Raw genomic sequence first — 72089 nt, 5'->3', positions numbered from 1 at the left:
GCGGAGGCAAGGTTGCCGGCCGGCTGCCCGCCGGTGAGAAAACAAAATACGGGCCTAAATCTTATGGCTCTGATACCATGTAGAAATTTAATGTATAAAGAGAAATAAAGAATTGTATTATTGATTCATGTATTGATTAATATTGATTGATTTCTGTCTATTACAAATGGTTCCTTATATAGATGTAGGTGTAGTGGATGGTGGTAGTGGTGTAGTGGGTTAGGTTTAGTGGAGTAGGTGAGGTGGTAGTGGTGTAGTGGGTTAGGTTTAGTGGAGTAGGTGAGGTGGTAGTTGATGGTAAATTCTAACAATGGGTGTATTATTTGTTGCATAAAGATCCAAACCCTTCCAATCCAAGTTATAAGCAAAGCTCTTTTCTCCTCAAATCTTCTGTTGTGTGGTTCGGTGATGCCTTTCCTGAGTGTTTTAGGTTGCATTGTTAATCTTTCAAATGTACTCATACAAGAACATGTTTCTTTCTGTGTTACCCTGAAGCTACATTGGCATATCCTTTTGAGCTTAAAGAATGAGATGTTATATCTTGTACATTTGCTTGGCATCAGCTGTATGATCTGGCACATGTGTGAAGATGGCACACACTAGATGGTAATGACTTCGCTATATTTCAGTTGTGTATGGTATAGGTTAGCTTTCCCCAAGTTTCCACTTAACCGGCACTTTTATTTATCTATTACTTGTTTATTTAAACATTCATGAGATGAACAACATAATTTCTATCAGCAGCTTGCTAATGGTTAGGGCATTTGGACACTGATTTGCCTAGTTTCAAAATCACTAATAGAGGTACTCCAGCAGCATAAAGGAGGACTTGCTTAGGTGTATTCATTAGTGAAATCATGGGACACACTTTTTCGCTTATTATTTTTATTTTTCCATTGGGAGCGCTAAAATTGTTCTGCTGCTATTTAAACTGTGCTCTTCAGAAGACCTTGTAAAAAAACATAAATCTTTTCATTTCCGAGCAGTGTGTGTTACAAAAACATTGCCCACGACTGATATTTCAAAACTCGTCAGATGCCATTAATTTTAGGGTGGTCTAAACTAATTTAGCGTCGTCTATATCAGTAATTAAATTCTCACCAATACCATGATTCTTTTGCTTTGTATTCTTTGCTTGATATGTTTCGCTTGATGTGGCACATGCAGCTCTACAGTTGTCTGTGCAGGACAGCACTGAAGATCAAGGAAGCCAGACAGATGTGAGTAAGCTGTTGGCGGATCAGTCATTTGTGTCGTCAATCCTTGCTTCGGTATGTATACTATACGGAAATTTTTATGTGATTGTTTCCTTCCCTTCTCTCACACCACCAAGAAGAATAGAGTGATGATATACAAACAGAAAATTCATACAGAATTTTCGTACATAATGATTTGGCTTAATGTCGACCTTTCACTTTAAAACAAAACACCCATAAAGATAAGTTATATTTACAACAATACCACTGCCACTGCCACATCATTCTTGTAGTGTATTTTGTGTGAATTTTATGTATGGATAAAGTTTTCCAAGAGAATAAAATAAAAAGAAAAGAAAAAAAAAAAACTGACCTGTTCTGTAATTTCTTTTCATAATGGATTGTTGGTTTCACAGCTTCCAGGAGTTGATCCAAATGATCCTTCGGTCAAAGATTTGCTTGCATCCATGCAAAATCAGTCTGAGGTTAGTGCAATATATCATAGGTTTATAGTGAATACATATGTTCATTTAAGTCCATGCATATTACCTCTGATTTGATTCGCTCGACCGTTCTTCCTTCTGTAGCTTGGTGGCTCCTTCCTTGTTTTGAACACAATAGAGTGTGCATGTGTGTACACCCTTCTCTCTCTCTCTCTCTCAGGGTGGGAGTGGGTGTGGGGGTGAGTTGTGAAATTATTTACTGTTGATTCTATATATTCGCCTTGTTTTCTCAGTAACAACTTCTCTATAGCATGCTGTTGTCATAGTAAAATTAAGCCCTTTCCTTTCTTTCACCGTTTTTTTTTGATTACTTCTCTATGGTTGCTTTATGTCAATTTTCTGATGACTAGGGCGCCATATTTCTAGACTGGCACTTGACTTTTCTTTTGTTGTTGCTATTGTAAGGAGATGCCTTTTGGTTGAAACTTCCATAGTCAAGTATTCTTCTCCTTCCAAATTACTTATTTATTTGTAGACTTTTAAGTTGCTCCAAGCTTTAGAAGGTTAGGGGGAAAAAATGATGTAAGGAAACTTGTTTTGTGAAATCTGAAAGTTCATGAATCATGTTTTCTCATGGGCACCTTCGTAGGCTTAATTTTTAATTTAAATTTAAGAAAAAATTCCTGGTCAAATATGATTGAATTGTTTAGGGTGCTCTTTTTTGTATGCATTATGTGTTCATGGGTGGGTTCAAAAAAAAAATTAAAAAAATGTGTTCATGGGCGGGCTGCTCCCGTAGGCTGCTGCTTTTTTACTTTTTTGTTTTTTTTTTTTGGGTTGCTCCCCCTGAAAGTAGCTTGCCATGTTGAACTGAGGTCATGCTTGTGAGAAACTTGGAGGTTGTGAATGCTCTCTCTCTCTCTTCTTTATTGTAATCTGGCTTAATTTTGGAGAAATATTGTAGAAATCCAGCATTTCATTTGTGATTATGTACATGTTTCCCATGGGGTTTGTCTTTAATCGATTTTACATGGAATAGCTGTTTTATTATGTAAAATTAACCACCACATCTATTCTGTGAACTCCAGTGGTTTCATTGTGTTGATTGTTTCTGTGACTGCAGCAGAAGGATGAAGATAAGGCACCAAATGAAGAGGACAAGAAATGATGCCCATGCCCAGTGCTGATTTCGAATGCATAATTTCTGAACCTTCAAGTTAGTGATCCAAGAATCCTTTCAATTTGACACAAAAATTGTTAACAAACCTCTTAATTCTCCTATTATTGGAGATTTAACTAATTTCTTCAATCCAACTTTTGACTCACAGGTCAGGTTGTTCTGCTACTGATGTGAACGGTGCACAAGAAGGGTTAATGTTAGTCTACACAGTACTATGGAACAAACTATCGTTTTTTACATGGGAGGGGCATTGTTAGATGTTGCTTTCCTTTTTTTCTTTTTAATTGTTTCAGTACAGAGCTCTTGCTTTTAATGTGATTTTGCATTTCTGTTCATTGGTATCTTAATTGCTTCAATTGCACTGATCAAATATTATTAATGGTGCGCTTTAGCTGCGTTTTACTGTGTGGGCTTATCTATATGAAAATTTCATTTTAGTTGAGAAATTTTACAGCTTTTGTCATTTACTGTGAATGAACAACCCTCCATTGAGAGAGAGAGAGAGAGAGATGAGTGAACTTGGATTGGATTATTCTAGTTGTCGGTGACGGGTGGTTAGATTTATAGATCATTAATGTGCAGAACTGCCCCCTAACTTTCCAGTACCGGAATTGAAAGTAGAACATCGACGTGAGTGAATTAACTTCTGCGACATTTCAGATGGGTCACCATTGTTAATTCAATACAGGGAGGGTGAATTATGGGCTGTGCTGTGGTTTTCTGTCTCAAAAAAAGGACAAAAATAAATGTTATTTTGTTGTTCCATTAAACCAATATAATGGTGACAATTTAAAATGTGATCGTTGTAAAATTGATAATAGAAGATCTAGTGTCTTAGACTGTATGATGGATTGGCGAAGATGTGTCAATGGGTTTAATAAACTTTTGAAATCTTATCTATTAACTATTGGGTTCTTTTCATTCTTAGCCATTCAATTCAGAGTTAATATGAATAAAAAAAAATAATCTAATTTAAAATAATAAAAGAAGGATTTGTTGATTCAATCTATAAAGAATTTTGATCTACAATTTTTCTTTGTACTCCTATCTATGATTTATATTTTCAAGAATGTTATTCACTCTGTTTGGTTTTTATTTTCAAAATTTATTTTTTAGAAAATTTTATTTTTTTCATTTTTCATAATTTTTTGTTTTCACCAAATTTTTATAATTTTTAAACACAAATAATATAAATACACTTAAAAAGTATAATATTTGTGGAAAAAAAAATCTTTAAAAAATTCATTAAATACTAAAAATATTAAAAAAATAAAATTTAGTATTTTTTTTTTGTGTATTTATTAATTTTTTAAAATATTTTTTTACAAATATTTTACTATTTAGATATATCTAAATAAGGTGCATTTAGAAAAGTAAAATTGTTTAAAATTTTAAAAATGTTCACCAAAAATCAAAAAACACGAAAAATAAAAATAAAAAAACTTAATTTCTAAAAAACTGAAACCAAACACACTTATTATCGTTTTACTCTGATATGAAATTTCACATAAAATTTTAATTTATATATATATATTTTTTATTTTTTTAAATATTTTTCCTTGAGCGTATCATTATTGAAAATTCATTAGGTTCGTCCTAAAAAAAAAAAATTCATTAGGTAGGTTAGGTCCCACTCTTTCATCATGGATTAGTCTCATTCAATGGTATTTGTTTTTTCGATGGGTTCATTCAATGGTGGGTTGGTCCAAGGCCATTTTTTTATATATAAAATACATTCATTATACTATGTACCATAATTATCGTATAGCCTTTGGAAGCTTGCATAATTTTTTTTAAAAATTATATTTTTGTACTATAATACTCAATATTTGTCTGCCAATACTAGTGATGTAGACAATTATAAGTTGCTTATTGATTTATAATAATTTTTTTAAAAATTTAATTTAAAAAATTTACTTTGAGTTGTAAAATATTAAAAATGCTAAGGAATTTTTTCTTTTTATTTTATTTTGTGTACTTTCCGAGTGACCAAACTGGAATTATTTGGGATGATCTAAATAAGCGTATTTTTTGACTTTTTATGAAATATGGATTGAGTATAGGTTAAGTTTGAAGTGATGTGATAGAAAAGTGCTGTGACTTAAATAGGATAATGACTTTTTAACTTTTTGACTTTTGTAAGTTATGACAAACAAGACAAAGCTCTGCGCTTTTTGGAAAGATTAATTAAGGGGCATTTATACATCAGTATTAATTTATGAACTAATATTTTATTATTAAATTTTTTTAAACTTTTAAGTCTCATTAAATTTTTAATAGTCAGAATTTTCTTTCAAACAATAATTATTCATCATTATGATTATCTATAAAGAAATATGATGATTTAATATTTATTTTGATTTTCAAAACTTTAAAACATTAATTTTCAAATTGAACAAACTACAAAATAATTATGTGCAAAAAAAATAATAATAATGTTTTCTTATAAAAAAAATTGAATTATTTTTTTGTGCAAAATTGAAAATTTTGTGTCTGTAAAGAAGCATGATGATGGAACATTGATGTGCAAAACTGAAAAAATAAAAAAAAAAAACTTTAAAAATAAAAAAACTTAGAATGTTCTCAATTTTAAAATTGAAAAAAAACTGATAATGTTGTCGGTTTTATTGGATGGTTGAATCAAACCAATAAGTAAAAGAGCAAAAATATTTAATCTCATGCTTTGTTTTTTTTTTATCAGTTAGTGGAACAATTATCTGGAACATTACTATGCAAAATTGATAATATTCTTAATTTTAAAAATTGAGAAAAATTAATAATATTCTCAATTTTATTAAATAGGACTTATTAATTTAAAAAATCTTAAATAGGATCTAAGCTACCATAACATTTATAAATTGAACTTTTAAGTAATTAACTTATTAATTAATTACCTAATAATGTGATGACTACAATTAATTAACTCATGATGACCAAAACCATTGATAAAAGTGTGAAGCTGTTTTTTATTAAAAGAAGAAAAAAAATAGCATACATTAGAGCTTGCACTTTGCTTTCTCAATTTGTCATCTAAGAAGTTCATGTAGTTTTTCTCCTGTTTCAATTTATTCTTTATAATTTTAATTGTATAAATTTCATTATTAAGTTTTTCATGTGTTATAGGCCAATTGATAAATAACAATTTGAAAATTGAATTAAAATAAAGGGATAAAATAATTTATTATTTATCTTGTGGGGGTAGATTGGCAAAAAAAAAAAAAAATCGACTCGAAGTAGACTGTAATGAAATGGGCAAGTGACAACACCCAAAATAATACTTGATCTATGACATACTTCAATTTTGGATGAGCACATCATATAAGCTCATCAAAGCAAAAAAATTAATCTCCTCAATCAGTTATACGATACAATAAAATAAATGAAACGAAATCGGCCAAAAATGACTACATTACTGATAAGACTAATTGACGTGATCGATAATAATATTATGACGTCGTGTAGTAAGATCACAACGTTGAAATAACAATTAAATTGTGAAATTTGAAGATATCATATATGAAAATAAAATCTAATAAAGACACATGAAGATATAAGAGGAATTGAGAGTGTGGCCAAGGTACCAAACAATGAATCCAAAAAAGAATTTTTTTGACATAATTTAGAAAAAGAAATTTTATTAAAGAAAAAAAATTTATTTAAAAAATCTGAACTTGTTCCCAAACCCCCTCAATAGACACAAAAGATAAATTACAAGCCATTTGTATACCAAACAAAGCAACAATTATGAAAAATTTAGCATAAAAATTTGTGCTCATTGAACAAAATTGGATATTCTTAGAATTTTTGTACCAAGTTATTATGACTAAAGCTGAAATGAATTGAACCGAGCCGAAGTCAACTTTTGACTGTATGATGGATTGGCGAAGATGTATCAATGGGTTTAATAAACTTTTGAAATCTTATCTATTAATTATTGGGTTCTTTTCATTCTTAGCCATTCAATTCAAAATTAATATGAATATAAAAAATAATCTAATTTAAAATAAATAAAAGATGGATTTGTTGATTCAATCTATAAAGAATTTTGATCTAGAATTTTTCTTTTGACTCCTATCTCTTATTTATATTTTCAAGAATGTTATTCACTCTATTCTGTTTTTATTTTCAGAATTTATTTTTTAGAAAATTTTATTTTTTCATTTTTCGTATTTTTTGTTTTCGCCAATTTTATAAAATATTTTAAGCAATTTTTTGAATTTTTAGACACACCTAATATAAATACACTTAAAAAGTATAATATTTGTGAAAAAAATCTTTAAAAAATTCATTAAATACTAAAAATATAAAAGAAAATATGAAAATTTAGTATATTTTTCGTATTTTTTTGTAAATATTTTACTATTTAGATACATCTAAGTAAAGTGCATCTAAAAAAGTAAAATTACTTAAAATTTTAAAAATATTTACCAAAACAAAAAAACACGAAAAATAAAAAAATTTAATTTTTAAAAAATTGAAACCAAACGCACTTATTATCATTTTATTCTGATATGAAATTTCACATAAAATTTTAATTTGTACATATATATATATATATATTTTATTTTTTTAAATATTTTTCCATGAATGTATCATTACTGAATATTCATTAGGTTCGTCCTCACGAAAAAAAAAAAAAAAAAAAATTCATTAGGTAGGTTAGGTCCCACTCTTTCATCATGGTTTAGTCTCATTCAATGGTAATTTTTTTTTAGATGGGTTCATTCAATGGTGGGTTGGTCCAAGGCCTTTTTTTTATATATAAAATACATTCATTATACTACCATAATTGTCGTATAGTCTTTGGAAGCTTGCATAATTTTTTAAAAAAAATTATATTTTTGTAGTATAATAGTCAATATTTGTCTGCCAATACTAGTGATGTAGACAATTATAAATTGTTTATTGATTTATAATAACTTTTTTTAAAATTTAATTTAAAAAATTTACTTTGAGTTGTAAAATATTAAAAATGCTAAGAAATTTTTTCTTTTTATTTTATTTTGTGTACTTTCCGAGTGGCACTTTCTGAAATGATTAATTAAGAGGCATTTATATATCAGTATTAATTTATGAATTTATACTATTTGATTATTAAAATTTTTTAGACTTTCAAGTCTAATTAAATTTTTAATAGTCAAAATCATTCTTCAAACAATAATTATTCATCATTTATGATTATCTATAAAGAAACATGATGATTTGATATTTATTTTAATTTTCAAAACTTTAAAACATTAATTTTCAAATTGAACAAACTACAAAATAATTTTGTGCAAAAAATAATAATAATAATAATTTTGTTTTTTGAAAAAATTGAATTATTTTTTTGTACAAAATTGAAAATTTTGTGTCTATAAAGAAGCATGATGATGGAACATTGATGTGCAAAATTGAAAAAAAAAAACTTTAAAAATAAAAGAACTTATAATGTTCTCAATTTTAAAATTGAATTGTCGGTTTTATTGGATGGTTGAATCAAACCAATAAGTAGAAGAGCAAAAATATTTAATCTCATGCTTTATTTTTTTCTATCAGTTAGTGAAACAATTATCTGAAACAAAACTATGCAAAATTGATAATATTCTTAATTTTAAAAATTGAGAAAAACTAATAATATTCTCAATTTTATTAAATAAGATTATTAGTTTAAAAAAATCTTAAATAGAATCCAAGCAACCATAACATTTATAAATTGAACTTTTAAATAATTAACTCATTAATTAATTACCTAATAATGTGATGACTACAATTAATTAACTCATGATGACCCAAACCATTGATAAAAGTGTGAAGCTGTTTTTTTATTTATTAATATAAGAACTTAATTAAAAGAAGAAAAAAAATAGCATACATTAGAGCTTGCACTTTGCTTTCTCAATTTGTCATCTAAGAAGTTCATGTAGTTTTTCTCTTGTATCAATTTATTCTTTATAATTTTAGTTGTATAAATTTCATTATTAAGTTTTTCATGTGTTATAGGCCAATTGATAAATAACAATTTGAAAATTGAATTAAAATAAAGGGATAAAATAATTTATTTATCTTGTGGGGTAGATTGGCCAAAAAAAAACGACTAGAACTCGACTGTAATGAAATGGGCCAAGTGAGAAAACCCAAAATAATACTTAACCTATGACATACTTCAATTTTGGATGAGCGCATCATATAAGTTCATCAAAGTAGAAAAATTAATCTCCTCAGTCAGTTATACGATACAATAAAATAAATGACACGAAATCGGTCAAAAATGACTACATTACTGATGAGACTAATTGTTGTGATCGATAATAATATTATGACGTCGTGTAATAAGATCACAACGTTAAAATAGTGATCAAACTGTGAAATTTGAAGATATCATATAAGAAAATAAAATCTAAAGACACATGAAGATATAAAAGGAATTGAGAGTGTGGCCAAGGTACCAAACAATGGATCCAAAAAAGAATTTTTTTGACATAATTTAGAAAAAGGAAATTTATTAAAGAAATTTTTTTTTATTTAAAAAATCTGACCTTGTTCCCAAACCCCCTCAATAGACACAGATAAATTACAAGCCATTTGTATACCAAACAAAGCAACAATTATGAAAATTTTAGCATAAAAATTTGTGTTCATTGAACATAATTGGATATTCTTAGAATTTTTGTACCAAGTTATTATGACTAGGGTGGCAAACGAAACGAAGTGAGCCGAGCTGAGCTGAGCTGAACTGAATTTTGTTGAGTTTGAACTTGGCTCATTTACTTATCAAACTCGTTTTATTGAGCTCAAGCTTAACTCGATAAGGAATTGGACTTGGGGTCATGCTCAGCTCGGCTCGTTGATATTAATGAAACTCAAACTCAAGCCCGGCTCGATAATTTTTTTAATATTATTTAAATAAAAAAATATTATTTATATTGTGCCCATTTGACAACATGGTAAAAAGCTGCGTTTGCTACTTGGTTCCAAAAAAATTACATTGATTTTTTTAGCAAAAAGTCATTTGGCAAGATGAAAAAAAAGCTATATATAAAATTACAATTATACCCTTTATATTATTTAGGGTTATATATGAGTTAAAATATAAATTTTCTAAATTGGGTGGGGTAGTTTGGTCATTTTATTATGATGTGACATCACAAATAAATATTAACCAAAAAATTCAAAGGCAGCTTTTTACTAACTTCCCAAATTACTTTCAAAAAAGCCAAAAAGCTTGGTAAAAAGCTAAGAGTCAGTTTTTTATCATCTTTCCAAAACACCCCACTATTTAATATATAAATAATGTATTTATACTATTAGTTATAAATATTTATATTTTATTTAATATATAAATAATATATTTATTATATAATTTAAATAAAGATAAATGAGCCGATCTTGACAAGCCGTGACTCGTTTACAAAATGAGCATAATATTCAAACTCGAGTTCGGCTCGTATACTAAACGAGTCGAGCTGAGCTCTTAACGAGCCGAGTCGAACTTATTCATGAACAGTTCGATTCATTTGCAACCCTAATTATGATCACTTAAAGCTTTGATATGGTCCCAACATCACATGAGTGGATGGATAAATGCCAAACGATACATTAATTAGTATATTATGGTATTATTATTTTAAAATTATATTTCTATTCATTATATAAATATAAAATTTTAATATTTTTAAAATTATGTCATATTATCCGTTAATATATTAATTAACATATTAATTAGTATATATGACATTATTCAATGCCAAAACAAACCAGCCACAATAGTATTACATATACCAATTATTATAATAATTAATTGTGTTATTACATGCTACAGTATAATATTATAATTTCAAAATTATAATATAAATTATGAAGAATCAAAAGCTTTATTCAGCCAGAAACGGTGCGTTTTCTTTAAAAATTAAATTTACATATTCAGACAATCTTTTCCACTGAAACACGTCACCAGTGGTCCTTTTTTCGGGCCATTTCCATAAATAAGCTAAAATAGTACAGGAATTCTCAAACTAAGCCTAGTTTTGAAAGAATTCTCAGAATAAGTTAACTCGCGATTCACAATCGCGAGTTCAACAAATTTTTTCTCATTTCGCGTGAAAGTTGGTAAATCTTAAATTCGTGGTTACGAAAAGCGATTTTAATTAAGAAATCGCGGTTACAAAACGCGATTTTATCTAAAAAATTTTTTCTTTTAAACTTGTGGTTCTAAACCACGATTTTATAAAAAAAAAAAAAATTCTTGAACTCGCTATTTCGATCCACGCTTTTTGACCAAAATCTTTTCTTCTGAATTCGTGGTTGTGAACCACGAGTTCATTCATAACACAAACCACACCACACCACACACTCACAGGCACACCATACACTCTCTCTCCCTCTCTGACACGAATCCGGATCCTCGGCCGCCCTACCCGGCGGCCCTACCCGGCAGCCCCCCAAAACGACGTCGTTTTGGGGTTTTTTTTTTTTTTTTTTTTTTCTTTTCTTCTTCTTCGTTCTGGTTTTTCTCTTTCTTCTTCCTTCGTCGCCGTCGCAGGTCGTCGCAGGGGAGGGGTGGGTCGCCGTCGCAGGTCTTCCGATCGTCGCCTCCGCCTCGCCTCGCCTCCGCCGTCGCAGGTCATCCAGCCGTCCGATCGTCGCCTCGCCTCCTCCTCCGGCCCGCCTCCTCCTCCTCCTCCTCCTCCCCCGGTGATAATGGCCCCCTCCAGTCCGGCCCACCGGCGGCTCCCCTCCCCTCCCCTCCCCTCTCCCTCTCTCTCTTCTTCCCCTCCCCTCCCACCTCTGGTTCGTTCGAACGAACGAGGAAGAAGAAAGGAAAAAAAAAAAAAAAAAAAAAATCAAAAAACCCCCAAAACGACGTCGTTTTGGGGGGCTGCTGGGACGGCCGCCGACAACGGCGGCCGAGAATCCGGACTCCTCTGACACATCACTCACACACACATCACACTTACATCAAAATAAAAATAAATAAAATTTAAGAATTAAATAAATATAAATAAATAAATATATTATTGGAAAAATATATTATTTTTTTTCAAATAAATTTTTTTCAATTGTTTTTTTAATTAATTTTTTTTCTAATTTAATTTAAATGGAAAAAAATTTAATTGGAAAAAAATATTATGGGGAAAATATATTATTGGAAAAAAATTTAATTGGGAAAATATATTATTGAAAAAAAAATTAATTGGAAAAATATATTATTGGAAAAAAATTTAATTGGAAAAATATATTATGGGGAAAATATATTATTGGAAAAAAATTTAATTGGGAAAATATATTATTGGAAAAAAATTTAATTGGAAAAAAATATAATTGGAAAAATATTTTATGGGGAAAATATATTATTGGAAAAAAATTTAATTGGGAAAATATATTATTGGAAAAAAATTTAATTGAAAAAAATTATTTATTTATATTTATTTAATTCTTAAAATTTATTTATTTTTATTTTGATGTAAATATAAATAAATAAATTTTTTGAAAAAAATTTAATTCTTAATTTTTTTTCCAATAATATATTTTCCAATTAAATTTTTTCCCAATTAATTTTTTTTCCAATAATATATTTTCCCAATTAAATTTTTTTCCAATAATATATTTTCCCCATAATATATTTTTCCAATTAAATTTTTTTCCAATAATATATTTTCCAATTAATTTTTTTTCCAATAATATATTTTCCAATTAAATTTTTTTCCAATAATATATTTTTTCAATTAAATTTTTTTCCAATAATATATTTTCTCAATTAAATTTTTTTCCAATAATATATTTTCCCCATAATATATTTTTCCAATTATATTTTTTTCCAATTAATTTTTTTTCCAATTAATTTTTTTTCCAATAATATATTTTCCCCATAATATATTTTTCCAATTAAATTTTTTTCCAATTAATTTTTTTTCCAATAATATATTTTTCCAATTAAATTTTTTTCCAATTAATTTTTTTTTCAATAATATATTTTCCCAATTAAATTTTTTTCCAATAATATATTTTCCCCATAATATATTTTTCCAATTATAATTTTTTCCAATAATATAATTAAATTTTTTTCCAATTAAATTAAATTAGAAAAAAATTTAATTGGAAAAAAAATTAATTAAAAAAACAATTGAAAAAAAATTATTTGAAAAAAAATAATAGATTTTTCCAATAATATATTTATTTATTTATATTTATTTAATTCTTAAAATTTATTTATTTTTATTTTGATGTAAGTGTGATGTGTGTGTGAGTGATGTGTGAGAGAGGGAGAGAGAGTGTATGGTGTGCCTGCGAGTGTGTGGTGTGGTGTGGTTTGTGTTATGAATGAACTCGTGGTTCACAACCACGAGTGCAGAAGAAAAGATTTTGGTCAAAAAGCGTGGATCGAAATAGCGAGTTTAAGAATTTTTTTTTTTTTTAAAATCGTGGTTCTTAAAAGAAAATTTTTTTTAGATAAAATCGCGTTTTGTAACCGCGATTTCTTAATCAAAATTGCTTTTCGTAACCACGAATTTAAGATTTACCAACTTTCACGCGAAATGGGAAAAAATTTGTTGAACTAGCGATTGTGAACCGCGAGTTAGTTTATTCTGGGAATTCTTTCAAAACTAGGCTTAGTTTGAAAATTGCTGTACTATTTTAGCTTATTTATGAAAATGGCCCCCTTTTTTCAAACCCAACAACTTCAACTGCGAACTTTTCCCAGGCAAATATGATAAAACGGTCCCACCCAAATCCCATCCCTTGGCCGGCTTCTCCAATCCAATGGAGAAACCTATGCCCATTTGTCAGTACCCAACATAGATCACTTTGGTTGCATCACTCTTGTGGATTCTCTAAGTTGCCCTCTAAACTCCATAGATTTTGGTTGTAGAAGCTATAGAGGGATTTTCTGGTTTTGAAAATGTCAGCTTTATCAGTTTCAGCCCTTGTTTGCATATGGGTTTTGCTCTGTTTTTTCGGAGGTGTTAATGGGTATGGGTATATTAAATACAATACTGGGAGTGGCATTGTTGAGGGAAAGTTGAATGTCCATTTTGTTCCTCACTCTCATGATGATGTGGGTTGGTTGAAGACTATTGATCAGTACTATGTTGGATCAAATAACAGCATACAGGTCATACTCAGTATATGAGTTTGGATTTGCTGGAGTATTGGTTTGTGGGGTATGTTGAATTGGATGCTGATTGTTTGGTGATTTTGTGCAGGGTGCTTGTGTTGAGAATGTGCTCGACTCGGTTATGGTGTCGCTGCTCAAAGATCCGAATAGGAAGTTTATTTTTGCTGAAATGGTAAAATGAATGAAATTTGAAGATTTGATTAATTATTATGTCTGGAATAACTTCAATTATAAGTGAACTTCTTGTTTCAGTTTAATGAAGTTAATTGTATGCTTGGCTACGTACATGAATCTCTTTTTTTCCCACCAGACCCATTTTAGATCCAAGTCAATTACTAAATTTTAGACAGTCATATTTGTTTTTGGTTGTTTTCCTCACCTTCTAGCTGCTTAGCTTTGAATTAAATTGCATTTCCATTCTGTCTCATTCATTAGGCTTCGGATCCCCTGTCCCTAATGCCTGTACCATCTGCCTGTACCATTCTTCAGATGATGACACGTGTAAATCAATTAAAAGTAATTTTGGACTCTGTTAATCCTTTCATCTCTGTATCTTCTCTTCCTTGTCACATAATTGTAACTCCGCAACTTGGATTTATTTGTTTTTCCGATTCAAGTTACTACTTGGATCTATTGGTTCAACGACATCATCTTCATGTTTACTCCAACAATGGCAGAAGATGAAGACTGATTGCAGGAGGTAAAGAAGACAATATGAAATCAGGGGAAGAGAGATGATGAGTTAACTTGTTGAGAGGGTAGACAAACAGAGAGTTGGAGAGGGTTTAACGGAGTTAAAATTGATGGTAATTAATGGACAGTGTATGCAAATGAATAATGGTTACAGAGTAATTACTTAAGAAAGAATTTCATTAATTACTGTGAATTTTCGAAAATGTGTAATAGGTCATCTGACCATAACCATTGAACTAGGATGCAAAAAACTAACTAGCAATTGATTAGATTTCTTGTAATTCATGTGGAAGAGGTCCAAGCCAATGCTTGTACATTTTTATTTTGAGAAAGCAAAGCAGAATGTGCTATAGAAAATTATGCAATATTTTTCTTTGATAAATTTAAGCGTTATCATTTCTTCTATTTTTCAAGGGATTTAAATTTAAATTTAAATTTAAATTAACTGACAGACGCCAATATGAATTATAGGCTTTTTTCCAAAGATGGTGGGTAGGACAGAGTGTGGAAATACAAGCACAAGTTAGAAAGCTCGTTGATGCTGGTCAATTCGAATTCATGTATGTAGTCTACCTGTAACGTGTATTCTGTTTCCTTGTCCAGGATACTGGTATACATTAACGCAAAAATGATTCTTTGGCGCAGAAATGGTGGTTGGTGTATGCATGATGAAGCAACAAGCCATTACATCGACATGATTGACCAAACAACCCTTGGTCATCGCGCAATCAAAAACCAATTCAATATAACACCTCGTGCTGGATGGCAGATTGATCCATTTGGCCACTCAGCTGTGCAAGCTTACCTACTTGGGACTGAGGTACACAAATTTTACGAATTATGATGTTGAGATGCCAAAAATCTATGGCCAATATGGTGATTGCAACCTGCTATCATAAATAAGCATGTTTATGCTCATAAGTTTGTTTTGCCAAGTCAACTGCTGAAGTGGTTTGATTACATTGGTACTGCTGCACTTGTCATTCTTTCAAAATTGAAAAGCACTCTGTGTTTCAGATTCAGGGCTGAAATTTATTGGCACAAGTTATAAATTTCCTTTGAGTCAATGAAATGTATATTGCCTGAAATTTCTTTAATTCTGTTGCTTCTTTAGCTTGGCTTCGATTCAGTGCATTTTGCGAGGATTGATTATCAGGACAGAGCAAAGCGCAAGCAAGATAAATCTCTTGAAGTTGTATGGCGTGGATCCAAAACTTTTGGTTCCTCCTCTCAGGTCTGGAACTGCAATTGCTTTTCTGTTCCAGATCCTTTCTTTTAAATGGCTCTCTTTATTCGTTATTCACTTTGTTTTTTGTTTTTGTTTTTGCTTGCAGATCTTTACTAATACATTTCCCGTTCATTATAGTCCTCCAAACGGGTTCGAGTTTGAAGTTTCTGATGACTTCATGCCTGTCCAGGTTCCATTATTAAGCAAGCATGAGCCCGCTAAAATTTTGTTCTAGTATTTTGGTGATTGTCTCTTCTCATCTGATGCATGCTGCAACTGCAGGATAATCCTCTTCTATATGACTACAATGTTGAACAACGAGTTAATGATGTTATTAATGCTGCAATCACTCAAGTAAATTCTAATTTCCTTTTTTTTGGGAGCTCATGTTGTTTGGATTTTAATAGGTCTGTTGAACTAGCTAGAACAAAAAATTTTATACATACACTAACTTATAATACGTTTGACCCTCTTTATACATAGGCAAATGTGACAAGGACAAATCATATTATGTGGACAATGGGAGATGACTTTCAATATCAATATGCTGAGTCTTGGTTCAAACAAATGGATAAATTAATTCACTATGTTAACAAGGTAAATTTTGAGATATTTAAACAATTGGAACTTTTTGTTTCTGAGCTTGACTTTGTTGCTTGTATATATATATATACCTTAAGGCCATGTTTGTTTGTGTGGACTGGATTAGTATTCCCATGACTAATAGTCCTAGGACTACCAATCCGTTGGATTATGTATCCTATCTTAACTAATAGTCAAGTTTAAAATAATTAATCCGTACTTCAATTGCTTAACTAAACATCGGATTAATAATTTTATTGGACTATTAGTCCAATCCCAAGCTCATGTCTACCCAAACAAACATGGTCTAAGAGTGGTTGGATCCAAATATATTATGGACTAGAGTTGAGAGCCCATTTTCCTATGGGTGCATTGACAACTTAATTGAGTACCATACACTGAAGTACATAAATGTGTTCCAACTTCCAAGGCAGATTTGTTTTTCTTTTTGTTTTTTGTTTTTGATATATAAGTTTCTTAGACTCAGTCTGCATTAAGAGTGAGTTCGGATTTTGCAGGATGGTCGCATAAATGTGTTGTATTCTACCCCATCTCTCTACACAGATGCAAAAAATGCCGAAAATGTATCGTGGCCACTGAAAACTGAGGACTATTTTCCGTGAGCATTGATTTTTTATTTTATTTTATTTATTTTTTAACTACTTTAAGTTGCAGTTTATCTGAATATTCTTGTCACCCTAATCCTTGATACAGAATCTTGTCTTTTAATATTAAACAGATATGCAGACGATACAAATGCTTATTGGACTGGATTTTTTACTAGTCGCCCCGCCTTCAAGCGATATATTCGCATGTTGAGTGGATATTATTTGGTATGGAATTATAGTTTCTCTCTTGAGGATTTCATTGAGTCATAACGAGGATCTTTTTGTGTTGTTCACTTGATATGCTTGCTGCAGAGAGCCAGCATCTTCACTCCACAAATGAATCTCTTGAGTCTATACACTTATGAACTCAAATATATTTTGGTCCTTGAATTGGTAAACATGAAATCGTCAACTAAAACCAAGATTTCTATTTGGCATTTGAAGTGCCAATTGTGGCCACTGGATATGTCCCGTGAGGACAGAGGACACGTTTTCATTTGTCATGCACTGGATGGGCACTCTAATTCTTTTCTAGCATTTATTTATGATGAGTTCAGCCAAGCCTTTGTTTGGTTTTCAAACTCAAAAATTGTTATAGAATTTTTGTTTTTCGTGTTTTTAGCTTTTAGCTTTTAGCTTTTATTTATGACGAGTTCAGCCAAGCCTTTGTTTGTTTTTCATGTTTTCCTTCACATTTCAGTCATTTTTTTTTAGATGCACTTAATCTAGATGAATCTAAAAACTATAATATTTGTGAGCAAATTTGAAAAAAGTTCACTAAATCAGAAAGAAAAAAAAAAAAAAATCAACTTATGTTCTTATTTTTTTTGTCTTTAATAACCCTTTTAGATTTCTTCAAAAAAAATTTACTTCTTAGGTGCATCTAAAAAAAATTGATTAAAATATGAAAAAGGTTTCACTAAAGAAAAAAAGAATACAAAAAACAAAATATTGAAAACAAATTTCAAAAACTAAATCAAACAAGATAATGAGTTTATGTTCCCTTTGTCCAATGTAGGCTGCACGCCAACTTGAATTCCTGGCTGGAAGGACTGGTCCCAATACTTACAGTTTAGGAGATGCTTTAGGAATTGCTCAGCACCATGATGCTGTCTCTGGCACTGCTAAACAACATACAACAAATGACTATGAAAAGCGCTTGGCACATGGAGCTTCTGAGGTGGGCTGCTGACTATTTTATGAACTTGACCTTTTAGGTTTATTCTCCCCCACCCCCTTTACTGATGCTAATACTGAAGTTATGTTTATATTTTCAAATTCAATACCTTACGTAGTCAGAAGCTGTCGTGAGTTCATCTTTGTCATGCCTAACTAACTCAACATCGAAGGACCAATGTGCCACAACCTTACCAACATTGAGCCAGGTGATTTTTCGACTTTGCAACTTTAATTTCATTTTAGCACCCCCATCTAAAATTCTTGATTTGTGAATTAGGAAGTGTGACTATAACAGCCCAGGAATTGCAAACAAGAGCTATTGTAGCTGTAAAAATAAATTGATGTATATTATTGATTGTTGTATGTTTTCAATTACAAATGGTGAGGGGCTCCTTATATAGGAGATGTAGTGGAGTAGGTGGTAGTAGGTGGTAGTGGTAGGTGTGTAGTAGGTGGTAGTAGGTGTAGTAGGTGGAGTAGGTGATGGTAGGTTTTAACAGCCCCCCGCAAACTCAAGGGGGATAGGAACTAACCAACTTGAGTTTGGAGAGAGTAACAAAACAAGAAAATAATCTGAAAAATAAAAAATGGATAGGAGACACTGTATGGTCGTGTCAGACCGTTGTAGAAGACTGTATGGTTATGGCAGACCGATGTAGAAGACACTGGCGCTTGTTGGACCGATGTAGAAGACAGTTTATGGGGTCATGTCGGACCGTTGTAGCAGACAATGTTGTGACAGTTGTTGTGACAGTTTACGGAGTCTTGCTGGACCCTTGTAGAAACTAACCGGAATCAATGTCGGGACAGTTTACAGAGTCTTGTCGGACCCATGAAGGAGCTAACCGGAATCAATGTCGGGACAGTTTACAGAGTCTTGTCGGACCCCTAAAAAGTCGCACCCTCAAAAGGTGTGCCCAATCTTTCAAAAGGCGTGCCATCAAAAGGCGTGCCCAATCCATAAAAAGACGTGCCATAAAAAGGCGTGCCCAATCCATAAAAAGGCGTGCCATCAAAAGGCGAGCCCAAGTCATAAAAAGATGTGCCGGACATGATGGCGAGGCGCGTCACCACATTGGCTTGCGCGCCCGTTTTGTCGTCTGGCGTCAAGTGGCGCGCGATGCACGTGTTTGCCTTGGCTATTTAACCAAGACGGATGCTGAGGCTGAGGCTGAGGCTAAGACAAAAAACTGGCTAAAAACCTCTGAGAAACTCTTCGTTGTCTTGAGAGAGATACTCTGTAACACTCTGTAACACTCTGTAACCAACCCTTCTCTGAAACACTCAGCAACCCAAAAACATGGCCTCTTCTTCCCGTCCAGCTACCCAGAACATGGCCTCCTCTTCCTGTGGTCTGCTCACGCTCTTTCCAGACCTGAACGAGTCCACAAGAGAAATAACTGGTGCGGTGGCCCTTGAACCGCAACCAAGCGCCTCTGGTTTTGCACCGTTGAACTTCCCTATGCGGTCGGTGGAGTAAAAAATGGCAGTGCAAACAGATATTGAGGCCAATCAGTATACTTTGAAGTCATGTGTGGAGACCATGACGGCGGTCACAAACTTGTCGCATCGGCTGCAGAGTAGGACAAATGAGGTGCAACAGTTAAACTCCCAGATGGCTCTGCTCCAACGCATGTATAAGGATGCGCGAGCAGAGATAAGAGTGCTAAAGGCGGAAAATAAGGAGCTGAAGCGGAAGGCCACCATGATGTTCCGATTTGGAGGTTCGCCATATGCTGCAGTGGAGGAGCAGGGAGTAGTGATCGTACCCAGTGGAGTGGGAAACACAGAGGCAACACCGTCAAGGACCGCCCAGGACGGAGGCAAGAAGAAAAGACCGGCGGAATAGGCGAAGAAGTGAGGTCGGTGGGTGGCCGTCTGCAGAAAAGAAAACAAATCTTGTGGTGTTGTGTTTTGATTTGTTGTTGTTGTTGTTGTTTTTTTTTTTTTTTTTTTTGTGTAAAATTGTGATCAGGGTTGATCCCTGAGATGAATAAAATATGGTTTGGTGTGCAGTTCGTCTGTTTCCTTCTTTTTTTTTTTTTTTTTTTTTTTTGCACAGAAATAATAATGGAAAAAAAGATGAAAAATAAAGTGAAAGAGAAATAAAAAAAGAAAGAAATAATAAGAATATATGTGAAATCAAAACGAGAGAGTGAGGGAAAAAGGAGATTGGTTCACTTGGGTTCTTGGCCTACGGTTTTGTGAAAACCTGCAATGGTTTGTTTTTTTTTGTTTTTTATTTTTATTTTTTTAATGAAAAAAAATAAATAAATAAAATAAATAAATAAATAAAATAAAATAAAATAAAAGAAAGAAAGTGGAGCAACGTGGGTGAGATGCAAAAGGTGAAGATTGAGTGTGCAAAAGTGGACATGGTGGGAGCTTGAGGTAATATATTATAATAAACATATATATATATATATATATTAAAAGAAAAGAAAGTTGAGTGGGGTTGGTGTTGGTGATGATAATGTTTTGTGGGTGGTGGAAAAAGTAAAGTGAGAGAGAGAAAATGCTCTTGATTTGAGTATCCCAAACACCCACAGACAAAAAGTAAACTTCCTCTTGTTTTCAAATTCACTCTGCACATATTCTTTCACCCCCATTGTCGTGCTCAAAAGTTGGGTCCCTTGAATCTCAGAGAGCTCCTCTTCGGACCAATATATAGTAGAATCAGTGTACTCTGGAAGAATATCAATGTAATATCGCCACTGGGAGTCATCTCCTAACTTCTTCTCTCTGATCAAAAACAGAGCAACAGAGACCCAAGGCTTCAAACCACCGCAAACACTCCCAATCACCGAACCCGAGACTGTATCTGGGTTGATCCAGAACTTCTTGGGTACTTCCAAAACGACCTCATTTTGAGCTATGTTTCTCTGAGCAACCAGTCCCAGACCTTCAGGTACAATTCCGGGCTTCACCGGAGACTTGGAAGAGATGATTCCTTCGCTGGAGAGCCACTGCCAGAAGGTTTGGATGGCCAGTGGTGGTGGGTCAGATGCAGGGGAGAAAAGTGATGAATGAGGGTTGCTGCCTATTGTCTGGGTAGATAGAGGTTTGGTTTTAAAGTAAGGGGAATCATGGATATGATGAAAGTGGGTCTAGTGGATAGAAAAAAGGGCCCAGAGAGAGAAAAAGTAAAGTGAGTTCGTCACGTTTCACAAGAATCCTCACAGGCTTATTCATGAATTTCCTGGTGATTTCAAGAGCCTCTGGTGGCATTGTGGCAGAGAACACCCCAACCTGGATTTTGGGTGGCAGCAACTGAGAACAATATCATAGATCTGATCTTTAAAAACCTCGTGACAGCATTTCATTAGCTTCATCCAAGACAAACATTTTGATGCAAACAGGGCGAAGTGATTGTCTCCGCAACATGTCAAACACACGACCAGGAGTACCAACAACAACATGAACCCCACTGGAGAGAAGGCGCTGATCTTCGCGCACACTAGTCCCTCCAACACAAGCATGAACCTTCACACTTTGCTGGGCAAGTTCACGAGTGGGTGGAAGAACCAAAGCTTGGCACTCAACCAAGCTATAATCTAGCTGCTGCAGAATTCCAGAGCAGAATGGTGCAGTGTTTCCAGTTCCAGACTGTCTCGTTATATGAGGTGAAGAATTCTTCTCCATCAGCCTCACACATGACTACAGTTGCACAAATCTTTGTTGATTTTATCAGCGGAATAGGTTGAGGTCCGGCGGGCGGCCAAGGCGAGGTTGCCGCCCGCCGGTGAAGCGAAATTACGAGATTCTTAACCTTGCTCTGATACCATGTAAAAATAAATTGATGTATATTATTGATTGACTTAGAAAATATGAGGAAGATGAACTCCGAAAATATGAGGAAGAAGGAATATATTTCTGTTATATTCAAAACTTCTTATTTTATAAGACCAAATGACACTCCTTATATAGGAGATATTACAAACATCATTATAACCCATTATATGCCACTTACATATTATATATTACCACTATCATATTATATACATGCCACTATCTAACACCAACACCACTATCATATTCTATACATGCCACTATCTACCACCAACACCACTATCATATTCTTTACATGCCACTATCTACCACCAACACCACTATCATATGCCACTATCTTATTATATGCATTAACACAAATTTTCAGCACTCCCCCTCAAGCTGGTTTGAAGATATCTTCCATAGCCAGCTTGCTAGTCAGCTTATCAAATTGCTTCTTGTGTAGTCCCTTCGTTAGCACATCAGCTAATTGTTCACCTGTTGGAAGGTAGGTCATACAGATTATGCCAGCATTGATTTTCTCCTTGATGAAATGTTTATCCACTTCTATATGTTTTGTGCAATCATGTAGAACTGGATTATGAGCTATAGATATAGCTGCTTTGTTGTCACAATAGACCTTTATAGGTGTCGGGTGAGAAAGCTTTAATTCTTCAAGAATTCTTTTAATCCACATTACTTCACAGATTCCATGGGCAACAGCTCTGAACTCTGCTTCTGCACTACTTCTAGCTACCACATTCTGTTTTTTACTCCGCCATGTAACTAGGTTCCCACCTACAAAGGAGCAGTATCCGGATGTTGATCTCCTGTCTGTAACACTTCCTGCCCAGTCTGCATCTGTGTATACTTCAACTTGAAGATGTCCATGTTTCTTGAACAGTAAGCCTCTCCCTGGAGTTCCTTTCAAATATCTTAAGATCTTATAAACGGCCTCAAAGTGCTCTGCCCCTGGTGAGTGCATGAACTGACTTACCATGCTGACTGCAAAGGCAATATCAGGCCGCGTATGAGACAAGTAAATCAATTTCCCGACAAGTCGTTGATATTGTTCCCTCTCTTTGACTTCTTCAGCCTTAGCAGCTTGTAACTTAAAGTTAGGCTCGATCGGAGTCTCCACCATCTTACAACCAAGCATACCTGTTTCTCCAAGGAGATCAAGAACATATTTTCTTTGATTAACGAATATACCTTCCTTGGATCTTGCAAATTCCATTCCGAGGAAATACTTGAGGGCTCCCAGATCCTTAATGTGAAATTCTTTTGCGAGTTTCTCTTTGAGGGCTGCTAACTCTGCTTCATCATTACCAGTTAAAATGATGTCATCAACATAAACAATCAAAATTACAATTTTACTGTTTTTTGAATGTTTATAAAATATTGTGTGATCTGCTTGACTCTGCGAGAAGCCACAACTGATAACTGCCTTCCCAAAGCGTTCAAACCATGCTCTTGGTGATTGTTTGAGTCCGTATAATGACTTGTTCAATCTGCATACTCTGTCGCTTCCAAGTCTCTGCTCAAATCCCAGCGGTAGGCTCATGAACACCTCCTCTTCAAGATCACCATTGAGCAATGCATTTTTAATGTCAAGTTGATGTAGAGGCCAATCTGAATTTACTGCAAGAGATAACAGTACTCTGATGGAATTTATTTTAGCAACAGGAGCAAACGTCTCCTGATAGTCGATCCCATAAGTTTGAGTGAAGCCTTTAGCCACCAGTCTCGCCTTGTATCTCTCAACGCTTCCATCTGCGTTACATTTTATCGTAAACACCCATTTACACCCAACTGTTTTCTTGTCTTTGGGTAGATCAACTATCTCCCAAGTACCACTTCTCCTTAAAGCATTCATCTCCTCCATGACTGCTAATTTCCAATTCGGATCATCCAATGCTTCCTGTATATTCCTTGGAACAAACAAGTGTGAAATCCTAGATGTGAAAGCTCTATGGTTTTTAGACAGTCTTTGATAGGAGAGGTAATTTGCAATAGGATGTTTAATGCAATTTCGGACACCTTTCCTAATTGCTATAGGAACATCAAGGTCGGAAATAGAAGGAATAGGATCACCTAAAATTTCGATGCCAGAACTCGGGTGGACATTCGGGTCATTAGGATGGACATTCGGGTCATTATTCCTTAGATGAAATCGCTTCCTAGTATAAACCTGAAGTTCAGGATTTAGATCATTTTGTAGTACTTCTCCCCCTAAACAAGAATCTTCTTGACTAGGCACCATAGAACTTGGTTCTCCTAAGTGATCATTATCAGACAGATGTGGTTTTTGTATAGGATAAATGACATTGGGGAGCGGGATAGAAATATCCCAAAAACGGTCTTCTACTCCACTTGTCTCCCCCTGAAGAGAAGTGTTGGGGAAATAGGATTTTGTTTCCACAAATGACACATCCATACTCACATGAAATTTCTTGGTTTGAGGATCGAAACACTTATACCCCTTTTTGTTTGAGGAATAACCCAAAAAAACACATTTTATAGCACGGGGGTCAAGTTTTGAACGAAATTGACTAGGAACATGAACATAGGCAGTACATCCAAAAACTTTGGCGGGTAAATCAGAAAACAACCTCGTGTCAGGAAAAAAAGTTTTGAAACAATCGAAAGGTGTTTTGTATGTTAACACCTTTGTAGGCATCCTGTTTATCAAATAAGAGGCTGTTAAAATTGCTTCACCCCATAAATATTTAGGAACATGCATGTAAAACATTATAGCACATGCTACTTCAAGTAGATGTTTATTTTTTCGTTCTGCAATGCCATTTTGTTGAGGGGTATCCCGACATGTAGATTGATGAAAAATCCCCTTTTTTTCCAAAAACTCACCCAACTGCTCATTGAAATATTCTGTTCCATTATCAGAATGTAAAATACCAATTTTGGTTTGAAATTGGTTTTCAATCATATTGTAAAAATTTGTGAATAAATTTTTCACGTCAGATTTTTTATTCATCAAATAAATCCAACATAAGCGGGTATGGTCATCAATAAATGTAACAAACCATCTTTTACCAGAAAGAGTAGTGATTTTAGAAGGGCCCCAAACATCACTATGAATCAAATAAAAAGGTTTGGAAGCCTGGTAAGGTTTTGGCAAATAAGTAGAGCGATGAAATTTTGCAAAAATGCAACTTTCACAATGAAAAGAAGAACAATCAATCCATTTAAATAATTCTAGAAATAAATGTTTCAGATAAAGAAAACTAGGATGTCCTAGCCTATAGTGCCATAGCATTATTTTTTCTCGAACAGAGATTGAACTAGTACTATTAAAGCTCTGAGCTTTTTTATTACTAACAGGTACTTCATCAAAGTAGTAAAGACCTTCAAGCATCCTAGCACGCCCAATCATCATCCCCGAGTTCTGGTCCTGAAATTCACAATGGGATTCAAAAAATGTAACACGACAATTAGAATCCTTAGATAGTTTACTGACAGACAAAAGGTTACAGGCTAAGTTGGGGACGTGAAGAACAGCATTGAGATTAATTTTCTCAGTTAGTTTAATAAATCCTTTTCCTGCAATAGGTGAAAAACTACCATCGGCTATTCTGATTTTGTCATGACCAGAACAAGGGAAATAGGTACTAAATAAATGGGAAAAACTAGTCATGTGATCGGAGGCACCGGAATCTATGATCCACGGAGAGAAGTTTAGGCAAGAGAAGGCTTTAGGATTTCTACCTGTTTATGCCAACAAAACACTAGGAGTACCGGATGAGGAGTTGGATTTTATCAGCTTTAAGAGTTGATCAATCTGCTTTTTGTTGAAGGGACCTGAATCGGCTTCATTAGCGGTAGGAAAGCCACGATTCTTCTCTCCTTGTTTGCTGCTTTTCCAGTTGACAGGTTTGCCATGGATCTTCCAACACGTTTCGCGTGTATGGCGAGGCTTGTTGCAAAAATCACACCAGACCCGTGGCTTATCATCAAACCTGTGCTGGTAATTTGCAGCCTTGTTGGCCGCAGCATCGCTAATTAAAGCAGAAATTTCAATTGATTCACCAGTACCTTTTTTCTTAAGCATGACGCTCCTTCGGCTCTCTTCCCTTCTGACTTCGGCAAATACTTCGCCAATGGATGGGAGAGGAGGTCTGCCAATAATTCTTCCTCGCACTTCATCGAACTCAATGTTGAGGCCGGCAAGAAACTTGTAAATACGGCTGTCTTCCACAGTTTTCTTGTGGTGGTTGCAGTCGTCAACCGATTTCCATTCGTATGTGTTGAAGATGTCAAGATCCTGCCACAACCTTTTCAACGAATTGAAATATTTGGTGACGGAATCATCTCCTTGACGAATCTCTCCCAACTTCAAAGTTAATTTGAAAACTTGAGATTGATTTCCTAGGTCAGAATACATCTGACTAACATTATCCCACAATTCTTGTGCAGTAGGATAGCACATGTAATTAGAGCTTATATCCTCCTCCATGGAATTGACCAACCATGTCATAACCATGGAGTTTTCAGCGTCCCAACTCTCGAACAGCGGATCATTAACAGCAGGAGCCTTCTTGTCACCAGTGATGTAACCGATCTTTCCTTGCCCACGGATATACATCCGGACAGATTGTGACCAGCGGAGAAAATTATCACCATTTAGGCGGATGGTGGTGATTTGGACAGAGTGAGAGTTTGACGTTTTCACCGGAATGGCAGCGGCAGGGGTTGAAGTGGTTTCGGACGTGACTTCCAACATGGCTATGACGGTTTTAGGGCTGCTGTGTTTTTTGTAGCTCTGATACCAACTTAGAAAATATGAGGAAGAAGAACTCCGAAAATATGAGGAAGAAGGAATATATTTCTGTTATATTCAAAACTTCTTATTTTACAAGACCAAATGACACTCCTTATATAGGAGATATTACAAATATCATTATAACCCATTATATGCCACTTACATATTATATATTACCACTATCTACCACTATCATATTATATACATGCCACTATCTACCACCAACACCACTATCATATTCTATACATGCCACTATCTACCACCAACACCACTATCATATTCTTTACATGCCACTATCTACCACCAACACCACTATCATATGCCACTATCTTATTATATGCATTAACACAAATTTCCAGCATTGTTGTATGTTTTCAATTGCAAATGGTGAGGGGCTCCTTATATAGGAGATGTAGTGGAGTAGGTGGTAGTAGGTGGTAGTGGTAGGTGTGTAGTAGGTGGTAGTAGGTGGAGTAGGTGATGGTAGGTTTTAACAGTAACCTTCTGGATTTGCCATTGTTTTTCTGGATAAATATTTTCCTGGTTTATGCGACAGGCATGATGTGACTGCTTATTGGAACTGCAGGAGTAAATTAGCCTTCTTAAGGCTGAAGAGTTTCATTTTATGGTCTCTCCTATAAATAAAATATCAGAGCTAATGCCTCCTACATATGATTGCTTTAAATATAATTGACATACCTTGCTTATTAAAAGAAAAAAGATGAAGGTGTAATTGACAATGACATGTATTGTTATCTGAATCATCCAAAAAGGACTCAGATGGTGATTGGAGAGTAGTCATAGAGTAGTAGATAAAAAGGTCATATCCATTGGCTAGTGCAACCCGCGACACTAGGCTGGGGTGGAAGGCCACTGACCTGAGAATGAGATGTGATGCACTAATATGCCAGTAACTGGACAACTTGTTAAATGTTTTGGCTGAAATGGCACCAGATATTTTGCTAGATGTTTATTCGTGGATTTAGGCTACTGAACGTATCAAAGAAAAGGAGGAAGAGGTGTTGGTGGGGATAGAGTCAAACCATCTGTGTGTGTGATGGTTATAAAAATTGTGACCCGGATTTTAGGATCGTACAATCCTAAAATCTTAAATTTCCAAAACGATCCAACTCATAAAATCGGTATTATAGTAGGATTGCAACATGCAAGTAGGATAGTGTGGGTGTGAGGTCATGTACAATTGTAGGTAGGATCGCTGGAGCTGGTGATTGGAGAACAAGATTATATATCAGTAACTAAAGAACCTGAAGAATGTTAATAATGTTTCGTTATAAGTTAACAATGCTCCATTCTGTTGTTAATATGTGCAAGGCAAAATAGAAGATGCTATTTTTCCTCAATTGTGTCTTGTTTTACATTTTCATTTCTGTGAGTACACGAAGTGAGCTCCAGTCCCTAGTTTTTGCTTTCACTAATTTCTTTTCTTTTCTTTGGTTTTTTTTTTTTTTTTTTTTTTTTTTGGGGGGGGGGGGGGGGGGGGGGGCATTAATGAATAATTTGTTGTTGGCCAAATATGCCTTATCTTCTGTTCAATTTGTCTCCTGATCTGGTGCTAATTTTTACTTTTGCTGTATTTGCCTTCTTTTCTTTTTGGTTTTTGATTGACAGTGTCAATTACTAAACATAAGTTATTGCCCACCAACTGAGGAGGATATTCCTGACGGGAAGAGTTTGGTAATTTTTATTGTTCTTCTGAAATTTTTTCATGATTGGGAATGTTCTGGAAATTTGTTAGCTTATTTCAACATTAACTTTCAGGTTGTCGTGGCATACAATCCACTTGGATGGAATCGTACTGACATCATTAGAATTCCGGTGAGTTTTTTGTTTGATAACAGTATACTTATTTAAAAGAGGCTGCAGTTGTTCAACATGTGGTTGAATTGAAGAATCAAAACCTTGGGTACAACCTTTTTATTTATTTATTTTGTAATAAATGACAAGAATTATAGATGAATAAGGCCAACAATGCTTTATGGGACAAAATGTTGGAAAACTAAGAAACATGTTAATTAAGTGATTGTAATGAGAATGCTAAGATGGTTGTGTGGTAAGACTAGGAAAGATAGAATTAGGAATGAATACATTTGCGAAATACTATCAGTAGCACCATTTGAAGATAAGTTGAGAGAGAATATACTAAGATGGTTTAGTCATGTACAATGAAGACGTAGATTGAACGGTAAGGTATAGTCATATGATCATTGTAAATGGAATGGTTAGGGGAAGGGAAGACTTGAACTAACAAGGGATTTGTGGTAAAAAAGGTTATGAATTCATTTAATTTAACGTATAACCCTTGACATAATTGAAAAGCCCAACCTACATTTCTCCTTAAAACTCAAGTATTAAGGAGAGGGAAATTGGAATCTTATAACCAACACAAATGAGACAACTCTAGGCGATGTGAGACACATTCCAACACACCCTCTTGGACCACAACATACAGCAACTGGACAAACGACACACCAATCACAGGCTTAACCAACCTCTGATACCAAATTGAAAAGCCCAGCCCATACTTCTCCTTACATGCCCAGGTATTAAGGAGAGAGAAACGTGAGCCTTGTAACTAGTACAAACAGGGCAACTCCAGGCAATGTGGGACACATTCTAACAAACATAGCATAATAGTAAAAAATGATTCATGTAGCCAACGCCAACCCCAATTGATTGGGACACAAAACTTGATTTGTTAATAAATGACAAGAAGATTTGCCCTGGCCAAATTGGAATAAAATTTCTAATGTTGAATTAGTATTGAGGTTGACTGATAGCTGTAAGATTTCTGAATGTTTTCTGCGTATTCAATTGTGTAATAATACAAAGAATACATCTGATTTATATATCACTCTAACCTTAGAACTGAAAAAAGAAACAAAAGCCCTAAAACAAAAGCCCTAATATATACAGAATATATAAACTACTATATATACATGAAACGTAATATTCTCACACCTTCGCTCAAACTCAAGGTGTTTTAGCAGAAAATACTGAGAGTTTGTCAAGAAGAAACTGAAATCGAGCAGTGATGTGAGTCTTGGTAAAGAAGTCAGCAAGTTGCAAAGCTGAAGAAACGAAAGGAAGTGAGATAGAGCCAGACTGCAGACGATGATGGACAAAGTGACAACCAATCTCAATGTGCTTTGTCCAGTCATGGAAAACAGTGTTATGAGCAATCTGAATAGCATTACGGTTGTCACAGTAGAGGGAGGTCGGAGAAGACTGAGGGACACCCAAATCAGATAAGAGACAACGAAGCCAAACAATCTCAGTAGTAGCATGAGCCATAGCACGATACTCAACTTTGGTAGTAGAGCGAGCAACAACAGTTTGTTTCTTGCTTTTCTAAGAGATCAAGGAATCGCCAAGAAACATACAAAACCCAGACGTGGACTTGCGATCAATAACATCACCAGCCCAATCAGAATCAGCATAGGCCACCAAATCCACAAAGGAAGTAGAGGACAAAAGTAAACTTTGAAAGATAGTACCTCGGAGATAGCGAAGAATCCGAACCAATGCAGCCTAATGTGTGGAGCAAGGAGCAGAAACAAACTGACTAACCACATGAACAACATAAGCAAGATCAGGGCGAGTGACAGTCAAATAAACTAAACAACCTACAAGCTCGCAATAGAAAGTGAGATCATTCAGAGGGACACCATAAGTAGAGTTGAGCTTCACATTAAGCTTGGTTGGGCCTGTGATTGGTGTGCTGTTTGTCTGGCTACTGTGTGTCCTGGTCCAGGAGGGTGTGTTGGAATGTTTCTCATATCGCCTGGAGTTGCCACACATGTGCTAGTTATAAGGCTCTAGTTTCCCTCTTCTTAATACCGGTGTTTTAAGGAGAAGTGTGGGCTGGGCTTTTCAACTTATTATGCCATGAAAGCAGTGTGACTGTTTAACTGCTGTCTTGAAATAATTAATTCATTAAATAGGCAAAGTACCAAACTTCACTGTGGAAACAAAATGGTTTAAGAAGTATCTTTGGCTTCAATGAACATTGATAAAATGAATCAGAAGCTCACCACCAGTTCACTGTATTCTGCTTGGCCTGCAGAGCCTTTAACTGCACAAGCTAAATGTCATTTTTCTAAAGCTATCTATTAAGCATGTAAATTGTATATGTTTGGTCATTATACTTTGAAATTGTGTGGATTATATCATAAGCTGTGTTAGGCATGTTTGTTGAGTCCTGCATACAGTTAGGTATATGATTTTGGATTTCAGTTTTGCATGTTCTCATTCATTCTCCATTTCAACATATGAGTGCAACCTTAAAATTTGAAGTTTTAGATGCTATTTTAATAGAAATTTCCATTGTTCCTTAGTGTACATGGTGACAGCCCCTAGGTGCCATTCTCTTTATAATTTTTTTCTGTACTATTCCAAATAAAAAATTCGTTGTTCCCTGTATTTCTGCAAAGTGGTTTGTGCAGACTGTTACTGTTTTTTTATATTTGGTACAATTGAAAGTATAACTTTGACAGGTTAATGATGGCAACCTTGTTGTCCAAGATTCCATGGGTAATACAATGGAGGCACAATATGTGGAGTTGGATAATGTTACAAGCAACTTAAGAGACTTCTACACCATGGCCTACTTGGGAATTTCACCAGGACCAGCTCCTAAGTACTGGATTTTGTTTAAAGTATCTCTGCCGCCTCTGGGTTGGAACACATATTTTGTTTCTAAAGCAGCTGGAAAAGGTACTTGTCCAATATGACCATTTTTTTCTTTTCATTTCTAAGAATTTATTGCATCTTGTGTTGAAGACACCCGTATATGTACTGGGGGGAGTTTTCACAGGCTCCTCTGCCTTTGCGAGAGAGAGAGAGTGGAGAAGAAAAAAAAATGCTTAAATTATGGGAAACTGACGAAAGTGGGTTATAAATTTATTTGCTAGATTAATTTGTTTCATGTGCTTCTACTTTTGCTCCAAAATGATACAGGTAATAGCAGAAGTGTGTTTAGCTCCGTGGTTGGCCTTCCACAAAATGACAGTGTTGAAATTGGACCTGGAAACTTGAAGATGTCCTTTTCTGTAGCATCTGGACAGCTTGAAAGGATGTTTAATTCTAGGACTGGGGTAAGATGTTTCACTTTTCCCATGCAAGGGTAATGGCATTGACATCATATGCTAAATCATTGGTTTCATAGTCAAAATGGTTACCCAACTTAAAGAAGATTTTTCATTATAGTAAAAAATAATTAGGAGATCGTGGATATGGATGGAATAAATATTTGGAAAAGAATTAAATCAGAAAATTGCAACAAAATTATATATTTTCATTTCAATTTTTGTAGAATTATCTATACAAATTGTTTCATAAAATTGATTCAAACATGTGTAACCTTTTTGCAGCTTGTTTAAAATTTAGAATGGAGCTTCACCTGATCAGAATCATCCAATTCATTGATCTGAGAATGTCTCATCTGATTTAGTTTTTGAAATCATGTGGTTCACCAAATTTAGACACCTTTTGATGTTCTATGTTGACAATTTTTTTGTCTCTTATTACCTACTTTTACCAACAATACATAGACATTTGAAATATTATGATTGGAGGCACAATCGATCAGAACAATGTAATGCACTGGGCTGAGCTACGTTTGACTTTCAATGTTCCACGAGTTTGTTCTTTGACTCGATCCTCTTTGCAATATGTTTTAGTTAAAACCTTTTTGGACTTGTTACAGCCCATTTTAGTTCTGCTATATCCTGTTTTCAAATGAAGATCTCTAATTTTGTGCCGTCTTTTAAGTAAAGAAAAAAGGGGAAAAAAAAGTAAAGGACTTCTGAACACCAAATTATGCGTGTAATAAAGACATAGTCAAGTTGAACCTCATAGAACATTCTCTCAAGAAGGCTCTTAGCCTCAATTTTTAGCAGAGTTCCTCATAGAACATGCTCCCAAGAAGGCTCCTAGCCTCAATTTTAAGCAGAGTTGTAGCAAATGGAATATACCTCCACAACTTGCTTGAAATTAGGTTGACATTGGGCTAGGGGTGACTAAAAATCTCAAACCTTGATGGATCATTACTTTATCAATATAGCTGACCTAATGTAACTGAGATTGATGCCTTCTTGATCTTATTCATTCTGATTTTCATAGATGTTTTGACTGCTATTGAAGTTCACCCGTATATCATCTTCTTCTGACTTGTGTAATTTTCCTAGGTTGATATACCAGTACAACAAAGCTATCTCTGGTATGGTTCAAGCAGCGGTGATACAGATCCCCAGGTATGTATTTCCTAAATTTAAGTTGATTGGCAAGTGTTGACATGTTATGTATACGATACTCTATTGCAGTGTTCCGGTGCATACATTTTCAGGCCCAATGGATCCCCTCCCACTGTGGTTTCAAGAGCAGTAAGCATTTTTTCTTTTTTTCTTTTTCCACTAACTTCTCAGTGAAGCCTTATAGAGACTTCATGGGGTTGGTCACATGAATTGTGGCCTAATGGAATGCCAAATCCATCATCATACTGTTTTGTTGGTTATTGATGTTGTTTATTACAGCTAAAATTGACTATTATAATTACAGGTGCCATTGAAGGTTGTGCGCGGAACTCTTGTTGATGAAGTTCATCAGCAATTTGACTCATGGATCTATCAGGTTATGCTTCATACATGATTTCATTGCATTAATACTGATTATTTCCTTATGTCAATACTCAACACTAGTTAGCATCAAAAGAGCCTGTAATTGCATAGCATTTCATTGAGGTTCATTATCTTTTGCTTCTGGAATCTTTTTTCTGTTCATGATTTCTTTTACTAACTTGAATAAAAGAACGTAGCAATTTTTCTAGCCAAAATGAAATTGGTCTATGATCATATCATTCGAATGTATAGTTTACAAGCTAATGGATACCAGTAAAGCAAGAAAGGAAGAGTTCTAACACTTCATGCTGTTGGAATATGGAATATTGTATATTTAATTTAGGAATTTAATTTTAGGGTTTGATTGTGTCATTATTTAACTCCTTTTTCCATGTATCTTATATTGATTATATATAGACATGGTCTCACCTAAATTAGGGTAAGCCAATATTTTATAACTCTCTTCTTGGTATCAGAGCCAAACCCTAGCCACCCACCACCCTTGTCTTCTATTGTCGGCAGCCCTAAACCACCTACTCAGCCACCCGACAGCCCTTCTTCTTCCCTCCACCCAGCCGAAAGTTTTCCTCTTCCTTCTCAGCCCCTCGGCTGTCCCTTTTCCTCACTGCCGCAGCTTCCTTAGGTGCCGAGTAGGCCCTCCCTGCGTTAGGTCTAGTGCAGCTTCCCCTCCTAGGTGTTGTTCTTCTCTCTTTACCCTTCTAGGGTTCATGTGCTGATGTGGTAAGCACTTTTTAGTTTGATTTTCTATTGTGTTGGGCAACCAGTGTGTTCGGTAGCATCTCTTTTGTGTGACGCCGCTACTTCGGCTTCGTGGTGTTTCAGCATGTCTGACTTTGTTATACAAACTCAAAGCATTATGCCTCGTTCAAATGTTTCCTTGCCCTCCCATGCTCCAGTTCATCGGATTACCAGTGTGTTGCTCACTGGTCGCAACTTTACGGCTTGGAGTTGGTTTATACATCTCTACCTTGGGGGTAGAGGCAAATCTGGATGGCTTTTGGAAACCGAGATACAACCTCCCGCTGATGATCCTAAGCGGGTTCAATGGGATATTGACAATTGCACCTTACTTGGTTGGATGTTCAACTCTATGAAAGAACGCATCTACAACATGTTTATGTATTGTGATACAGTTCCTCGGTTGTGGAGTGCTCTTACCCAGATGTACACACATGCCCACAATGATGCTAGGATTTTCGAGCTGTATCAGGATATTTCTCATGCCTTTCAGGAAGCTTTGGATTTTACCGTTGCTGAATTTTTTGGATATCTTCAGTCTCGTTGGGAGGAGTTAGCACAGTATGAGTCATTGAGTGATTTTCTAGCTATTGCTGCTTCTATTGTGTTTGCTCGTCTTGCTCGCCAGCACACTTATCAATTTCTTATGGGTTTAAAACCTGAATTCAAGTCTCTTCTTATTCAGATTTGGAACACGTCACCTATGCCATCCTTATATGAGGCTTTTGCTACTATTGACAGTGAGGAGCGTCATCGTCGATTGATTCAACCGGTGGCTCCGCTTCCTTCCTCTGTTCCTGCCTTATCTTCTGTTTCAGATCAGTTGGCTCTTGCTGCCAAGTTTAGTTCTCGTGCTTCTAGTAGCAAGGTTATTTGTCACCATTGTGGTGCAGCTGGTCATGTCCAAGCACGGTGCTTCAAGCTTTATCCTGAGTTAAAGCAACGCTTTGCAATGACACGCTCTTCAGGCTCTCCCCATACTGTTGTTATTGCAGACACCTCTAGTACTCCTCAGCCAACTCATGCTATTGATCTTCATCAGCTTCAATCTCAGATTGGTCGCCTTCAATAGAAACTTGGTTCATTCATTGCCATGTCTCCAAGTGTTCTTTCCACTACTACACTCGCTACAGGTACTCCTACAGCCTTTCATGTTTGCACTGCACCTACTTGGGTATTGGATTCTAGGGCCAATAATCATATGACTGGCGAGTTTTCTTGTTTATCCTCTCCTGTCTCCACTACTGTTCAGACTGTATGTCTTGCTGATGGGTCTATTTCACATGTCCAACATAAGGGTGATGTGTCCTTGCCGTCTGATGTTACACTTATTTCTATCTTACATGTGTCCCTTTTTGCTTATAATCTTCTCTCTGTGAGTCTCCTTGCTAAAAACCTTCATTGTGCTGTTATTTTCTTACCTACTTATTGTTTATTATAAGACCTGACTTCGAAGAAGATTTTTAGCAGGGGGTTTGAGCGCGACGAGCTATACTACGGGGACCCACCACCTTCTCATCCTACCATTTCTGGCCTACAAGTAGCTATATTACCTGAGTCGTCTTCCTATGTGTTTTCTTTTCAAACTTTAGCCTTATAGCATGCTCGTTTAAGACATGCAAACTTTAATTATTCATGTTTATTTTTTCTGTCATTTAATAAAGCTTGCAAGGATCATCAGTTTCATTGTGTTGTTTGTGAACTGTCTAAACATACTCATACTTCTTATATTCCTCGCATGTATCGTGCCTCCTGTATGTTTGACCTTATTCACTTTGATATCTGGGGTCCTTCTCCTTTTTTGGCTTTTTCTGGGCATCACTATTATGTAACTTTCATAGATGACCATTCTAGGTGTACTTGGGCTTATTTGCTTAAAAAGAAGTCTGATGTGCTTTCACTTCTTATTCAATTTCTCCCAATGGTCAAAACCCAATTCCACACCGTTGTACGCAATGTTTGTTCTGATAATGGGGGGGAGTACATCTCTGATGCATTTCGCAGGGAATTTTGCAGCAACTCACTTGTACTTACACCCCTGAACAAAATGGAATTGCTGAACGTAAAAACTGTCATATTATGTCTGTTGTCCGGTGTCTTCTTTGTGGGATGAATGTCCCTAAGTCCTATTGGCATATGACTGTGATTACTGTTGTTTACTTCATTAATCGGTCAGCTAGTCGGATTCTTCACGGGTTGGCCCCTTTTCAATTACTTCGACCAGATATTGTGTTATTTCCTCTTGTGCCTCTTATGTTTGGTTGTACTTGTTTTGTTCAGGAGCATAGTCCAACTCGGACCAAGTTAGATAACAAGTCTCTTAAATGCATCTTCTTGGGCTATTTCGCTCTCTCTAAAGGTTGTAGGTGCTATGATCCGTTGTCCCGTCTTTTTATCATTCTATAGATGTCACATTTTGCGAAGCTATGTCATTTTTTGGTTCTAACCCTATGTTTCAAGATTCCGCCTTGCGTGCACCGCCTTCTGCTATGTCACCGAGTGCTCGCCCTGTTCCTATCATTGATTCCTTTGCTCCTTCGTTATCACCTGTATCTGCACCTGCTAGTCCTCCGCCATTACAGACATACTCTCGTCGCCCTCGTACTCTGCCCCCTCTAGCGTCTTCTTCGTCCTCAGGCCAAGGTACACCCTCTACTATTCCCTCTCCAACTCCTTCCCGGTATCCAACCCGTGAACACCGTCCCCCTAATCGGTTTGGTTGGTTTAGTAGTACTAATCACCCTATTTCCTAGTTTTTATGTTCTGATACCCTTTCAGCTTCTCATCGGCCTTTTCTTAGCTAACTTGAGTCAGTCTCTATCCCACGGTCTGTGTCCGAGGCTCTCCAGAATCCCCAATGGGTTGTCGCTCTGCAAACTGAAATGGTTGCTTTGGAGCATAATCACACTTGGGATCTTGTCTCTTTACCTTCTGGTAAGACGACTGTTGGGTGCAAGTGGGTTTTTACTGTCAAATACTTGGCTGATGGTATAGTGGACCATTATAAGGCTCATCTTGTTGCTAAGGGCTTTACACAGGTTCCTGGCAAGGACTTTGGGGCTATGTTTGCACCGGTTACTAAATTGACCACTGTTCGTTTACTTATTTCCTTGACTGCCTCTTCTTCTTGGCACCTTCATCAACTTAATGTCAAGAATGCTTTTCTCCATGGGGACTTACTTGAGACGATCTACATGGATCCTCCACCCGGGTTTCGGGCTGAGGAGGAGTATGCTGGCAAGGTCTGTCGTCTGCGTAAGTCTCTCTATGGCTTGAAGCAATCTCCTCATGCATGGTTCCATAGTTTTAGTTCTGTTATCCTATCCATGGAGTTTACTCAGTGTCACTCCGACCATACATGCTTCATTTGTCGTCAGCCCATTGGTCGATGTATTATTTTGTTGGTCTATGTAGATGATATCATCCTTACAGGAGATGACAACATTGGTATTGCTACGGTAAAACAGGAGCTTAGTCGAGTTTTTGACATCAAGGACTTGGGTCCTCTCAAATATTTTTTTGGGAATTGAAGTAGCTTGTTCTCGCAGTGGGATATCATTGTCCCAATGGAAGTATACTTTGGATCTTCTTCGGGACACCGGTATGATGGGGTGCAAGCCTGCCTCTACCCTTATCGATCCAAATTTGAAACTTTCGGCTGAGTCTGGTGAGTTGTTTTCTGATCCAACTCGTTACCAAAGATTGGTAGGACGTTTGATCTATTTGACTAATACACAACCAGATTTGACATTTATTGTAAGTGTGGTTAGTCAGTTTATGCATTCACCTCATACTGCTCACCTTGATGCTGTTCACCACATCTTGAGATATCTCAAGTCATGTTCAAGTTTGGGTTTATTCTTCAATGGTGGGATTCAGACAGGATTGTCCTGTTTTACTGATGCAGACTATGCCGGTTCATTGACTGATAGACGTTCCACTTCTGAGGTATGCACCTTCCTTGGTACCCATCTTCTGTCATGGAAAAGCAAAAAAGCAGGCGGTTGTTTCTCAATCCTCTGCTAAAGCTAAATACCACGCCATGGCTCACGGGACATGTGAGTTACTATGGCTTCGGTCCATTCTTACTGAGTTAGGTTTTGAGGAGAATAATTCCTCCAAACTATTTTATGATAATAAGTCTGTCATTTTACTTGCCTCTAACTCTATGCTTTATGAGCGTACTAAGCATATTGAGGTTGATATTCATGTTATCCGGAAAAAGGTTCGAGCTGGCATTGTATGTCCTTCATTTGTTCCATCTTCTGATCAGACTACTGACATCTTCACCAAATCTGTAGGACCATCCCTACTTCGATCTTCCATTGGCAAGCCGGGGTTGGTTGTCATCTTTGATCCAGCTTAAGGGGGGGTGTTGGAATATGGAATGTTGAAATATGGAATATTGTATATTTAATTTAGGAATTTAATTTTAGGGTTTGATTGTGTAATTATTTAATTCCTTTTTCCATGTATCTTATATGGATTATATATAGACATGGTCTCACCCAAATTAGGATAAGCCAATATTTTATAGCTCTCTTCTCATGCTACTATGTTGGTAATATGTAGTCTCTAGAATTTCTGCTATATCGCAGAAAAGAAAAGAAAAGAAAAAACTGGATAATATATATGATGGCTTTTAGTTTTTTTGAACTGTTCTGTATGTGTTTCACATGACAAAGGCATTTCTCATTTCAGTTCCATCACTGTAGATCTGATGGGGTCTTGCACTCTAAGGCCCTTCAACTAAGAATTCTTCTCCGGAACTAGAAGTGAGGGGTTGTGGGTAATCAGAGATGGAAAACATAGACTATAGTTGCAATAAACACATTACCTCGTACTAGCATGCCATTTTTGTGTCCAATATGTGTTAGATGCCAACACTTATTAGACACATATCAACACAAGTTGAACATGTGTTCAAACATGACCTTTTTTTTTTCCCAATTTTTTAAAACCCACGCCTTCTTTCTCCTTTAGAATTTTCATACTTGAAACCTAAACCTTTCAAGCTTCTAAAAATAAGAGAGACAGCTTTTATTTCCTCTTCTTTTTCAACATATAAGCCCTTGGTGATAATACTGTTCCTGTCCCTCAACTTATTATTCTTGTTTGGGTCTTCCTCCTTCGAAGACTTGTTTGTTGCTGATGTCTAACTTATGGTTTTTTGTCAGGTGATCAGACTTTACAAAGATAAAGAACATGCTGAAGTTGAATTCACAGTAAGTCAGCCTCAAACTTTTTTCTTGCTAATCATGAATTTATTTATTTTTAAATAACATTCTCAATTATCTTAATTCTAAAGAACATTGCAAATGGCCATTGTTCTTGTCACAATATGTATGGGAAGTGACAGGGCCACAATCATACTTACTGAGTTCTGACAAAATTCTGATTTCAAGATTGGTCCTATACCCACGGACGATAGTGTTGGAAAAGAGATCATTACGCGGATGACAGCAAATATGGTCACAGACAAAGTGTTTTATACTGATTCCAATGGGAGGGACTTTCTAAAACGGGTAACTTTCATATGATTCTTTTCTTTTAAAATCAAAAGCATTCAGAAAATCCTCTACAAAAGGCATGCGTTTCGTAGTTGATCATTTCTTTTCTTGTATGTTTTTTATATGGTTATAATTATAACAGAAAATGGCTGATGGAAAACTATATCTTCAACTTCCTTTTCCCCAATTTTATGATTTATGATCTCTAATTCAATATATATGTTGACTTCCTGTTTTTAAAAATCATTTAGACAAACAATATATTAGATAGGTTTTCCAAATGGAAGCTTTTTTGCTATTTCACATGCTGTGTAGAAATTTAATGTATAAAGAGAAATAGAGAATTGTATTATTGATTGATATAATGTTCTATATATTACAATGATTCATGATTCCTATATATAGAAGAGGGTGAGTGTGTAGTAGGTAAGGAGTAGGTGAAGTGGAGGTGGTAGTGGTGTAGTGGGTTAGGTTTAGTGGAGTAGGTGAGGTGGTAGTGGTGTAGTGGGTTAGGTTTAGTGGAGTAGGTTTAAGTGGGTGAAGTAGGTGGAGAGTAGGTTTATGGTAAATTCTAACAGCCCCCCGCAAACTCAAGGAGGATAGAAATTAACCAACTTGAGTTTGAAGAAAGGAACAAAACAAGCAAATACATAAAAATAAAAGAGGATAGGTGACACTGTATGGTCGTGTCAGACCATTGGTGAAGACACTCGATGGTGGTGTCATAACATTGTAGAGGACACTGGATGGCGGTGTCAGACCGATGTAGAAGACAGTTTATGGGGTCATGTCGGACCGTTGTAGAAGACAGTTTATGGGGTCATGTCGGACCGTTGTAGAAACTAACCGGAATCAATGTCGGGACAGTTTACAGAGTCTTGTCGGACCCTTGTAGAAACTAACCGGAATCTATGTCGGGACAGTTTACAGAGTCTTGTCGGACCCTTGTAGAAACTAACCGGAATCTATGTCGGGACAGTTTACAGAGTCTTGTCGGACCCATGAAGGAGCTAACCGGAATCAATGTCGGGACAGGTTACAGAGTCTTGTCGGACCCATAAAGGAGCTAACCGGAATCAATGTCGGGACAGTTTACAGAGTCTTGTCGGACCCTTGAAGAGTCGCACCCTCAAAAGGTGTGCCCAATTTTTTAAAAGGCGTGCCATCAAAAAGCGTGCCCAATTCATAAAAAGGCGTGCCATCAAAAGACGGGCCATCAAAAGGCGTGTCCACTTTATCAAAAGATGTGCCATGAAAAGGCGTGCCAGTTTGTCGGGCGGCAAGAGGCGCGCAATACGCGTGGCTGCCTCGGCTATTTAACCAAGACGAAGGCTGAGGCTGAGGCTGAGGCATACCATTCTGAAACCTCTGAAACCAACCCTTCGCTGAAAAACTCTGCCTCTGCGGAGAGAGAAACTGTGGAACACTTTGTTGCCATTCTGTCACCAACCCTTCCGAACATTACCAGTCTGAAATTGCTATTTCGCTGAAACACTTAGCAACCCAAAAACATGGCCTCTTCTTCCCGTCCAGCTACCCAGAACCTGCTCACGCTCTTTCCAGAACTGAACGAGCCCACAAGAGAAATAACTGGTGCAGTGGTCAGTGAACCTCAACCAAACACCTCTGGTTTTGCTCCATTGAACGTTCCGATGCGGTCGGTGGAGCAAAAGATGGCGGTGCAAACTGATATTGAGGCTAATCAGTATACTCTGAAGGCATGTGTGGAAAGCATGACGGCGGTCACAAATTTGTCGAACCGGCTGCAGAGTAGAACAAATGAGGTGCAGCATTTAACCTCCCAGCTGGCTCTGCTCCAACGCATGTATAAGGATGCGCGAGCAGAGATAAGCGTGCTAAGGGCAGAAAACAAGGAGCTCAAGCGGAAGGCCACCGTGATGTTCCGATTTGGAGGTCCACCATATGCTGTAGTGGAGGAGCAGGGAGGAGGCAACTTGCTTGGTGGTCTAGGAAGCATGGAGGCTGGGCAGTCACGGGACAACCAAGAGAAAAGCAAGAAGAAGAGACCCGCAGCAGAGTAGAGAAGAAAAAATCCCACTGTGGATGTGGTTGTGTTGGTTTTTGTTTTTTGTTTTTTTTTTTTTTTTTGGTGTAAAATGGTGATCGGGGTGAGCCCCAACATGAATAAAATGAGTTTGTGGAATGATGAATGTTTTTTTTTTTTTTTTTTTTTTGAAAAGTAAGGGAATCGAATAATAAAAAAATATGGAGATAGTGATGAAATGATAAGCATGGTGATGATGAATATATAATAAAAATAGAGCACCAATTAAGTTTTATAATAAAAAATAAAATTTGGGCGGTGAATGAGTGTGATTAAAAAAAGGAGTGTGGGTTTGAAAGTGGAAAGATGAGAGAGAGATAGAGTGGGGTACATGATGGGTATGTGATAAAATAAAATATAAAATCAGTGGGTGGAGCATATGCATTAGCATAATTAAATCCATGCACCTGAAGGTTGAAAGACGGAATCAAACCACCAAAAGCAGCAGACAAGGTGAAATTCCCAACCCTTGCAGCCCCCCTAGGCATAAAAACTCCCAAAATTCCATCCTGTTCTTGACGGAAATAGTTTGCAGCCCCCCTAGGCATAAAACCTCCCAAAATTCCATCCTGTTCTTGACGGAAATAGTTTGCATCTGGAGCAGGAGGAGGAGCTGTTTCGGGCCTCTGGCCTGCAGGGCGATGAGGAATGTCCTCGCCAGGAATTGATCTGAATCTCGGGTCTGAACTGGTTTTGCCCCTTCCATATATTGGAACCAACTTCTCTTCCTCTAAAAAATGTGAGTGAATATGCAGCCACCTATAAAGACAGGGCCAACAGTACAGGTGGCCACAGAGAGTCACTATTGGGTCTTCAGTGAATTCAAAGCATATATTACATTCAAAATCACCCATTTCATTGCTAGTATTGCCTGAACACGAAGGGCCAGTTGATTGGCCAAAAACACTATTCATACCCAAACCCTAAAACCTGAAGCACCTGGGCTGTAAAATTGGGAAGATCTGTGGTGGTGATGAAGACGACCGAGACGGTGGTGTATGGGAGGACAACAGTGAGAGGAGGTGCAGTGGTGGTGGACTCGAATAAATTTCAAGGTATGTGTAGAAAATTCTAGCGGATTAGGTTGAGGTCCGGCGGGCGGCCAAGGCGAGGTTGCCGCCCGCCGGTGAAGCGAAAAATACTAAGTGCTTAACCTTGCTCTGATACCATGTAGAAATTTAATGTATAAAGAGAAATAGAGAATTGTATTATTGATTGATATAATGTTCTATATATTACAATGATTCATGATTCCTATATATAGAAGAGGGTGAGTGTGTAGTAGGTAAGGAGTAGGTGAAGTGGAGGTGGTAGTGGTGTAGTGGGTTAGGTTTAGTGGAGTAGGTGAGGTGGTAGTGGTGTAGTGGGTTAGGTTTAGTGGAGTAGGTTTAAGTGGGTGAAGTAGGTGGAGAGTAGGTTTATGGTAAATTCTAACATGCTGCCCATAATAGAGCAAGAATAAAGTCCATGATGTCTAGTATGAGGTGGCACTTATTCTGACACTTAAAATGCTACTTAATTGGAAGTGGCTTGAAATATCTGCTTGGTCTTTAGTTGCGAAACGTTTTTTGTCATCTTAATTTTCTGTAATACTAACGATCCCTATAATGGAATTGCTAGCATTTAGGTAGACTGTACAACCTAATTCTTGATGTCTTTTGGTAAATGGGAAGCATGTAACATACAATTCTGTGTAATTCCATCCACCAAACACATGTTTAATGAACCGTTGTACAAAATCCTGGGTAAATATCTTATGGGTTATGGGAATAGTTTATTTGCAACCCCATTCTTTTGTTCCACTACAAAACATTTTCTGAATTTTTCTGCACGCATACAAAATTACTAAGTTTTTTTATTTTCTGTGAAATTTCACATCCTCAATTGGTTATTCTAGGTCTGACTTGGTTCTGTATCATGGATTTTCCAGGTTCGAGATTATAGAGAGGACTGGCCTCTTCAAGTTCATCAACCCGTTGCAGGGAACTATTATCCGGTAACATTATCAACTTGTATTTTACCAAAATTAAGTTCAAACTTCAAGCCTCAAACCTGGCAATAAATGATATTTAAACAGAATTGTCTATGTACAGGGGACAGACCCAAAATAAATACGGCATTCTATGTTAGTAGGACTGACATAGCCTGTTTGGCGTACTCTTTTTCTGAATTTGCTCTATGCAGTTAAGGTGTTCAAATTTTAACAATTTATATGAACTGGATGGTTGAGGTTTGTGATATTTTTTATTCTTTATCATGGTTCAACAATCAAAATGTCGGCTGAGATTTAATGGTTGAATAAATTGCCTCAGGTGCTAAGACCCTTTTTGATTATAATGTTTAGAGTTTTTCTCTATAAAAAAAATTAAAAAAAAATAATAATAAAAAAAGAGTTAAATGAAGGTGGGACTACTTGGATTGGTATAGATTAAGGACAATAAATCTGTTTGAATCCGGTAGTATAGAATAATTGAAGATGGCATTTTATCTTTTTAGAGGAAACATTTATGGTTTTCCTCAAATGATGTGCAATAGTTCAATCTTTTCCTTCTCATTTAAATTAAGATTAAATAAATTTTGGTAGTATTATTGAATAAACTTTCTAGCTTCTATTTTTCAGCTCAATCTCGGAATTTACACGGTGGACAAAAAATCTGAATTCTCAGTCTTGGTTGATCGTGCCGTTGGTGGAGCCAGCATTGAAGATGGAGAAGTAGAGCTAATGCTTCATAGGTTTACATAATATTTTTCGTTTATTTTCTTCCCAAACATTGATAGGTTACAAATATTTTTATTGATATTACATTTTGGAATAATTACCTTTCTTGTATACACAAGGCGTACAATCTTTGACGACTCCAGAGGAGTTGGTGAAGCGCTTGATGAGACGGTGTGTGCTGAAAATAGATGTGAAGGCCTCACGGTATGATATCTTTGCTGTTTTTTTAAAGGCATCCTGTTTGATATGTGGAAGGCAATATTCTTTATCTATAAACAAGAATGGCAAGGAAAATCAGGTCCATGCCTATCGAAGAGAGGGCATTATGCCTATTTATCACATCTGAAGTCAACATTGGATGATTCTGTACAAACAAAAATATTCCTTTGCAGACAAATAATGAGTTTACACTCAAATGCAAGATTAATGAGTTTATATATTGATAAATGACAAACAAAAAGATTAACTTGAAGATTTGTGTTAATGGGATAATGTTCCTCACGTCAAAATTCAAGCTAATAATAGTAGCTAAACACATGAAAACCTTTGGCTCGGATAGATTACTTACATGTCACCAAGGTTGCTCTTTCTAAATGTTTAAAAAAAAAATTAAAAATATAGGCTTCTTATATTCATCTCAATCAGGATTACATGGGGAGTCGTGTTATTGAATGATAATCACAATTTTTTTGATAATGTGTGTTGGAGCTAAAGGAGAAGAGGTACTTGACCCAGAGCTCGAAGAGGTGGTAGGGGGCATCTGAGGGCGTAGGTGACGAGAGTAGACCTGAAATGGGGGGAGGAGGGAGGGGAACAGCCTCATCCTCAACCTTGGCCAAAATGGGCACCAGGCGAACACTGGAAGTCACGGGAAGAGGAGCCTGCAATGGAGGGCTAGTACCAAAGAAAGGAAGATCCTCGCAAAAAAGTAACATCCAAAGTGTGGTGAAGGTAACGAGACACGGGATCATAACACTTATACCCTCTGGATATGGAAGGGTACCCTAAGAAGACACAACGAATAGATGTGTTAACTTAGTGCAAATGGGACTTCGATTTTGAACAAATCATGGGATCTCCATATATTCTGATATCTTTGACAATATAATATTATCTCCAACACTCCCCTTTAAGTTGGAACACGGAACGGTTAAAGTGAAGTGTCTAACTTGAACTCGAAAATATGATGATCATTACAAACAACTACAATGAAGTTGCTGAAAGACAACAACAATTATAATCACTCCCTTCAATGACAACTTCAAAGAACATGGGCAAGGAATTAGCATCTTGCAACAAAGAAATGTGCATGGAATCAGTCACAATGGTAGAAAGAGAAACTAATCGATCGAAAGAAAGAAACAAGGCCGAAGCAACAACAAATCACCACAAATAAAAAGGCCGCAAAAATGGTGTCCCATAAAGAATGTTACCGAACACACCGCTGGCCCAAAAACAAAAAAGAACAAAATATGTGCTTACCACATTAGCATAAGGATCCTGAAAGGGTAGAGAAGTAGCTGAAAAACTTGGTGTATCATAGAACAATGCTACTAAACACGTTGGTAGCCCTGAAACAAGTAAAAATCACAAAGTTTGCTTACCACATCAGCAAACTATTGGTCAACTAAAGGAAGAGAGAAAAACATCTTGACAACAAAAAAATATGGAGTAAGAAAGCAATTTAAAGAGAAACAAGTCTAAGGTTTGGTAGGCTTTGATACCAAGTTGAATTTTATAATAAGACAATAAGGTTGAATATAGAGAGATAATAGAGACGGAAAAAAGAAAAGTAAGAACAGAAAGGTTTAACGTGGTTCGACCAATATTGGCCTACATCCACACACACAAAGCCCTAAAGGGCTACACCTTTCATTCACTCAACTTAATATTCTTGTTTACATGATACACCATATATACAAAATAAGATATACAATCAAATCCCTTCAGTTAAGTAATTGAGATATATCAAAGATACAAAAAATTATAATAAAAACAAATCAAGGGATCTCCATATATTTTGATATCTTTTAATATCTTTGATAATATAATATTATCTCCAACAATGTGTGTCGACGCATGCATGGTAGATAGTTTACTCTTTTGTACTTAAAGATTTCACTTCATCGTTTTGTCTTTTTGTCAAAAAGTCTTCTTGCATAAATTCGGGATTTGTTTACTGGATTTGCTTCTAGAAGAATTTCTTCTTCTTTTTTTAATAGAAAAAAAAAATAATAATAATGGAATCTTTATTCCGATAGTTTTTGTTGGTATGCATTGTTGAGATTGATGGCCATGAAAAAACAAATTTTGGCTGCAAAGTTCTGAATTCCCAGTTATCAAGTGCTCCACATTGAAACATTTCTTTGATAGGTTCGAGGAAATTATTATATTAGCATCAACCAGCTAGGTGCTGGATCACAATGGCGCCGAACAACTGGCCAAGAAGTTTACTCACCTATTCTTTTAGCATTCACTCAGGAGGTATGATTGATTGGTCTTACACAAAGGACCATATATTATACCCAATAATCTGACGAGACGATTGATTTGACAGAAATTAGATGATTGGAAAGCTTCTCATTTGACGATGGCAACAGCCATGGATCCAAACTATACTTTACCTCTTAATGTTGCATTAATCACTCTTCAGGTGATTTAACTACTGCACAATGAATTGCTCTCTCTCTCTCTCTCCCTCTCTCCTGACCTCAGTTTTACAGGAGCTGGATGATGGAAGTGTACTCCTTCGCTTGGCACATCTATATGAGGTAAAAGTCATTTCCATGACCCCCTTCATACTCCCATTAACAACGATAAAGTAAAATTAGTTTGGATATATTTACTACTTAAAAACTCAAAATAGCCTTCACCTTCCTTTCTGTTTTCGATGCAAGTGTTATCTCAAGACATTCAGTTCCATGATTCCTTTTTTTGCTACTTTTCCCTAGGCCGCCATGCCTTCTCCAACATTCTTCACTTAAATCTGTCATATTTTATCTGTTGGATACATTCCTGTTTTTAGTATGTTGTACATGAAGTTTTTAAGTTAGGGTTGTACATTGGCATTATTGCTGAAATTCAAGAGAAGTTCAAGTTTGGTTGTGTTTTCAGAACTCGTTTTTATAGAAAAATTTGAAACTAGTTTGTAAAAGAAAGAGAAAATCATATGAAAATAATGAGTGTTTTTGCTTTATTAATTTTTTTTTGCCAAACTAGTTTTTGATTTTTTTTTCAGAAAACAGATTCTGAAAACTCGACCAAATAGTATTTGTCTGAGAGGAGAAATTAGCATGGGAAGGAGATGAATAGATTTTTCTCATAGATTCTGGACCAAACTATATCATGACCCTTTTATTTTCAACTCTAAGAAATGAAGATGAAGGAAATACTCTCTGTTCCCATATTATGAGTCACAGATGTTCTTTGGAGTGTTGACAGTCTGTTGAAACTAAATGTTTACGTGGTTTTCTGGATCCGTGAAGTAATATCTTCGATTCATAAAGAGTGGCACTTCACAAATTGATAAAAGAAATTTCAGTCCACTTCACAGTTCAGTTCTCTCATCCATTTTTTTGTCCTATCATCCTCTCATACACTTCTTTCTTGCTGCAAATGTGATTAGGCAGGGGAAGATGCTGAATACTCAACATTAGCCAAAGTTGAATTGAAGCAGGTGTTTTCCGGAAAAATGGTATGTATAACCTAATCAATTTTGTTTTTGCACTTTTTTTCCCGCCTAGTCCCTATCATGCATAATATGAGTCTAGTCTTTTTTTTAACCCGGAAAAATTTAGGTCCAGTCACAAGTACAACTCATTTGGTAACATTTCTGTTATCTGTCTTTGTTTTTGTTTTCATTTTTTTTTGGAAACTAGAAACAAAAAACTGGTTTGGTATACTTTTTTTGTTTTCAAAAAAATGGAATTGATTCCAAAATTATTATTATTTTTTTTTTTGAAACTTAATAAAACAAAGATGTTTTCGCCTGTTTTCAAATAAGTTTTTACTCTTTTTCCCTCCCCCGCCACCTCTGCCCACCACCAACCACGGCCTGCGAGCTCTGGCCACCTTCCAGTGATTGGACGGTCACTGCATGTTTCCTCCCGCCAACCCGTGATCTCTGGCAACACTCTGGTCACTCCAGTGGCTAATAGCCACCACATCCGTCCACCCTCCACTGCTAGCAATCACCTCCGATAACTCATCAAACATGTTTCTTTATTAAAAAACTTGTTTTTTTCTAAACAGAAAGAAAAGAAACTGACATCTTCATCAAATGATACCTTAGTGTTCATTTTCCAATATTTAAGTCTTCCTACCTATGAGTTCCCACAGGGATGGGTAAGATGAACAACAATTCGCGTAGATTTTTTGGAGGACAATACATTTTCAAGAATCTAGAGAGATTGCAGTTTTAGTATGATGTTGGCACCAATCCATGCTCTCCACAGCATGGATCATGCGTATACCGTTCCTCATCTGATCCATGTACTTACTATCAACTTCAGTTAGGTTGTGTGTGAAATGTAGTTGGGTCAGTAGACTGTGCAAGGACTAAGCTAGGCTGAGAGGATGTTTTTCTAAGGAACTCTCACTACTTAATAGTATAACAAAATGCCAAACTTGGCTAAAGTGGGAGTGTTTTTTGGGTGCAGAGAACCATGCCCTAATGAGAATAAAAATGTTGGCAGTGTTTCATTCTGAATTACCTCTTTTGTTTCTGATTAAATTTTCAGATAAAGGAGGTCAAGGAAGTGAGCTTGTCAACAAACCAAGACAAGTCACAGATGAAGAAGATGACTTGGAAAGTTGAGGGGGATAATGGAGGGGCACCCCGAGCTATTAGAGGCGGCCCCGTCAATATTTCAGATCTTGTTGTTGAGCTTGGTCCTATGGAGATTCGGACTTTCCTGTTGACATTTTAACAGATCTTCTGTCCTCGGTTATACATCATCGTGAATTCTTCATACGAAGTCTTGACGAGGAAAGCCTATTTTCCATTTATTTTGCCACCACTTTCCTGGAGAGACTTCTGCGCCCTAATAAAGATTTTGAGTGATGGGTTTGTTTGGCTGAGTGTCACAACATGATGCACTGTTGTAAAAACTAGACACGAAAATAAGTTGTAGCATCATCCAAAGAACAGGAAGAAGAATTATATTTTCTGATTAAAACAAAGACTGTTGTAGCGAAGTTCACCTTCTATAGCCTTTGAATTGTTAGTGTGAGATAGGCACTTCTTTGAAGTATCAAGCTGTAACAACTGATGTCCAAACTATTTACTGTGTTTATGAAATTTGCTTTGGTCTCCTACTCTTCTGTTTTGTGGAATGATCCCTCATCTTGAATACAATTATTTACCCAAAAATAGTAAGGAAACGTGTTCGCAGTATTCAATTGGGGTACACCAAAACAAGACGATCAGTAAAGATCTGAACATATTCCTGAGCTGCCGTTGCTCTAGCCATTGCAGAGCCCACAAGCACGGCATAGCTTCAACTTGCAGACTCAATAGAGCCTTCATGGACCTAGTTTCGAAATTCAACCCCAGTCCAGAGCCTCACCGAACAATTTTCCACCACTCGCAATCAAGAGCAACAAATGATATATATTCCAAACTAAATTCACTTGGACACGACTCATTATCTCCCATGTTGCAATGCCTCAAATTAACTTTTGTAGTTAACATGTTACTCAGACATGGTGCTTGTTTGGGATGTCCCATTGAGGCTAAAATAGTCATATAAGATAAGATGGTCTGTTTGGGAAGATGGTTTGTGGCTAAAATAGTCACAAAAGATAAAATAGACTATTTTAACTATAACAAACAAAATATCACATCCAATCTATAATCATTATACTCTTCTCTTATAAAAAAAGTCAAAAAGTCCTTCCCAAATCAAATTTCTTAGCTCATGCTAAAATAGTCAAAAAAATCAAAAAACTAAAAAATCAACCCGCTTCCCAAACCAACCCAAAATAAACTATTTTAATGAGACATTTTAACTCCAAACTAAAATAGTCAAAAAGTCAATCCACATCCCAAACCAACCCATTGTCATTGAAAAAACATCACTAACTTCTTTGAAGGAACCTCTAAATGTCATAGCTTTTATTAAAAGTAAATCGACAATTAAGCATATCTGATTAAGGGGAGGATTTAAAGCCCTTATATCCCTATCCCCTGACGACTTATCTCTCCTTCCCCAGCCACCCTCCCTCTCTCCCTCCCTCCCTCCCTCCCTCCCTCGTCGCCATCCTCCATCCTTGTCGCCTCCTTACCCCTCCCCCAACCACCCACGTTGCCTCCATTCCTAAGTGAGTTGTTTTTTTGAGAGAACTCATTATGAGTAGTAACTCACTGAGTTAGACTCAGTTATTTTTTTTAATCTCACTTTTATTTATTTATTTATTTATTTTTATATCTTTTCTCAAGACTTGGTTGCATTTTTATTTTTTAAAAAAAGACGAATTACACTGACAATTCTTATAGTTTGAGGTTTGTATCATTTTGATTTCTGACTTTTCAATTGTGATATATTTGATCTTAAATTTTAAATTTCATTTTAAATAAGGACAATTCAAGGCACCGTTGCTCCATTTTAAGGGTAAAATCTTTAATTTGATAAAATATAAACTAGTTTGATAAAAATAAATATCAAAAAAATATTTTTGAATCTTTAAAAATTATTTCTACCCATCAAAGAAAAAATTATATAAAAATGATAAATCTTTTACATTTTTATTTATTTATATTTTTTTTACCAAATTAATTTTTAACATATGTTTGGATGATGATCATGTAATGAGTAATTGTTTTTGTTGATATTTTTTTATGGTTATCATATAATAGATAGTTGTATTTGTTGTTAATAAATATTTTTTTGATGATTATCACGACATGGATGATTATTAGGCTTTTAATGTATAATCAATATGTTTAAAATATGAAATGTTTTAATTTTGAATTTTTTGATTGATAGATTAGTATAATAATGATGTCAAAATTGGCTCTATATTTGACTTTTGAAAAAATAGAAATTAATTTAACGGAAATAAATATCAAAAAAATTATTTTTAAAAATTATTTCTATCCCATTAAAAGATGAAATTATATAAAAATGATGTGATTTTAATTTTTTTACCAATTTAATTATTAATTTCTTAGAAAAAAATTTCTGAAAATAGATTCTGAAAAACAACTAAACAGAACTTTATAACCAAGAAAATTCCAGCATTATTCATTAAAAAAAGTCATTATATTCAAACAACATACAAGTTAACCAACACAAAATAAGTTATATGACGACTTTGCCCTTGAAATGGACTGTTTGCAAAAGAAAACATCTTTGATTATTCTTGTTTGGAATAAGATTCAAAATGTAGGGTCAAATGTATCACAATTGAAAAATTAGGGACCAAAGTGATACAAGTCCCAAACTATAAGAACTGTTAATGTAATTTGCCTTTTAAAAAACACAAAAAAATTAGCCAAAACCTCTCTATTGGATTAGGGATAGCAATTTGAACCCTGCCCGACGGGGACCCGGTCCCCCAACCCCAATTAAAATAATTTTTTCCCAAAAAATACCCCTGACGGGCTAAGGATGGAATTCGAAAATGAATCCCCAACAATTTTTGGGCCGGGGACGGTGATACGTTCCCTAACCCCGACCCCGACCTGTCTCTGTCCTCATCCTTGTCCCTGTTTCCCCGAACTGAAACTACTATTATGCCCTTCTATCCATATATATATATATATATATATATATCCCTCTATTATATACCTCTCTCTCTATGTGTGTGTATGTGCGTGTGTGTGTGTGTGCGTGTGTGTGTCTCTCTCTCTCTTCCTTCTACTCTCTCTTATAGACTCACTGATCAATGACCTCGATCCCTTCGCTACCGCTCCTTACTTCCTTACTACTGCCGTATGACCACCACTTCCGTCGCCACTGTTTATATCAGTGTCGTTGATCTTGGATTTCAAATCAAATTCATTCGATCTATTAGATCCAAACCCTTTTACGCCGCCGCAAACCCTAGCTCTCTAACCTCTTCGCCACCTCTTTCTCATCCGACATCTTCGTCGTTTACCATTCCTCCGCCAGCCTCAGCTCCTGCTTCCTCCTCCGCCCATATTTGGAGCTTCTCTCTCTCTCTCTCTATATATATATAATATAGATTTGAGCTCAGATCTATGAGATCTATGTTATATCTGTTGTTGATGAAGTGATAATTTGCAGTTTTCAAAAAAATAAAAATAAAAAAGGTTGGAGATTTTTTGGGGTCGGGGAAATCCGATCCCCGTTAGGGGACAGGGGGTGATGGGTTCCCTCCGGGGATCGGAGACAGTGATGGGAAATTTTGTACCTTCGGGGGTCGATGATGAGGAGTGTGATCCCAGCCTCGGTCCGTTGCCATTCTTACATTGGATCCTTATTTGGTGAAAATAACAATCTAATTCATTTTGCTTCATAAGCCTTCTAAGGAAAAAACATATAATTGAATAAGGACAAAGTAAAATATCTTTTTCTTTTTTTAACTTTCCTAGACAATATTGCTAGAGTACCATGTTATTGTGAGATAGGGTAACATATTATTGTTACTGTTTACATCAATTTCAACTACAATAATTTTTATTTTATTTTATTTTTTTTAAAGAATTTCATAGTCAACATAGAACTTATTTGATAGATCTTGATGAGAGAATTTTAAAAATATTAATTTTATTAAAAATCGACATCTACATCAAAAGTTATATTATTTTAAATTTTAATATTTTGATAATAATGATAGGGAAAATTAGTCTAGGGTCCCTCTCCCACTTTTCGTAATGGAAGAGATCCACAAAATTATTTTTTGATGCCTAAGGTCCCTAAACATATATCAGAGAAATTTGACTCTTTGTCCCTAAACTATTGAAGGTCGTTTGTGTCCCCAAACCAACATAAATCTGAAGGTCGTTTGCGATCAAAGCATCGAACATGAAGAAAGAGATTTTGATTCACAAATCCTAACCTAATTTTTTTTTTTGGTTTTGTGAAGGAGGAGAGAGAAAGAGAGATGGGTTCTGAAGGGAACAAGATGAGCGACAGCACGAGCTTCCAACCATCGGAGACAAAGCTCTACGCCAACGGGTGTGGCTTTTTCGGTGTAGCGGCGGCGATGAACTTGTGCTCCAAGTGCTACAAAGACTTCCGGATCACAGAAGAGCATGTCACCTCAGCCAAAGCCGCTATGGACAAGCTGGTTAATGGGTTTCGTGTGGAGATCCGTGCTGGGTCGTCGTCTTTGGCGGTTAAAACCGCTGTCGAATCGTCAGCGGCGGTTGTACGGGCGGCCGGAGTGGAATCGTTGAATCAGGCGGAGACGAAGGCGGTGAACAGGTGCTTTTCGTGCAAGAAGAAAGTGGGAGTGTTGGGGTTCAAGTGCAAGTGCGGTTTAAAACTTAGTGAAATTTGTTTTTTCCTCTCTCTCTCTCTCTCTCTCTCTCTCTGTTTTTTCCTTCTTTTTTTTAATCGGAATGGTTTTGATTTTGCTGATTGAAGTTTATGTCATGGGTGTGAAAACCCTACATTTAATTATTCTTAAAAGAAAATAAATAAATTAATTAATTAATTAATTTTATCTACAGTCTATCTGAATTGTATATTAGTGTAAAAGTTAGTTTTAAATTGACCCAATTCAATCACTAACAAAGACATTATTAAGAATAATAATTTTGTGGGTGTTCAATATTTATTGTTTATAAATTATTTTAATTAGGATTCAATATGATAATTATTCTTACTAAATACCTTAATTAAAAATATTAATGTATCAATTTTCAGAAACCCACACAAATACAAATACAAATACAAAAAAAGGGAATCAAACCTTTGCAGAAATTCAATGGAGGCTTTCCACATATTGGTTTGCATGCTTGTTTAGGGAAGAAAAGCTAATTACGCTCTTGGAATTGAGGGAAAAAGAACTTAGAATGAAGAGAAAGAAAGAGAGAGAGAGAGAGAGAGAGAGAGATATGTGCTCAACAAGCATTGTATATATATATGCATGTAAGCCTTCATTGTATATAGGTGTACATGCAAGCATTCGGTGAAAAAAAAAAAAAGAAGAGAGAAATCCCTGAAGCAACCAAGCTTAGTAATAGGAGAGGAAGAAGAGTGGGAGATTAAGGAAGCCAAAATTCTCAACCATTTTGTCACCCTATTACTAAGTAAGAAAACCCTCTCAAACCTCTCAATTTTTTTATATTTGAAATTTTCAGATTGTATACATATGATAAAATATCTAAACTTGTAGATAGAATTTTATTTATAATTATATGAATATTTATGATGGTATATCAAATATTGGTAGTCTGAAAATCATGATAATATTGTGGAATTTAGACTTGCATGTATAATTTATGTCATTAAAAAGATTATTGAATATGTTATTTGGCTCTTTAAATCTGTCAGAAAGTTATACAAATTTTTAGACAATTTTATACTCAAAATTTGAAGATGATTTCTTCTACAAAGTTGTTGATAATGATGTCTAGTTCATCCAAAAAACATTTCAACAATTATTGAGTTTTGTACGAATTTATACATATTTTTAACCAAATCTGGAGCTATAGGCAGATTTTATTATGTGTTTGAAAAATCATTAAAAATTTTATATTAAACCAAATATGATAATTTCTAAGCAAAAAATGAAATTTGAGAAGTTTAGTTTCATAATAAATTTTTAGATCTTGGAATTGATTTATAAATTTAAGTATGAAATTAATTTAAGAAAATGTGATAAATCTGTGTCATAATCACTCTTGGAATTTTTAAGAATTATTTATAATTTATTTTGGAAAATAATTTCTGAAAAATGACAATAACATGTTTATTGAGTATTCTGTAGATTTATATGAATTTTAGAGTTGTATAAGTAATTTATTTATAACTGTATTTGCAAGATATACATTCTGAAAATTTTGACAGATTAAGGATGAATAAAAAACTATCTCTTCAATTGTTTATTTATAACTTATTTTTGGGAAATTCTTTCTGAAAAATGACCTAAACATATTTATTGAATATTCTGTACATTTTCATGAATTTTAGAACTGTATAAATAATTTATTTATAATTTTTATTACTTAAGGTATAACCTGAAAATTTCTGGACAGATTCAAGACCATCACTTCAATTATTTATTTGGATAAAAATCAGTTATTGTGTTGGTCTAATTCATCAAATATTGTAAATTAGTAATCCATGTATGGGTGTATTGTGGTCTATTTAATATTGTGCTAGTTTAATTTTATAGACTAAAAGTCCATGCTTGTGTGTAATTATGATTTTTTTCTTTTTCTTTTCTTTTTTTTGTATCTATATTATTATTTTATACCATAGTTTAAATAAATTATTTATTTAAATTTTGTACAATTGTTTATTATTGTGTGACATATGTAATATTTTATGTTGGGATTCTAATGAGTTGGTATAACATTATTGGTAATTAAAATTTGAATTTTTTTGAATATTTCAACAAGTAAAGAAACATGAAATTTAACCAATGATACATTAAAAAACGTAAAAGTGACGGGATGAGCCCGGTTTAGAATTGTAATAACCCTCACCACTGATTATTGACAACCCCACTGATTACTGCTAAACTGAGACTGATTATGATAAGTAATTGAATCGACTGAAATACTGAACTGACTGATTGAATGTACTAGTTTAAATGCATTTCTATCTGTTTGACTGTTAAATTATCTGTCCATGTTTTATGTTTAAATTGCGAATTGAAGGCCTTATCGGCGATCGAATCCGGAATCGATTGATGTTTTCTGATCATTAGAATTTATGTGATTTTATGGTGTGTTTATTTGAAAATTGATTTGGTATGATTAAATTGGATCAATATTGATAAATTACATATGTTGGCTTTAATTACAACTTTGCCATTTGAGTGGGCCACTACACCAAACTTTGTCTAAGACTTAGTCTTGCATTACACAACTCTTCCTCAGCCATTTTGAGAGCATAGCCGACTAGAGTGAGAGAGTGAGAGGAAAAGAGTGTTTTCAACTTGAATTCATCAATTTTAGTTTGGAGATTTGAAGGAAGTGAAGAGAGATTGCATAATTGAGCCTCCTTGCCTTTGATTCAAGACTTAAGGTAGAGATTATACCTTCTTGTTCATGTAATCAAGTTATATGTTGAATGGTTTATGGAAGTTTAGAGATTAAGGGCATGAATTAACTTTAAATTGTTGAATTGAAGTTCATTTCATGCATGCATGCTTATATCCTAGCATTTTGAGGTTGAATACATGGAATTTGGCACATGCATGTTCATATTTTTGCATTGGACCATGAACTCATCTTGGTTTTGAAGGAATTGACTTATTTAAGCAAGTAATTGAAGCTTTGAATTGGTTTAAACTCATGCATGTTATGTTTGAGTTATGTTCTTGAGTTTTGGTTTGAAATTTGATTTATTTGAACTACCTTTGGGCTTTGATTTTTACAATTGAGCTTTGAATCATGTTAAACTATGAGTTTTGAAGTGTTTTTCAGGAAATGGGTTCAAAGGAATCGAATTTGATACATTTGAAGTTGAATTTGATCTTGAGGTTCAAATCTGGGAATCCCAGATTTTGAACTCACGCTCGAGCGGGGTGACTGGCGCTCGAGCGTGGAAATCGTGCTCCCAGCATTTTGTTCTGTTTTGCAGTCCGCTTGAGCAGGTTAATTTACGCTCGAGCGAGACATTGTGTCTTACGCTCGAGGGGATGTCGAGCGTCCAATCGAGCGTAATTTTCACACATCTAGCACTTTTGACTGTTTTGCAGTACGTTCGAGCGGGTAAGTCTACGCTCGAGCGGAAACCTTTGTCTGCATGTCCGCTCGAGCGGAGTAACCTACGCTCGAACGGGACCCCTGTTTTCTGAAAATTCTGAAAATACTTTTAAAGTACATCTTTGCATCCTCATTTCATCCTAGGCATTCTTAGGCCTAGTTTAAGGCATCTTAATGAGGATATAGATGTAGAACCACACCGAGTCAAGATAGGGATTAAGTTATTATTTTCCCAACTGTGAACTTAGTGTGTGTTCACTCTGTAACTGTGTAGGGTTGGCATCTGAGGACGCACTCTAGCTTAACTGTAGCCCAGAACTCTGTGAGTAACAACTGTATAAAGATATGTTCAAATATGATTATCTTCTGAACAATTAAACTGTACTGTTTTCTGAAATGATACTGTTACTGAATGAATAATGTCCTAATTGTGAACTGTATTGTGGCATCTTTAGCAGCTACTGTTACTGTTACTGTTACTGCTACTGTTATAGAGATCTCTGTCGGTTCCCATGTTGGAACCACTACTGTTTACTAATATGATGGGCATCAACTGACTGTTCGGTCTGATAAGACCTACTGTACTGTTTTGCTACTGGATGTACCACATATAACTGTAATGACTGAATAACTGACATACTGATTGAAATGATTGTTTTTAATACTGTAAGGACATTCATTCTTAACCTCTTTACGCATTATGTTATTCACTGGGCTTTAGCTCACTGCTCATATATATATATATATGTAGGTGTACAAGCACCGGACCGTTGCTAGAAGCGTCGGGGTAAATTCTAGTTTTGTCAAGCCAACCTATGTGCCTCACTGCAAGGTTCCGAGCCTGCCAAGCTATGGCTTTGGGGTGTTTTAATTTCCCCCGTCTGTCTCTGTATCTGTTTTTGTAAATGTTGTACAAACTGTTTTGCACTGATTGTATATATGTATGAAAAGTCTTTTTGCATACAGACTGTCATAGCTCATTAGACACTGTTTACTTACTGTTTTGGCTTCCGCCATGCCCCTGTACTCTGTATTACTGTATTACTGTTAAGCAGGCCTTTGGTAATCTCGAATTACTAGTCGGTTACGGTGCTAAACCCATAGAGACGGATTTGGGTCGTGACAAAATGGTATCAGAGCGATACTTAACCACGAGTTATATCGCACACACGTGTCCAAATGAGCTATAGGGTGTCCTAGAAAAGCAATTAGGGCATCACATAAGCATGAAAAGTGTGTGTGGACATAACATGAATATGTGTTAATGTGTTGAAACATATAACTGCTTATGTTTAAATGTTTAAAGTATGCAACTTCCTATGTTTATTATTATAATGTTGCATATAGTGAAATGGATAATGCAAGCACTGCTAATGAAACTGAATCCTCTGAGGCAAGAATGGCGAGGTTGGAGAGAATGATGGAACTACTAACCGCAAGACTAGAACAACAACAGAACCAACAGCCCCCACCTTCTCCAGTACAACCAGAGCCACCTGTTAATGATGATATCATAGCTCTAACACAGAAATTTAGTAAGATGAAACCGTCATCCTTTCAGGGAGGCCTTGAACCCTTAAAAGCTGAAGCCTGGGTTCTTGAAACAGAAAAGTTATTTGAAGTGTTCCCGTGCTCTGAAGCACATAAAGTATTGTTGGCCACCTTTACCTTGCAAGAAAAGGCGAGAAGGTGGTGGATGCTAGTCCGTGACACTAACACTGTTGTAACTTGGGCTCAATTCAAGGAGTCCTTTTTCAAAAAGTACTTTCCTCAGTGTGCCAGGGACAGAAAGGTGACTGAATTTGAACAACTGATACAAGGTACCATGTCCGTGGGAGAGTATGAGACAAAGTTTACAGAACTTGCTCGTTATGCACCACACATGGTTGATACAGATTACAAAAAGCCCAGGAAGTTTGAAGGTGGCCTTAATGTAGAAATACTCGATAGGATTAATGTACTGAAACTGCTCAAATATGTAGATGTTCTTGACCGAGCCATTATGGCCAAAGCAAATATCGAAGCTTTGAAACAGACTGAAACACCCGCAACTAAGTGGCGCGGGAAGAAACGGGGTTTTAAATTCAAGAAAGGCAGAAATAACCCACTGAACAAAAAGCAAAACTCAGGGTCAACCACCAACTCCAGTCAGGGAAGTGGTTCCATACCGCCCTGTTCTGAATGTGGTAAGAAACATAAAGGGGTTTGTTATAAGTTATCTGGTGCTTGTTACAGGTGTGGCAAGGTGGGCCACATGGTAAAAGATTGCCCCTCTGCTCCTCAGGGCAATAGTAAAGCTGCAGCCAGCGGCGCAGCATCAACTGCTCCACCAAAACCTAACCCCAAAGCGACTGGAAAAGAGCCTATAAGGCAAGGCCGAGTATTCGCACTCGTACCCGGAGACGTACAAAATACCGAGATAGTTGTGTCAGGTATCCTCTCAATTTGTACTCAAAATGCTTATATACTAATTGATTCGGGGTCTACACATTCATACGTGTCGCATGCCTTTTCGCGAAAATTGAATAGACCATTGGAACCCATGAATTATCTGTTAGTTGTATCTTCACCTATTGGGAGATCTATGACTTACGCTTATATGTACCCTGCATGTGAAATTATTGTTGGGGATATGCATCTGTATATTGACTTACTGCCATTGAATATTGACCATTTTGATGTAATATTAGGGATAGACTGGTTATAAAAATATCATGCTACTATTGACTATGTAACTAAACACGTGATTTTTCGTCCACCTGGCTTACCCGAATTTGTGTTTAATGGGGTTGGAGTAGTACCTCCCCCGTATCTGATTTCATTCATAAAAGCCTGTAAATTGATTAAGAAGGGGTGTAAAAGGTACCTGTGTTATGTATTGACTGTACCTACTGATGATAATGCTAATGTGAACAGTATTCCTATAGTCAGAGAATTCCCAGATGTTTTCCCAGATAGTCTACCAGGGGATTTGATTGATACGGAGATTGAGTTCACTGTTGACGTAATTCCGGGTACACAACCAGTATCTAAAGCTCCATACAGAATGACACCTACCTAATTGAAAGAACTGAAAGTTCAGCTGTAAGAACTGTTAGACAAAAAGTTTATCAGGCCTAGTACCTCACCGTGGAGCGCACTAGTCTTATTTGTGAAAAAGAAAGACGGCTCACTGAGATTCTGTATCGACGACCGGGAATTGAACAAGGTAACTGTAAAAAATAAATACCCATTGTCGCGTATTGATGACTTATTTGATCAGTTACAGGGTGCTCAAGTTTTCTCTAAGATTGATCTTAGATCCGGATATCATCAGCTAAAAGTTAAACCAGAAGACATTGATAAAACTGTTTTTCGAACGAGGTATGGACATTATGAATTTTTAGTTATGCCTTTCGGAGTTACCAATGCACCTGCTGCATTTATGGACCTCATGAACAGAATCTTTAAACCATTCCTCGATGACTTTATTGTTGTATTCATTGACGACGTTCTGATTTATTCCAAGAGTAGAAAAGAACATGAACATCATCTGAGACTTGCCCTACAGACCCTAAGAGAACAGAAACTTTTTGCTAAACTGTCTAAATGTGAATTTTGGCTTGATCATGTTATGTTTTTGGGACATGCTATTAGCAATGATGGAATTTCAGTTGATCCACAGAAAGTTTAAGCAGTAGTGAATTGGCCTAGACCAACCAACGTTACAGAAGTCCGAAGCTTTTTGGGATTAGCTGGATATTACAGAAGATTTGTCAAAGATTTCTCCAAAATTGCCTTACCGTTGACTCAATTGCCTCAAAAGGGGATATCATTTGACTGGACTGACCAAAGGGAATCAGCATTCCAAGAGTTGAAAACTCGACTTATGACTGCACCGATTCTTACCCTACCTTCAGGCACGGATGGTTTTACCATTTTTAGTGATGCTTCTCATAAGGGTTTGGGATGTGTTTTAATGCAGAATGGGAAAGTTATTGCCTATGCTTCTCGACAACTGAGACCGCATGAAAAGAATTACCCGACCTATGATCTAGAACTTGCTGCAGTAGTATTTGCATTGAAAATCTGGCGTCACTACCTTTATGGGGCAACATGTGAAGTATATACCGACCAAAAGAGTTTGAAATATTTCTTCACACAGAAAGAACTGAACATGAGACAGCGGAGATGGCTAGAATTGATTAAAGACTATGACCTACAGATTTTGTACCATCTGGGAAAAGCCAACACCGTTGCCGATGCATTGAGTCGGAAATCGATTGGGAACTTAGTCTGTTTACTCACTGGACAGAAAGAGTTGCTTTGTGGCCTTGAGAAATCTAAAATTGAGATTGTTTTGCGAGAATAAGGCGAAACAATAGCTGCTATTTCTACTCAACCGACACTGATTGAAGAGATTAAAGAGAGGCAACAACAGGATAACTTCTTGAAGAAGATCATCGATGAACTAGAATCCAAACCGAGGCCGGATTTCAAATTTGAGAATAATGTGTTGAAATTCCAGGGAAGATTATATGTACCGAATGACTCTGAACTAAAAAGAAGAATTCTGCAAGAAAGCCATAATTCGAAACTGTCTATCCACCCAGGAAATACAAAAATGTATCAAAACTTGAAACTGAATTTTTGGTGGTCGGGAATGAAGAAAGAAATTGCTGATTTTGTATCGAAATGTCTTCATTGCCAACAAGTCAAAGCCGAACATCAATGACCCGCAGGTTTACTGCAGCCCTTACCTATACCGGAGTGGAAATGGGAACATATCACTATGGATTTCATTATTGGTTTACCTCGCTCCAGTAAAGGTATGGACTCAATTTGGGTTATTATTGATAGACTGATTAAATCTGCTCACTTCTTACCTGTCAAAACAATCTATAATGCGGACAAATTGGCTATACTCTATATTGATGAGATTGTTAGATTGCATGGAGTGCCTGTGTCCATTGTTTCTGATAGGGACTCGAAGTTTACATCGAGATTCTGGCAAAGCTTACAGACTGCATTGGGTACTTAATTGAGATTGAGTAGTGCCTATCATCCTCAGACAGATAGCCAGTCAGAAAGGACTATCCAGACTCTGGAGGATTTGCTGAGAATGTGTGTTCTTGATTTTCAGGAAAATTGAGAAAGCCATTTGCCATTGCCTGAATTCGCCTACAACAACAGTTATCACTCAAGTATTAGTATGGCGCCTTTCGAGGCATTATATGACAGAAAATGTCGATCTCCAATTTGCTGGGCAGAAGTTAGAGATGGGCCATTGCTTGGGCCCGAGATTGTGTATGAAACTACAGAAAAAGTAAAACTGATCCAACAGAGACTGAAAACCGCACAGAGCCAACAGAAAAGTTATGTGGATATCAGAAGGCGAGACAGAGAGTATGAAGTAGGTGATCACGTTTTTGTGAAAATGACACCGATGAAAGGCCAGACTCGTTTTGGAGTCAAAGGCAAGTTAGCACCAAGATATGTCGGACCGTATGAGATTACTGAGAAAATCAATCCGGTGGCGTATCAAGTAGCGTTTCCTCCTCAAATGGAGCATATGCATAACGTCTTCCACATTTCTATGTTGAGGGATTACCTCCGGGATCCTTTTTATGTGATAGAGCCTACTCGTGTAGTGTTGAGTGATGATTACACTTACGAGGAACGGCCTGTTCAGATTGTAAACAGACGGATCAAGAAGTTGGGAAACAAAGAGATCCCGTTAGTGAAAGTTGACTGGCAAAACCATGGTGGCGTGTATGCCACTTGGGAAAGGGAAGATGACATGGCCAAGAGATATCCTGAACTGTTCCCTCTGAATCTTATTTTCTTCCAGAATGAAGGTAACTCAAGTTTAGAGGACTAAACTCTTTTTAAGGAGGAGAGACTGTAATAACCCTCACCACTGATTACTGACAACCCCACTGATTACTGCTAAACTGAGACTGATTATGATAAGTAATTGAATCGACTGAAATACTGAACTGACTGATTGAATGTACTAGTTTAAATGCATTTCTATCTGTTTGACTGTTAAATTATCTGTCTATGTTTTATGTTTAAATTGCGAATTGAAGGCCTTATCGGCGGCCGAATCCGGAATCGATTGATGTTTTCTGATCATTAGAATTTATGTGATTTTATGGTGTGTTTATTTGAAAACTGATTTGGTATGATTAAATTGGATCAATATTGATAAATTACATATATTGGCTTTAATTACAACTTTACTATTTGAGTGGGCCACTACACCAAACTTTGTCTAAGACTTAGTCTTGCATTACACAACTCTTCCTCAGCCATTTTGAGAGCATAGCCGACTAGAGTGAGAGAGTGAGAGGAAAAGAGTGTTTTCAACTTGAATTCATCAATTTTAGTTCGGAGATTTGAAGGAAGTAAAGAGAGATTGCATAATTGAGCCTCCTTGCCTTTGATTCAAGACTTAAGGTAGAGATTGTACCTTCTTGTTCATGTAATCAAGTTATATGTTGAATGGTTTATGGAAGTTTAGAGATTAAGGGCATGAATTAACTTTAAATTGTTGAATTGAAGTTCATTCCATGCATGCATGCTTATATCCTAGCATTTTGAGGTTGAATATATGGAATTTGGCACATGCATGTTCATATTTTTGCATTGGACCATGAACTCATCTTGGTTTTGAAGGAATTGACTCATTTGAGCAAGTAATTAAAGCTTTGAATTGGTTTAAACTCATGCATGTCATGTTTGAGTTATGTTCTTGAGTTTTGTTTGAAATTGGATTTATTTGAACTACATTTGGGCTTTGATTTTTACAATTGAGCTTTGAATTATGTTAAACTATGAGTTTTGAAGTGTTTTCCAGGAAATGGGCCCAAAGGAATCGAATTTGATACATTTGAAGTTGAATTTGAGCTTGAGGTTCAAATCTGGGAATCCCAGATTTTGAACTCACGCTCGAGCGGGGTGACTGGCGCTCGAGCGTGGAAATCGTGCTCCTAACATTTTGTTTTGTTTTGCAGTCCACTCGAGCGGGTTAATTTACGCTCGAGCGGGACATTGTGTCTTACGCTCGAGCGGATGTCGAGCGTCCAATCGAGCGTAATTTTCACACATCCAGCACTTTTGACTGTTTTGCAGTACGCTCGAGCGGGTAAGTCTACGCTCGAGCGGAAACCTTTGTCTGCATGTCCACTCGAGCGGAGTAACCTACGCTCGAGCGGGACCCCTGTTTTCTGAAAATTCTGAAAATACTTTTAAAGTGCATCTTTGCATCCTCATTTCATCCTAGGCATTCTTAGGCCTAGTTTAAGGCATCTTAATGAGGATATAGATGTAGAATCACACCGAGTCAAGATAGGGATTAAGTTATTATTTTCCCAACTGTGAACTTAGTGTGTGTTCACTCTGTAACTGTGTAGGGTTGGCATATGAGGACGCGCTCTAGCTTAACTGTAGCTCAGAACTCTGTGAGTAACAACTATGCAAAGATATGTTCAAATGTGATTATCTTCTGAACAATTGAACTGTACTGTTTTCTAAAATGATACTGTTACTGTTACTGAATGAATGATGTCCTAATTGTGAACTGTATTGTGGCATCCTTAGCAACTACTGTTACTGTTACTGTTACTGCTACTGTTATAGAGATCTCTGTCGGTTCCCATATTGGAACCACTACTGTTTAGTGATATGATGGCCATCAACTGACTGTTCGATCTGATAAGACCTACTGTACTGTTTTGCTACTGGATGTACCACATAAGACTGTAATGACTGAATAACTGATATACTGATTGAAATGATTGTTTTCAATACTGTAAGGACATTCATTCTTAACCTCTTTACGCATTATGTTATTCACTGGGCTTTAGCTCACTGCTCATATATATATATATATGTAGGTGTACAGGCACCGGACCGTTGCTAGAAGCGTCAGGATAAACTCTAGTTTTGTCAAGCCAACCTATGTGTCTCACTGCGAGGTTCCGAGCCTGCCAAGCTATGGCTTAGGGGTGTTTTAATTTCCCCCGTCTGTCTCTGTATCTATTTTTGTAAATGTTGTACAAACTGTTTTGCACTGATTGTATATATATATGAAAAGTCTTTTTGCATACAAACTGTCACAACTCATTGGACACTGTTTACTTACTGTTTTGGCTTCCACCATGCCCCTGTACTCTGTATTACTGTATTACTATATTATTGTTAAGCAGGCCTTCGGTAATCTCGGATTACTGGCCGGTTACGGTGCTAAACCCATAGGGGCGAGTTTGGGTCGTGACAAGAATCTTGCGCAAGTGAGTTGCGAACCCTAACATGGCACGAGAAGGTATTTCGGCTCTTATTGGTGTAGGCGATATAAGGTTGGTGGTACGGGTGTCACAACATAGACCGTTCCCTTGGGGCAGACCGTGATGTCACGACTCAGGTACGTGGGCATCATTGGTAGTTACAGTAAATAACATTTAAATATTTGACCAATGGGGAATCAGAATTGCCCGTGGCCATTGCTTAGTGGTTGAATGGAAATAGTGCTCCGCGGGGAGTTACTAAATTTATTTGAAAAACTAAGGGTTGTTTGGGATGACCTAAATAAGTGCATTTTTTTGTCTTTTTACGAAAAGATGTGCAGAAAAGTAGAAAGGTGATGTGATGGAAAAAAGATAAAAAAATAAAAAGATGGATTATTTTTGGGTTGCCAAACTTGGCCTAAATCTATGAAAAAAAAAAAATGTGGACAGATTCCTTATGATGAAATACTGTTTCCATTTGTTATATTTTTATTTGATTTATTATTATTTATTGTTATTATTTCAACTGATAACATTTATTTTATGCTTACTAAATGTTACTGGTTATTCTGTTATTACACATTATTCATGAATTGTGAGTATTATTATCGGGGTGGGTATTTTCAGGTTGTAGTATCTTATTGAGCTCGCCGCTCACTGGCATTCCCGTTGCCTTGGCGTTTTATGCCAAGTACCGAAGAAACCGAAGGAGACACCGAGGCCTTGCAAGGCGACACTCAGCCTTGGTTAGCTTGAAGAGTGCCCAAGTTCCATGAATCAATTCCTAAAAATTCTAGTTTTTTTTTTTTTTCTAGTTTTCTTTCTATATTTGTGTCATTTCGGTTATGTACTAAGACTAAGCTGTGATGTAAGAACTTTAAATTATGGGTTGTTAATTAATGGATGTTAGTAATCTTGGTAGCAATATTGATTTTAAGTTTCTAAATCTTATTATGATGTCCTTAAATTTGGGGCGTCACAATGGGTCTATGAAATTATGTTCTTAGAGTGATTTTTGATCGATTTATTGTGATGAGTCTCAGTTTCTGTATCACTCTTGATTTTTCTCTAAATTACTCTTGAATTTTCTCTGGATTTGGCAATTTTCTCTGGATTACCTTTAAATTTTCTCTAAATTTGGTAATTTTCTCTGAATTACCCTTGAATTTTCTCTGGTTTCAATTTTCTTTGATTTTTCTATGGTTTGAATTTTCTCTGGTAAATGATTTGAATTTCTCTGGTTTCATCGCGATTTTGTTTGTTTGGGGTCAGATTAGGGTTTTTGAATCTGTAATAGGCTTCATTGCATTTTCCCCCCTCTGTATTTATCTTCTTGATGTATACAAGGTTGCCAATGATGTTAAAGCATAGAAATTTGCCTTCATCTCTAGCATCCCAATCACAGAAATTGGAATTTCTTTGGATTTGAGAGGAAGAATTTCTCTGGTTTGGGTTGGAGAGGGAGAATTTATCTGGGTTAAGTGAATTTCTCTGGATTGGAGATGAGAATTTCTCTAGTTTTCAGTGAATTTCTCTGAGTTAGAGAGGGAAATTTCTCTGGGTTGAAGTGAATTTCTCTGGAAAGTCCAGAGAAATGTGAGATTTTCTCTGTGCAGTCTAGAATTTCTCTGAATAGAATTTCTCTGGGAAAAATTTCTCTGGGCTGAAATTTTTCTGGACTGAAATTTTCCTGGATCAATGTTGAGGGACCTTAGATATTATGAAAATATTAGATGTCCTTTATATTATAAAGTCTTAACACCAGGGACCTTAAAAAAAAAAACCCCATAATGATATGTGGTGGACTTTTGAAGGAATTTTTTTTGTATTTCTCCTTAATGCATTAAAGTTTTATTATAAAAAATTTTTGACCAAGTCTCTCAAAATTTATATATGGAGCTGTTCTTGAAAATTATGTCTATTTTTATTTCTAAAAATAACTTATGCTACTTTTATTTAAAAAAAGGGGGAAAATTATGGTACAATGGTGATTTTAAAAAATATTTATATACATAAAATAATTCAGAATTTTAATTATTAATATTCATAAAATTTTTCATTGGTTTGTATTTTTTTTTTCTGCATTTACACTGACTAAAAATTTTTCTTTAAGAAAAAGAAAATTATTATTTTTAGACCAAAAAAAAAAAAAGAAAAAAAAAGAAAATGAAGAGTATTTTCGAATTTTTAAGCATTTTTGTTTTTAAAAATATAAAAAGAAAATGAAACAATGAAAATAGCTCCCTTTTCTTTTCAAAACACAGCGTTTACCGGTATTTGCGCGGGAACCTCAAGAGAGCTTTCTCTTCTCTGTCTCCGTCTCCGTCTCCGTCTCCACCTCCACCTCCGTCAGCCCTTCAAACCAGAGCAACAATGGCGTCTCAAAACCCTAATCAAACCCCAATGCATCCAGAGGTGATCCAATCGAGCCCAGACAATTCGCCTCCATCCAATCGAGCCTCGATTTCGCCTTCACAAATCGACACGAAAGACCTCGTCGAGAACCTGTTTCCAGACAAACCCGAAACTTCCCACAACAGCCCCAACCCTAATGCCCCCTCCGCCCCTTCCGAGTCCGTCGAAGAGGTCATCCTCACCGTCCCCGGCGCAATCCTCCACCTGATCGACAAACAGTACAGCGTCGAGCTCGCTTGCGGCCATTTATCGATCATTCACCTCCGCCAGGGTGACAATGTCGTCGCTGTCCTCGCCCGCGTTGCCGACGAGATCCAATGGCCGCTGGCTAAAGATGAGGCTGCGGTTAAACTGGATGAATCGCATTACTTCTTCTCTCTCCGCGCTCCGAAAGTGGACGATTCAGATTCAGATTCGGATTCGGATTCGGATTCGAGCGATGATGAGAGCAGCGGAAAGAAGGGATCAGTGATTGATCCGGATAATTTGTTGAATTACGGGCTGACGATTGCGTCCAAGGGGCAAGAAGGTTTGTTGAAAGAGTTTGATGAAGTTTTGGAGCATTACAGTAGCTTTTCAGTACAGAAGGTGTCAGAGAAGGGGAAGAAATCGGAGGTGTTGGATGTAACGGTTGTGAAGGAGATTGCACCGGAGGATTTGGAGTCGGAGAAGAAGAAGGAGCTGATGGAGGAGCAGTGTGCTGCGTACTGGACCACGTTGGCGCCGAATGTGGAGGATTATAGTGGGACTGCGGCAAAGCTGATTGCGACAGGGTCGGGGCAGCTGATTAAGGGGATTTTGTGGTGTGGTGATGTGACTGTTGACAGATTGAAATGGGGCAATGAGGTTTTGAGGAAGAGGATCAAACCCAGTTCGAGCTCGGAGATCAGTCCTGAACTCTTGAAGAGGATCAAAAGGTATATTTTTTTTGCTGCTGTTTTTGTTGTCAACCTTTTGTTTTCTGAAAGCATTTGGATTGCTTTGTGGACTGTTTTCTGAATGTTACTGGTTCTTTGTGATTTTGTGAATGTTTGACTTTGGTTTGGTTTTCCATTACATGTGGAGAATTGATCATTGAATTGGATTTGGGAGTGTCAAATTAGGGAATGGATGGTAATATCTGAATTTTGAATGGATGTTTATGATCTTTGTACGTTGTTTGTTCTTTTAGGGTTAAGAGGGTGACAAAAATGACTCAGAAAGTAGCAACTGGGGTCCTTACTGGGGTTGTGAAGGTTTCAGGATTCTTCACCCGTTCAGTTGCTAACTCGAAAGTGGGCAACAAGTTCTTTGGCCTCCTGCCAGGGGAAATTGTTCTTGCGTCCCTGGACGGATTTAGTATGTTCATCTTCTCTCTCTCTCTGAGTTTTATATGCACATTTGAAGCTGTTGGGTACATGACAAATTTTAGTGGACCTGTCTGTTATTCACTCTGCTGCTCAACGTTTGAAATTTGTACATATTTGCTTCTGTTTTGGATTTGGAAGTTCAATTTGTATTCCAGCTCCTGTTCCCACTTTTGTCTATTTTTGTTTCACTGCCACCTTGACTGCCAATTAGTTTTGCTGTGCATTTAATTTGGTTTTTTTTGTTACTCAATGATGTTTTGCCTTTGATGTGGAGCTAGATAAGGATTTGAACCATTATAGACGCTGATGATGGATTGTTGGAGTTTTTGTACTCTGAAGGGCATTGCATACCGTACATATTTTCTCTTTACTTGGGATTAACTTTGGAATTCATGGGATGGTATAATCTTTTGGTCCATAACCTTTACTTGGTGTTGAGATGTCACTAGGTTGTTGACCAAGTTATTGACTTGATGTGTTGAGGTTGATCAAGTATTTTTTAAGAGTTTTGTGGTTCATAGACATTGGCATTGGAATTGGGAATTGTTATGGGAAAATGAAGGGAAAACTAATGAGAAGGAAAACCTTTTTTTTTTTGCCTTTGTATTTTCCCTTTTACTTAAGGAAACACTGGCTTAAAAAAATATATGAAATGATAAGAAGCCATGAAAAAGAGAAAGATAAATGATAACTAGAACCAATAATCTCTCACATACTTTGTTTATTTTTTCCTTTTCTCATTGTTTTCTTTTGTAACGAAACTAGGAACAATTGATTTCTTTGAATTTCCCCCATTTTCGCTCTCCAAATCCATGAACAAAAAAGAGTGCATGTCAAACGTATCCCATCTGTGCTTCATTGCCTCTCGTGGTCTTCTCTTTGAGTATGAATATCATTCTTGGGATCCCTTCTAATTCTCAAGCTGACTATACAACAGCAGACAAGTCACTCTTCACCATCTACCTCATCTTAGGCTACTCATAGTAATTTACTTGAATTTTAAACTTGCTGGTCTAACAGGATGGGGATTGTTGAATTGATTGTTCACTTGGGACTTGAGTGGTTTGTGGAGCATGCACTTTATGCTTTTCTTGGTGTTTTGTTCCCTTGAGGATATGAATACATATATAATGCTTCTTTATAATACCAAGTAACTGAGATTGGCTACCAAGTCGCTTAATGTTTCTGTTCACTTTCTCTCTGTTTAAAACTAGACCCATCACTTTGTCTTCCTCTCACTTTGTCTCTCTCAAAACCTTATCCATCACTTATGCTTCCTCTCTGTTGAGTCACCAGTTATCCCAAAAGCTTACGCTGTTTGGAAATGTGTCCAACAATGTATATTAAGCTATCCAACACCCTTTCTCATGTACAACCCCGTTTTGCATGTGGAGAACCAAACAAAAGGAGAAGCAAACAACCAAACAAAGAAAAAGACATCAACGGGGACAGAATACCAAATGCCAATAGAGAGACTCAATCCCAAGACCTCTGTCAACTTGAGCTCTGATACCATGTCAAGTCATCAATTATCCCAAAAGCTTAAGTTGTTAGGAAATGGGCCCAACAATGTATGTCAACCTATTCAACTCACTTTCTTTGTGGCTCCAAAAATAGACCCGTCACTTTCTCTCGATAAAACTAGACCCATCACCATGGATAAGGACGACTAAACAGGATGAGTACCTTATTTTTTTGTGCCAAGTTCAACCCCGTTGTTCCTTGAATGAGCCTTGATCCAAAGATAATAACACTCTAATGATTTATCATTCTTCATAATCATATCTTTTGGTAGACACAGTTATGAAGTTCTGAAATCTCAATATATTTGCTTCATTACTAAAATAACTTGTCATTCCATGCACCGTATAAAGCTTATCATCATTAGCGTGTTATTGTCCTTTTAAGAAGGATCCTCCCCAAAGGCTTTCTGCTCTGCATCATCCAAAACCAAATTCATGTACTCGCTAAACCCAATAATGTGCCCTTCAATCCTCAGGTCCTGCTCAAAAAACCATTTCTGGATGCAAGATGTAATTTGAAGGAATCTGAAATTGAGATTGATAGGTTGGTACATGATCCTCTGGACTTAGGTGGTCGCAATGGCTGCTACCTGCCTCGCTGATAGTGTTGTCTCCTTCAGAAAACCTTCATGCTTCATAATCATTTAAAAAGTGATAATTTGATAAACCAGCTATTTTGGTTGAATTCTATTTGGTGTCTTTTGCATCATCGCTCTCTTTTTCTTTTACAGCACTTAAACTAGTTCACATTTTTTCTTGACTTTTATCCTTCTGAATAGGTAAGGTTTGTGATGCTGTTGAAGTAGCTGGAAAGAATGTGATGTCAACCTCATCAACCGTGACAACTGGACTTGTCTGTCACAGGTAAATCTTGATCTATCTAATATCCAACACATCCATGATTAATGCAATCAAAAATGAAAATAGAAAGCTCAACTTTGTGACTTCTCTTTGCAGAATGAATTTATGCAGAATCCATTAGTTGAATTAAATTATTTTATTGTTATAATGAGAACATGAATTTTAGAGGATCAAATTTTATCCTGATGCAGATATGGGGAAGAGGCAGCCAAGGCAACAACTGAAGGACTCGATGCTGCAGGGTATGCTGTTGGGGCAGCATGGGCTGTTTTCAAAATTCGAAAGGCTTTTGACCCAAAAAGTGTTATAAAACCTTCCATCTTGATCAAGTCTCCTGCTAAAATTGTGGCTGCTGAGGTGAAAGCGAAAATTTCCAAGTAA

General features: G+C 36.1%; 4 protein-coding genes across 9 annotated transcripts in view; 3 read left to right on the top strand and 1 right to left on the bottom strand.

The window, feature by feature from the left end:
• Window positions 1-3265, top strand: part of LOC114285261 (26S proteasome non-ATPase regulatory subunit 4 homolog) — an 11333-nt gene extending 8068 nt beyond the window's left edge. The window contains exons 8-12 of one of the 4 annotated variants that reach the window (XM_028228299.2): window positions 1168-1271; window positions 1613-1681; window positions 1784-1878; window positions 2763-2855; window positions 2968-3265. In XM_028228299.2, coding sequence (XP_028084100.1) covers window positions 1168-1271; window positions 1613-1681; window positions 1784-1878; window positions 2763-2826 — 332 coding nt within the window. In that variant the 3' untranslated portion in view covers window positions 2827-2855; window positions 2968-3265. Of the gene's footprint in view, window positions 1-495; window positions 602-1167; window positions 1272-1612; window positions 1682-1783; window positions 1879-2762; window positions 2856-2967 lie in introns of those variants that run through there. The other 3 variants (XM_028228300.2, XM_028228301.2, XM_082891931.1) reach the window with 3 other exon arrangements.
• A 10194-nt stretch (window positions 3266-13459) lies between these two features.
• Window positions 13460-54073, top strand: LOC114285223 (Glycosyl hydrolase family 38 protein). 2 transcript variants are annotated; one of them, XM_082891894.1, is made up of 29 exons: window positions 13460-13911; window positions 14003-14086; window positions 15079-15167; window positions 15253-15427; window positions 15722-15841; window positions 15942-16025; window positions 16118-16189; window positions 16319-16432; window positions 16936-17036; window positions 17157-17250; window positions 18044-18205; window positions 18321-18410; window positions 28382-28447; window positions 28532-28588; window positions 31267-31486; window positions 31730-31866; window positions 32959-33024; window positions 33094-33153; window positions 33329-33400; window positions 39324-39371; window positions 39552-39671; window positions 43652-43717; window positions 44342-44454; window positions 44560-44644; window positions 46814-46924; window positions 46998-47093; window positions 47164-47211; window positions 48066-48134; window positions 53492-54073. In XM_082891894.1, exons 1-29 carry the CDS (start codon window positions 13699-13701, stop codon window positions 53990-53992), a joined length of 3333 nt encoding a protein of 1110 aa, XP_082748020.1. In that variant the 5' UTR covers window positions 13460-13698; the 3' UTR covers window positions 53993-54073. The 2 variants fall into 2 exon arrangements, with proteins under 2 accessions (XP_082748020.1, XP_082748023.1); XM_082891897.1 differs by lacking the exon at window positions 53492-54073 and adding an exon at window positions 49180-49753.
• On the bottom strand, window positions 41320-42770 carry LOC145801224 (uncharacterized). The gene has a single exon (XM_082891902.1). The coding sequence runs from the start codon at window positions 42633-42635 to the stop codon at window positions 41994-41996; it is 642 nt and encodes a 213-aa protein (XP_082748028.1). The 5' UTR covers window positions 42636-42770; the 3' UTR covers window positions 41320-41993.
• A 13747-nt stretch (window positions 54074-67820) lies between the features above and the next one.
• The window catches only part of LOC114285262 (protein EARLY-RESPONSIVE TO DEHYDRATION 7, chloroplastic), a 5356-nt gene continuing 1087 nt past the window's right edge, over window positions 67821-72089 (top strand). The window contains exons 1-4 of one of the 2 annotated variants that reach the window (XM_028228302.2): window positions 67821-68892; window positions 69147-69313; window positions 71627-71711; window positions 71900-72089. The exon at window positions 71900-72089 is cut by the window's right edge and continues 1087 nt beyond it. In XM_028228302.2, the coding sequence (XP_028084103.2) occupies window positions 67934-68892; window positions 69147-69313; window positions 71627-71711; window positions 71900-72089 (1401 nt within the window). In that variant the 5' untranslated portion in view covers window positions 67821-67933. Of the gene's footprint in view, window positions 68893-69146; window positions 69314-71323; window positions 71394-71626; window positions 71712-71899 lie in introns of those variants that run through there. The other variant, XM_082891888.1, reaches the window with a different exon arrangement.

This window comes from Camellia sinensis, chromosome 1 (assembly GCF_055761805.1).
Source record: "Camellia sinensis isolate YWXY chromosome 1, ASM5576180v1, whole genome shotgun sequence".
Taxonomy (NCBI): Eukaryota; Viridiplantae; Streptophyta; class Magnoliopsida; order Ericales; family Theaceae; genus Camellia; species Camellia sinensis.
The sequence above is the reverse complement of the archived record's forward strand: the minus strand, read 5'-3'. Positions and strand labels throughout refer to the sequence as shown.

What these genes read in the sequence shown, in the direction of transcription:
- LOC145801224 (XM_082891902.1), bottom strand. Translation starts at nt 42,635, where the DNA reads ATGAATAGTGTTTTTGGCCAATCAACTGGCCCTTCGTGTTCAGGCAAT.
- LOC114285223 (XM_082891894.1), top strand. Translation starts at nt 13,699, where the DNA reads ATGTCAGCTTTATCAGTTTCAGCCCTTGTTTGCATATGGGTTTTGCTC. An exon ending in GTAGAGCTAATGCTTCATAG is followed by an intron (nt 44,455 to 44,559) that starts GTTTACATAATA and finishes TGTATACACAAG; the next exon opens with GCGTACAATCTTTGACGACT. An exon ending in AGGTGTTTTCCGGAAAAATG is followed by an intron (nt 48,135 to 53,491) that starts GTATGTATAACC and finishes GGTTTTGTGAAG; the next exon opens with GAGGAGAGAGAAAGAGAGAT.